This window comes from Oryza sativa, chromosome 6 (assembly GCF_034140825.1).
Source record: "Oryza sativa Japonica Group chromosome 6, ASM3414082v1".
Classification (NCBI taxonomy): domain Eukaryota; kingdom Viridiplantae; phylum Streptophyta; class Magnoliopsida; order Poales; family Poaceae; genus Oryza; species Oryza sativa.
The window spans coordinates 18,120,739-18,192,827 of NC_089040.1; the positions used below are offsets into that span (position 1 = coordinate 18,120,739).

The 72,089-nt window shown below is 40.4% G+C and overlaps 3 protein-coding genes across 13 annotated transcripts; all 3 read left to right on the top strand.

Annotated features, from left to right (window-relative positions):
• Window positions 1–1,267: 1,267 nt before the first annotated feature.
• On the top strand, window positions 1,268–9,394 carry LOC4341097 (uncharacterized). 11 transcript variants are annotated; one of them, XR_001546984.3, is made up of 10 exons: window positions 1,268–1,565; window positions 4,132–4,671; window positions 4,882–4,957; window positions 5,124–5,199; window positions 5,622–5,705; window positions 6,141–6,262; window positions 6,838–7,081; window positions 7,660–7,723; window positions 7,910–8,481; window positions 9,004–9,394. XR_001546984.3 is itself a non-coding variant. In XM_015788526.3 (9 exons), exons 2-9 carry the CDS (start codon window positions 4,221–4,223, stop codon window positions 8,416–8,418), a joined length of 1,626 nt encoding a protein of 541 aa, XP_015644012.1. In that variant the 5' UTR covers window positions 1,268–1,565; window positions 4,132–4,220; the 3' UTR covers window positions 8,419–8,671. The 11 variants fall into 11 exon arrangements, 7 of the variants coding, with proteins under 7 accessions (XP_015644012.1, XP_015644015.1, XP_015644016.1 ...); XR_010742037.1 differs by having other exon boundaries at window positions 6,841–7,081; XR_010742038.1 differs by having other exon boundaries at window positions 4,132–4,650.
• Window positions 9,395–13,300: 3,906 nt separating this feature from the next.
• On the top strand, window positions 13,301–14,898 carry LOC4341098 (protein MIZU-KUSSEI 1). Its single transcript, XM_015786526.3, has 2 exons — window positions 13,301–14,197; window positions 14,280–14,898. The coding sequence occupies exons 1-2, from the start codon at window positions 13,597–13,599 to the stop codon at window positions 14,594–14,596; spliced, it is 918 nt and encodes a 305-aa protein (XP_015642012.1). The 5' UTR covers window positions 13,301–13,596; the 3' UTR covers window positions 14,597–14,898.
• A 24,881-nt stretch (window positions 14,899–39,779) lies between these two features.
• LOC4341099 (protein decapping 5) lies at window positions 39,780–47,102 on the top strand. Its single transcript, XM_066311378.1, has 8 exons — window positions 39,780–40,017; window positions 42,396–42,496; window positions 42,916–42,984; window positions 43,095–44,342; window positions 44,481–44,558; window positions 46,165–46,347; window positions 46,424–46,534; window positions 46,619–47,102. Exons 1-8 carry the CDS (start codon window positions 39,888–39,890, stop codon window positions 46,769–46,771), a joined length of 2,073 nt encoding a protein of 690 aa, XP_066167475.1. The 5' UTR covers window positions 39,780–39,887; the 3' UTR covers window positions 46,772–47,102.
• Window positions 47,103–72,089: the final 24,987 nt, after the last annotated feature.

Below are 72,089 nucleotides of genomic sequence, written 5' to 3' on the forward strand. Positions count from 1 at the left end.
AACGGATAAATGTTCTTCTTACCTATTGGACACATGATGATCTACGAGAATTATCTTTAACCCCAAAACCAGCTCAAAAGCGCTTTTCAATTATCATAACCAGTGCAAATCAGATCCCTCGATCTTGTCATACTCCTATGTGTTGTCCAAGTAGCATGTTGACTAAGTCTTTGTGTCTTTGTGGCACTTGCAATAGAAAAAGAAGGGCAGAACCCACTAAGGCCCACATGTCAGGGGAGAAGTATAGGCTGCTGTCTTCTTCCTACACCATCCCCTCTCTCCTCTCTTACCCATCTCCATCGCCTGCAGGGTGGTTCCGGCAGTGCGGCCCTATCATCGACCAGGGGTAATAGGTAGCCCAACCCTACGAGCCATCGAAGGAAGAGAGAGGGGAGAGGTAGAGAGAGATGGGGAAAGAGGATATAGTGGATGCTAGAAGAAGAAGCCGGTAGCATAGCCTCTGTCATGTGGGTTTCACTTTTTTCCTTACCGTAAGTGCCACGTGGATGTCACTCACGATGAAATCACTGTCTAAACCACTGATTAGATTTGATTTACACTGGTTTTCATAGTTGAGAGATGCTTTATACCACCTTTTGATGTTTCGTTTTGGCCTATCTTTTAACCGATGTTTTTTACTTTGGACCGGGTAATCTTATCTTTATAGCACTTTGGAACATTTCTAACTCTTTTACTCATCTACATCTAACTTGTCATATGTAAAAAAAAAGTACTACGTACCACTGTAGAAGTTCATTGATGAGTAGAAACCGACATACGCGAAATCGTTCGTATGCTTGAGCAGAGAGTCATGGTGGTTCAAAGTGCTATAAAGGTAATATTAATTACCCGATCCAAAGTAAAACATCGGTTAAAAGACGATACAAAGTGAAACTTTAACGATAAAATGTGCCCTCAAGTAAAATTTACTCTTTATTTTGTAATTGAAGTGGACCTTTTCCGACACTCGCAGTGGCGACGCATCGTTTTGGGCAGTCCTGAGGGTGTTCGTGGTCAGATATTGATCCGTGTGCCGAGCTAAGGGTGTTCGATTCGTGTCCTGAGGGTGTTCGATCGCTTCGCTTCGTTTCGTTTCGTTTGGTTCGTCCGATGCGGAACGGACGGAGGAGCTGCCCCCTTCCGTCCCACTGACGTAGACGACCTTTGATCCGTCCAAATTCCAAACTCCAAACTTGAAGGGGGTGGTTTGATGAAATTTACTCAAAATTTTACCGGCATCTTGCGTTCTCCTTCTCCATCCAAACCCGAAGAGGCCAAGTGAAGCCCTAGCACCGCCCCCAAACCCGAGCTCTCTCCTCTCCTCTCCTCCGCCGCCGCCCGCCGCCCCGCCGCGCCACATCCTTCCCGGAGACGGCCTGTGCGGCGAGCCCCGACGCGACCAGGCGGGGGAGAAGCCGGCCGACCGGCCGCCCGGCCGCCGCAGGAGCGAGCTCGGCCCCGGCGAGACGACCCTCCCCCTCGGCGCTCCTCGAGAGCTCGCCCGCCCGCCGATCTCCATCCCCGCGGGCAGCGGGCGGTGGCGTGCGGCGGCTCCATCCTCGCCGGTGAGCACCCGTACGCGCGTCCTGTCTCTCACTACCCCCAGATACCCTTCTCCTTCTCCTTGTCTTAGCCATAGCTTCTCTCCTAGATCTGGAAGCTGGAATCTGCTTTCCTCTTTGCCCTTAAGCTTAGTAATAATAACAATTTAAGAATTGGGGGATTGAACTGAACCCCCATGCCCCCACGTCAGGTTCGCCCCTGTTTTAAGATGAGGTATTATGGGCATCAGTTTTTTTATCAGATTGAGCGCACATATTGTACATTCTTCGTGTTATCTTCTTCTATGATTTTACCTCGTGTTTATGCTAGTGCTTGCTGATTCTGTCAACTAATGGTTCAACACGTGCTGATATTTGATTAATCCATGTCAAGCGTACATTACTACTATAAATTAATCGGCAAGCTGCCCAAGCTGCCTGATTGTGGCCATGGGCGTATACCCCTTCATTAATGATCTATGATTCTGGCTCATGGTTTGCTTGATTTCATCATACTTTTGTACACTGCTGCAATATGAACACAGCAGAGGTTTCTGCATTACTAAAATGATCTTGGCTCGCCCATATCTAAACATATTTGAGCATTAGCTATACTTGTATTAAAATTTTGAGCCTAATTCAAGTACTCCCTGTTTGGTATATTTGATATTTATATGCAAATTTGGACATGCAGTTCTGGTTCATTTATGCATTTAGTAGATCACTGTATCAATTTTGGATGATCTTGCCATTAATCAATGTTTATTTTCTTGTTGACGCCATTGAATCAATGGCATTGAGTTTCTTGCATATACGCAATGAGGCAACATACATGATCATACAATCTTTGTTATGTTGAGTTTCAGCCTACTCAGGCATCTTCAATCTTGGATGATTTGTGTCATGATATATGTATGCTTTGGAAAAAAATATCCAGCTTTGGAAAAAAAATCTAGAATCTTATGTTATGCACATTGAGAAAAAAAAAGGGTTTGCATACAATAATTCAAACCGTTTGCATCATTATTTGTGACATAGTCTGGACCAAAAAGTATACAAGGACAAAATACACAAGATACCCTTTAGGATTTAAATTTTACTTGAAAATTTGGTAACAATGAATTTTAACCTTTTTGCTCGTAAAGCCTTAGAATTGTACGGTTGGAGCCAACCTTCTTGCCGAACCTTCCCAATCAGCTCCAACTTCAATGTGGAGAGGTGCCAACCATGAAGCTGGTGTTGGAGCTGCATATTATGGTGTGGTAGCCATCAAACAGAGCCATATGTAAAATAGCAAAATCACTTTACATGTCACCAACTAAAATATGTAAAATAGTAGTGTAATCCAAAAGTGTTTTGCAACTGAAAGCATTATTTTAAATTGCATTGTGTTGTGTGCACCCAAGATGGCATTGCTTATCTATAGGTGCCAGTGGGAAACTGATTGTTTGCTATTTCCAATATTACTATTTGATAATGGGAGTTGGGACCACATGGAACCACACTGCAACACAACACCTGCATGTGTGGCCATTGCCCTTAGCTGGTTGAATCAAGCAATGAAGCATCCAGTGAGATACAACTAGGATGTGCTACTGAAAAAAAAAATCTATTGTCGATGCATGTGAATAAGATATTTATGGATCATTATCACTACACACTTCAGCAAAAGAAGAATTTTATAGTTGGATGTTGTATTTTGAATAATTAGGCTAATGCTATTCTGCTGTTCAAAATGTTGTTTTTTGTCACTTTAATTTGAGAATTCAAAATTTAACTGAGTTGTTGAAATTTAAGATCTGGTTGAGTTTTTTTTTAAGGTCCATCTGAAGCTCCAAAATATATAGAACTAAAATTGTCATATCGTTCAGGTTTGGAAATTTTTACTGCCCATTAGAGTACCCCGTGTTTGACAGCTGTAAAAACTTTCCAAGCAATCACGTGCGTTGCAAGTAATAACTGTAAAAGTATATTCGAACACAAAATTACAACATAACTGGTGTTGTTCTGATAGTTCACTGTGGCTGATGTGGAAGCAAAGATGGAAAATAGAAAGAACACCAACAAGCCTACCCTCTCCTTGCTAGGTCTGGCCCTCATTTGCACATACCCAGTCTCTTCTCTTGATGACTCTGGCATCACCGTCGAGTCCTCTGCTCATGTGAGCTGCCAGGGACAAGCACCCAGGTACCTGCTGTTACCGCAAGAAGGAACTTGCCTCCCCTCCCAGAGCTTCACTGGGTGGACATTAGGGGTAGACGGGAGTTTCATCCAGGCTGATTCTTCTGTCAGTATGGAACCCTAAATTGGCTCTTGGTCTTGGATTCTTCCAAGTTCCAGCTGTGTTTTGATTTGGTTACTCCCAGATATACTTCAATCCATTCAGTTAGATGAGGATTTAATGTGATTTTTTTCCTTGCAGGATTTTGTTTTCCCTGGATTTTCCTGGTTAGCTCATTATATGTTTTGTGGCATAGTTTAGTAGGAAGTTGAAGTTGATGCCTTCTTTTACTTTTCTAGCTGTTCTTCTTTGCCCTGGTTTTGTAGGATGTTTTGGTTTCAGCGGCTTGATTGTTGTTTTTCTTGGCAGATTGTGATGTCATTATTGAAGGAAAGGGATGTATCTGTTGATGGCTGGGTGTGCTATTTGAATGCCTAGTGTAACTGTTCCTAGAAACTATGGCATCGGAAGAATTCATCAGTCTTGGGGAACCTTGTGAGGCTGATGCAAAAGATGAAGAAGAGACCAACCTTCAGACTATACCCCCCAATTTGAATGAAGTCAACCCATTGGCATCTGAAGGGGAGTCTGGTCCTGTGGATAACACCAAGGCTTCGGATGGGATCATAGATCTTGAAGGACAAGATCAAGTGGATGGGGAACCTACTACCATGGATAGTACCAAGGTTCCTGATGTAATTATAGATCTTGAAGAAGGTCAAGTGGAAGACATGGATCTTTCAGATGATGATGTAGTTGTAAAACATCAGTATTTGGATGCTTCTATCCAGTCCAGCACCAGTGTAGCAGATGTACAGACTCTACATGGTGTTTCAGTTGAACTAGATAAGGGTAATGGGCTTGAGAATGGCAGTCATGCATCGAAAAGTATCCTTATCGATGAAAGCAGTATCCTCTTATATGAAATCTGTCTCATTTCTATCTTCTAATGTACTCCCCAAGCAAGTTTGTGTTCTCTGGAAGTCAATTCTTCCATGAATCTTCTGAATTGTACTCACATCAGAAGAGCTGAGTAGTCCTGTTACTGCCAGGACGAAAACATTGTTGCTACCAATCAGGTTGTTTCATTCTGTTTATTCCTTGACATGGTGTGTTTAGCAATCAGAGGAGTTAAAAGAGCCCGAGTAGAATCAACTGAGCCTTCAGTTCGTGTGATTTACAGCAACTTGACAAGGTTAAACACAAACTGAATTTTTATTCTCAATAATTTGTATGATTGCAAATTGTATCTTGTAGCATTCATTTTTTATCCTTATGAAAAATTTTTGCAATTGCATAGCCACTTTAACATTTGTTGGGGGCCATTTTAACTGTTAATGTGTATTTTCTCAATATTCTAGGGAAAGCAAAAGAAAGCTCGTGGAATTGATGCAACAATGGTCTGAGTGGCAAACCAGAAAGCAAAATACATTGACGGTACTATGACTTCCTGAAGTATGGTTGCTTCTTATTAATTTTGTTTGTATGCCAGCATATCTGCCAATGCTACCGAAAAATTGAGAACGCTGCTTCTGCTGCTATACTATGGGCAATTGGGAACTAGAGATTAACATAAAAAAAAAGAAGGAATGTAAAACACAATTAGTTCAGTTCCAAAATATATTTTCATCTTTCTTGTTCTATCAACAGATAACTCTTCTGCTTGATGTTTCTTTTGCTTTTCTTAATGCTTTATAATTCCGCAATATAATTTTCTTGTGATAGCGAATGGAAGAGATCATGACTTATGGAACATAGATTTCAACGTCACCTAGTATAGATTAAGGGGCAGACATAACTGAAAATTATCAATAGTCTTTTCTTTATCTTTATCTTATGTTTTTCTCTTGGAAATACAGAAAGCTGGGGAAGAAGTTTTAGAATGTGGCGAAGAGACTTATTATCCAGCATTACATGTTGGTTCAGAGAAATCTTGTGCTGTGGTAAGTGTTAAGTGCGCCACGTTTACAAGTTAAATTAAACTCACCCGTGCATAAGAATCAGCAATGCATTCGTTTTGAAGATTTACATCAGTGATTTATTTTCTGTTGTTGTCTTCCTTTTTACCATTCTCACTGCAAAAATAGATGGTTTTTTCCTTTTGTTTATGAAAGGAAAAGAATATATATTTGGTCCCTCAACTCTTCATGTGGTTTAATTTGCATCCCTCAACAAATAATATCAGGCAGAGTATTGTTTCTGCATGTTACTTTTGGCTTAGATGGTCTTCCATTGTTTAGTACTGAGATGATCTTTGTTGAACCTTTGACATGGATACATACTGGATTGTATGATTTACATATATTTTTATGCCATAGTGTTGCTTAAGTGAAATCGAATAATTCAATATTTTGCTTTGTTCCCCTTCTTGTGAGAAGTCATTTTGGGTAGATAGCCAAGCAAAAGAAGGTGTTGTTCTGGATGATGATTCGGTCCCGCTATATGATCGCGAGTTCACATTGGGCTCAACTCCTTTGGGTGATCCATCAAACACTGAAAGGTAGAAGTTATTAAACCGTTTTATCTATATCTTTGTTAGCTTATGTGTCTGGAACCACTTATTTATTTCAACAATTGTTAAGTTCATTTAGTTGAAAGAATCCCTTTGGAGTTGTAACGGCAACATAGTATTACAATTATAAATATTCCCCTGACTAGAATCCAAAACGAACTACAGAATTACTGGAAGGTTTTAAGGATATTTTTGATTCTGATAGCTCCAACAATTGTGAAGGGGTTGTTTAGATGTACCACCAATGTTCAGGGCTAATATGGGCTTCTAGGCAAAATAAATTATCCATGCTCCACCATCTGAAAAATGAAATGACTTTGGAGTTGAGATCTGCTCTCCCTGTATGTCTTTTTTTTTAAAAATTTATTTTTATCCTTCATTGTATTAGCCTTTTTTACTTCACTGCACTCTTTATCAGGACATGAACTCCGTGTACCTTTATTTTTGCTTGTGAACATATTGCTCATAGCTACTTCACATTTGACATGTCTTGGGATGATCTATCTGATGTCTCAATTATACCTTGGCATGAATCCTCAACTTGAGCTACCTTTTTTTAACAGCAGAGCAGATAAAGATGATTCTCGCTGTTTCAACTGCGGTTCTTATAGTCATGCTCTGAAGGAATGCCCTAAGCCTCGTGATAATGCTGCAATAAACAATGCACGCAAGCAACACAATATGAAAAGGAACCAATCTAATGTTAATCGTGGACAAAATCGATATTACCAGAAAACGCCAGGCAAATTTGATGATCTGAGACCAGGAATCCTTGGACCTGAGACAAGGGAATGCTTGGGGATCGGGGTAATTGATGATTTCTTATGCCAGTTAATGCTTGAACTGTATTGGTTTTGGTTAGTCTTCTAGTTTGTTATATTTGTTTACCAGCATATATCGATCTTCAGTTAAGTTTGACACAAATGAGTTAAAACGCCAAATCATTTGGCTTTACACTTGTTAACTTGATGATATAGTACTTATACTCCGAAGTCTATATGAACTGAAAAATCAGTAGTTCATTAAATAGCAACTTGTATCAATCCAAGTTTCATATTATGTTCATGAATCTCTTGTCATTCTTGAAAGTTAAATTCTTTTTCTTTATGAATTTCCATATTCAACATGATTATTATATGGTCATTCTTGAACTGCAAGTTCTGTAATAAGCTGTTGGGAAAAGTGGAATAATTTTACTGTTGAGCTGCCTTTGATTGTACCTGTGGTGCAATACTTTCTGAGGGTTAAGTGATAATATATTTGAGACAAACTGTTTCATTATAATTCGTTCTGCTAGCCTGTCGCTTTAGCTCCTGAAACAAATGACACCACTGCTAGGGTTATTCAGCTCCCTGAAGTTTTCTCTGAGTTTATAAACCTTGCAGGAAAACGATCCACCTCCGTGGCTGCACAGAATGCGTGAACTGGGTTATCCTCCAGGTTACCTTGGTAAGCTAACCTTCCAATTTGTCACCCGATCATTCCAGCAGCGAATTTATGCTTACAGTTTTTCTTTTTGTGTGTATCTGTTTAAGAAATTTCAAGCTATGTACGCTTATACATGGTTTTCTCTTCCCCCTTGCCCCCTAAATATCATGGTTTTCTAAGTCTTTTTTCTGTTATTGTGATTGTTAGATGTGGTTGACGACGAGGACAAACCTTCTGGTATCACCATATTTGGAGATGAGGACCCAAAAGAAGAATACGAGGAGGGAGAACTTCCGGATCAAGGTGAACCATCCCCTCCTCGGAAAAAGAAGACGGTGGAATTCCCTGGAATAAATGGCCCCATTCCAGAAAATGGTGACCGCTGGCTCTGGGACAGCACTCCGCCTCAGTACTCAGAGCGCTATCATTCCTCAGATTCGAGAGAAGAACGAGATAGAGGCCCTCCTGGTGCTGATCGTTATTCAAGATATCACTCCTATGACTACGGACCAGCAAGCCCCAGTCATGGAAGGTCTCACCCAGATAGAGGATGGAGAAGCTCTTCAGGATATGAAAATTTGCCAGCCGATGATGGTGCCTGGACACCGCATGCTTACTCAAGCCGACAGTACTCAAGCCAGTACAGCACGAGCTCAGAGACGTCATCGCGCCATTCCAGAGACAGGCATGATAGGCACTACCACCACAGGAGGTGAACAAAACATGTGGCTGATTTGTACCATATCAACTGCTGAAGAATCTTATATCAGCCAGCTGCGGTATGGCTTCAGATGAGCTTCCCTGTTCTGTGTAGCCCCTTATTGGTGAAACTGTAGCATGCAAAATTTTTAACTCCATGCTAAATCATGGGATTTTTTTTTCTGAGACAGATTTACCACTTCATTTATGCATATTAACAAATGTGCAATGTGTAAAACTATTATTTTCAAAAAAAGCTACAAAAGTAAAGGTGGTGACTCGAGTCTAGAGAGACAGATAGGAAGATGGTGACTGCTCTCTACATCTCCTTTACCTTTGGCACAAAATGCAGGCTGTCAATATGAAAGGCACAAAGCAAGCATGCATGCTACTTACATGGCAAATTCTGTTGAGCCAAAATCTGCCAACAGTTTGCCTTTTGCTTGATGTCTGCTCTGCTGCTTTCCTTGGATCAGGCATGTTTATGCCCTGCCTATAGGCTAATATGCATGCTGCTGCTACATTGAGAGGCTATAAGGCTTTTATTCTGTCTGTATTCCTCTGATTTGCTCTTCCTTTTTTTTCCTTTGCGTCTTTTGCAGGCCATGCATACATGATGATGGCAGGACAGACAGACTGTAAAACCTGCGGCGTATGGCCGGAATTTGTCTTTTGATGCGTGATCGTGTTATCTCCAGCTGCACATTCTACAGGGAACGTTGGCACTGATTGATTTTTCATCCTCTGCTATCTTTCGACCTGGCGTTGTTTTGAGCTATGATCTCAATGTGAACTACACAAAATGGTGGTTTAGTGAACAAAAACTGAATTCTTATATAAAAATATGTGCACAAAAACCACTGCATAAAACCTGTGGCAACCCTGTAGAAACCGCGGAGAATTTGAGATGCTTCGATCCTCTTATTAAAACAGAAATGGTGCAGAATTCGAAATGACTACATTCAAATAAAGTCAATGAAGAAATTGAACTCACCTACGGTGTGCTCTGTATTTTTACTTATTACCACAGAATTATGGCAACGAACTATATATACACCCAAAGTTCCAAACATCTTTGGTCTTTCTACTGAAGCAACCATGACTTTATTGCTAAAATAGTAAAATACACACACTAGGACCACGTTCCTGTGCTCTTTGGCAAACCTAGAGCGAAAGATACTTGGAGTATAGTGTCAAGATTGGAATCAACCATTAAAGTAGCGATTTTTTCTTTGTCCTACTAAGCTTGCATCATGGATTTGACCAAGAAATGATAAAATGTTGCAACTTGGGATAAACTTCAAGTTTGTTTCGCTGACTAATTCTTTGTCTGAAATCGAAATGAAGCATCAGTTTGTATATATTTTAGAGTCATTCATTATCTTTCAGTAAACTTATAATTAGGTAAATATACTGGCAGCTTAGTTGCAACTGATTTCTAATTCAGCATTCAAGATCATGATAGTAAATCAGTATGATATAAAAGGTATATTAATTGGAGTTTTTTTTTGATTATTTTCGTGCAACTGGCATGGTGTTGTATTTCTTTACCAACTTTCCTTTGCATGTGCTAATTTAATTTGATTGATATAAGGTATTGATGCAGGCATGCATCAAAGTTTCATACGGCCGGCTGGTTCTGCAATGTGACTATGCAAGATGCGACTTTATTAAAAAAAGGAACTATAATAAAATAAATGTCAGACATAGAGCAATCATGTGTACTTTTCATGCATGATGAGACAATAATTATTGATCAATATATACATGCTGGCTAAATATAATATAACGCCCTTAGTGATTAATCATGATTAGTACTCTCATAGTTTTATATATATGCAGCATCGCTCAGACATTAGGTGGAAGCCATCTGTGCTAATCTCATTTGTAAATGACCTCAGAACATCTCACTAATCGATCCACAATCCATTGGCGCCACACTATTGACAAACATAATTAAAGATAAACGTATATATATAGAGCAGCATTAATTCCACACTGCATCTTCTGGGATACGGCATTGACGAAACCTTATTATTGTTATGATAACTCTTATCGACGCTTTCAGCATGCAGTAGCATCGATCCATCTTTCGTTGTGATGGGATGTTCATGTGGTTGATTAATTTACATGCATGTACTACCCAATTCAGAGGATAACATCGATCCATCGAGCAGTTTCGCTTGGGCAAGGTACATAAGTCAGCTTCAGACTGGTTTATAAGAACATGTGACTGATAGAACGAAAATCAATTTTAAGAGCTTCCTACTCTTAAACGATGCAAAACTAGTCATTAGGATTTATTGGACACAAATATTACGTACATATATGTGTGTTGATGCGAAAACACGAGGCCTGAAAGATTTGCTTAACTTCAGTGCAGGATCAAAAATCTTGCCTTTAGGTTCGTGAGCGTGCCAGTTGATTTGATCCTGCAATCAACAAGGAATAAAGACAAAGAAACCGTCATTAAATCCATAAATGATAGCCGATCGGCCAGTCGCCGATGATGTATCATTTATCTTTGAGCCGATGTCATATTTGAGTCGATCGGTAGTCATAAACAGGCAAGAAAGAACTAAATATATTCGATCGTCTGTGGATACTAATGAAATATAATCTTGATGTCGATATATACTTAAATCAAGTGATTGGGATAGATCGGTCGCCATGCCGAGACAATATAAATCACTTAGATCGAAATATATATTAACGAGAACATTATAAGCATTCATAGCGTAGCCGATCAGATAGATCTAACATGTATCGGCTAATACTCCGATACAACTCTATATTGAGATACTAAAGCAAGCAAAATATACCAAATAAGAAGCTTAATATACCTAAATGCAGTAATATCTTAACATAAAGAGCAGATCTAGCATATCAATTAAGCACATAAGATATAAAGCTAAATCAGGTAAAATCAGCTGAAACCCCGATACTACCCTAATCGACAACCAAAAGCAGGCTAGAGATTATGGTTCTAATCACGACTTATAAGGTCAAACTTAACTGATACAGCTATAAGTATAAAAAGAAGAACAATATCTAGACAATCAAGCTATTGGATGTTTCATAAGGTGGTAGATACCCTATATAATCTAAGCCAACGTTATTATTTAACCTAATCGGCTGCCTCCTAACGATAGATGTTAGCCGGTTGAAGGTTAGATAACGATATTGTCGAAGATTATATAGATATATGATAACTCGACAACTTACATAAACAAGATTAGAGTATCATAATGATGGAAGCACTAATCCCGAGAACGCAAGCCGCCATGACAAGTTTACCTCTACTTGAAGATCGAAACCGATGCAGCTCAACCCGAAAGCAAGAACTCGTCGAAAATAAAAGGTTGGCGATGCGCCGAGATTGTTATTGAACGTGTGTTGTTTGATTACATGGGTTCGGGTCATATTTATACCCGATATACAAAATATGTCCTTGTCGGACACGTCTCTTATCTCTAACAAACTCTAAGATACCATAAGTCTTTACGGCAGACTTTTGCCCAAACTTATCTCTAAGGAAATTACATAAAATATCCTAATTAATAGATACAATTGTCTTCTCAGGACTCAATCCATGCATGGCAATCCACATGAAGCACATTAACTTAACCCGACAACGATATTGTCGGAATCGGCTTAATCGGCTAACCTTGTCCGACTCGAAGTATGCCGATCCTGATCGCAACCGATTCGGATTTTAGCCGATCCTCGCTCTGTTTCCGGAACGATCTCCATCTTGGATTCCGTTTCAGTTTTATCTTCATCTTCGATACTTGAATTACCAAATTTGTTGTTAACAATATGAGCTTTAAATAAAATTTTAGTGAGAATAAATATGTTCTACCGATATCCATCTCTCTTAACAGTGTTAAGGAGATGTGGAAGATGTTGCGTGTATAACAATGAATAGGTGTCTTAGAAAGACAAAAAATAGTCAAGGCTAATTAATAAAAAACGATGCAAAATCATTAATTTTACCATAGTAAGATTAAGTTGTGGGATTTATAATCAAGAGTTCAATACTATATTTTTTCACAAGCAAAGATGATGGGGTGTGATAACATCTAGGGTCGAAGCTCTATGCTTAGCCCTATAATCCCATTGTAATTTTTTTATAAGAGCTACTTCTCCGTCCCACTTTAAGTGTAATTGGGTTTACATATCTAACGTTTGACCGTTCGTTTTATTTAAATTTTTCTGATGATTAGTATTTCTATTGTTATTAGATGATAAAACATAAATAACACTTTATGTGTGACTTATTTTTTAACTTTTTTATAAAGTTTTAAATAAGACAGACGATTAAACGTTGGATACGAAAATCTATAACTACATTTAAAATGGAGTAGAGGGAGTATATAGTTTATGAAAAGTTTAAGTTTTTATTAGCTTAGCTCTACGTATGAAAGTTTCGTGGCTCGGCCACTAGCTCTGGGAGGAGATGCGACTGCGAGGCGCTGTTGTCGACGGTTCCACTTACATCCCACACACGTACGTACGAACGTCATGCTTTGTGTGACACGCACAGTAATAGCCCTGTCACTGTCACACGTCCCAATGCCCTGTCTCCTCCTCCTCCTCCTCCCTAAAAAACAGTTAGTAGAAACACAGGATCATCTGAGAGGAAAAACCAACGGCTTCTCTCGTCAACACCCCTTAATTTGCCCTTTGCTTGCACACACGCAGGCATGCACAGCCTATCTAGTGATTAATAATTTGGTCCATTTGGTAGGCGTTGGTCCGCCTGCTCCGCCCACCACCACCCATGCATCACCATCATATCATCTCATCTTTCTCTCCTCTCCCTGCTTTGTGCTCCTGTCCCTCTGCTAAGTGTATTTATGCAGGCCACCCGGGTGTCCCCAACTCTCTGCCTGCCTGCCAAAAGCACTTCTCGCCCTAAACCTAAGAGCTCAAAGTTTTCCTAAACACTTTGGATTTTTGTAGTTATAAAATCTAGAAAATAAACTAGAATTCAGAAGCTAGGTTTTTCGGCTTCTGTGAATTCTCGTAGGCTACTAACAAGCTGCTTCTTAGCCTACACTCAGATTCTTGTGCCAAAAGCTGCTACCTACCTAGCTAAGCCTAAGCTAAGCTCCCTCCTGCTTCTTCATATATTGTGGTTTGGTTTGCATCTTGCCGCGTAAACTACCACACTAGTGTGCATCCATGCACGCATGAGCGTCATGGAAACAAGGCCCCTCTCCCCGCGAGCCTCGCCGCTCCCCTCCTCCGCCAAGAGCCCCGCCGGCGGCGGCGGCGGAGGCGGCGGCGGTGGCTTCCAGTGGCTGTTCGGGAAGCGCGGCAGGAGGAACAGGGCGCGGCAGCCGCTGGCGGCGCAGCTGGGACCCGGCGACGACGACGGCGAGGAGGTGGAGGACGAGGAGGACTTCTTCTTCGTGTCCACGCCCTACCTGTCCACGCCGTCGTGGTCCGCCGCCGCCGCCGCCGCCGGGGCGTCGCCGAGGAAGAGAGGGGATCATCAGGCGGCGCTGGCGCGGCTGCGGGCGGCTGTGCTGTCCGTGCTGGCGCGCGCGCGGCGAGGCGGCCGACGCGCGGGGGGCGGGTCGTCGGCGTCGGCGCGGGTGCTCACCGGCACCGTCTTCGGCCGGCTCCGCGGCCGCGTGCACCTCGCGCTGCAGACCGACCCGCGCGCCGCGCCGGCGATGATGCTCGAGCTCGCCGGCTACTCCACCGGCGCGCTCGTCAGGGAGATGGCCTCCGGCCTCGTCCGCCTCGCCCTCGAGTGCGAGAAGGCGGCGCCGCCGACCAACCCAGGTACGTACACAAACTCCTCCTGTTCCCACCCCCCCATGGTGTTCGTCCTGTGTTCACGCACGCATCGATCGATCATTCGCAGGCGAGAAGCGGCGGCGGGCGGCGCTGATGGAGGAGACGACGTGGCGGGCGTACTGCAACGGGCGCAAGTGCGGGTACGCGGTGCGCCGCGAGTGCGGCGCCGAGGAGTGGCGCGTGCTGCGCGCCGTCGAGCCGGTCACCGTCGGCGCCGGCGTGCTCCCCGACGGTGGCGGCGTTGCCGGCGGCGAGGGGGACATGATGTACATGAGAGCGAGGTTCGAGAGGGTGGTGGGGTCGAGGGACTCGGAGGCGTTCTACATGGTCAGCCCCGACGGCAACGCCGGCCCGGAGCTCAGCATCTACCTCCTCAGAGTTTGATCGATCGAGCTTCACATCCATTATTCATGGCGCCTAGGGCTAGGGCAACGAGGATCGATGACGAAAGTGTCAACTATGTGTGATGTCAGCACGTTGGTACGTGGTTAGTAGAGCCATAGCTATGTAGGAATCTGTGTTGCTGTGCTTACGCATGGTGTCCTATATATATATGGGTTGTTCATGTTAATTTGGTCGTTTGGTTATGTGAAATATATAGCCGGGCGGTGGCTTGACGATGATGATGTTGCTGCTGCTACTGCAACCTCTGTTTCAAATTAACCGTCGTTCTAGCTTTGTCTTAAGTTAAACATGTTTTTCTTTTACCATTAACAAAGAAGGTAGCCCGCGCATTCGCGCGAATACGTATAGTAGGGCTGTATTTCAAACACTATAAGGGTGAGATATAAGCCAGAGAATATTTTTTATTAAAGAAAAAAATGGTAAAATAAACCATACATCACTGTATACACTGTAATTAAGGAAATGTAAATTATCTAACAATAAAAAAAATATATTTACCGTAAAATAGATGGTAGATTTTAATACACTACTAAATATGATAAGAATAAGAATATCTCTCATATTTAAATAAAAATCCCTTTGTCATGGTCATATATAAACTCCTCTATTGTTTTTGCTTCAAAAGCTATGTGCATTTTTAATAAAACTACATTAATACCACTAAAATAAATTATACATTATTAATACACTAAAAATCATCTACACTGCTTAACTTGGTGTTCATTACTTATTTCCACATTTATGTATAAATAGTCTAAACATACCACTTCAATCGAATAATACAATAGCACCGTTAAAAATAGACATGAATGTCTCTCTAACGGATAAGGTCGACTATATCTACCCAGGCTTTTTTATGTAATGCCATGAAACATCAGTCCCACATCGACATAGCCGTGCCCCCAAAGACCAGCCTATAGCATCATTTAACACTTAATTCACTATTGGCACACCCACAAATGATTCTATTAGTTAGTATGTCCCTTTATATACATTGCCTACAGTAGCCTTTCACTGATGCCACCTTAACTCAACCATATGTATACCCTTGTAATATTTACGATAGCATAGTAAATACTATACCCTGCATTGAAGAACGGAGAGGGACAGAAAGGAGGAGGTGATGAAAATAGTTATAATTTTTGCCCCCTACTTATTTCTGTGTAGTATTATTTTTAACAAAATCGTAGTTTAAAGGCTATTGACAACACATAAGTGCCGGACGGCCGGTTTGATGTTTTTTTCTTGATTAGTATTTCTTTGATTTTACTATTGATATATTGTTTGATTTATCGTTTTTCTCCATAGTATATGACGTAGGTAATTAAGTTTTTTTTCCACAAAGTGAGATGATCGTACGAACTATACGTACGTACGTTATTCTTTTTGGGGATGGAGATTAGCAGCGTGGGAGTTTTAATAGATCTAATCTAACGGTTTAAAATAACGGGTCCACCAATTTAAGTGAAAATTGAAGGTTGAATGTTTTTTTTTCTCTCTGATTTTCTAGGATTTTTCTAATTTATTAGAGCGCCAAGCATATACATTCCACGTATGATTCTACAAACGCTACTAAACTATCATGTGATAGTATAATAAATCAGATAAAATCATAAAAAATCTAAAAAAAAAGTCTAACTATCGATTTTAACTTAAAGATGAGAGACCCATTATTTTATATAGTTAGAATTATCTTAAAAAATAAAAAGGCGTGAGACGTACTTGAGACATGTACGTCAGACGTGCATGTAAGTACGTATCTATTTGTCCTTCTCGCTCCTCACCTCCTCTGTTTTTTTAACTGACAAAATCATATAAAAACTCAATAATTAGATAGAGGTCACATGTTCTAATTTTTAATTTTTAAATAATTAAATATGGGTAATATAGATAGGGGAGAGTTCGGAGGGTGTGGAGGGGAGTACGTGTACGTGCGTGCGTACGGTGGTGGGGATACCGGATTTTTTTTCTTTTAGATGGAGATTTAATTGGCAAAATTAATTAGTGGGTCCACCTTTTTTTCCTAATTTATTAGAGCGCCATGTGGCGGCTTACGAGAGTTTGTAGGAGGTCATGTGACAGCTTGGGAGCGTTTGTAGGAAAGTTAATAGACTTTTAGTAGATAATAGAATTTTAACGACATATGAATCATATATTATGAATGTATTTCATTTAAGTGGTTGCAGTGACCTGAGTAGCACCCCAAGGTCCTGAGTTCAAATCTTCATAAGAGCGAATTTCAGATTGTGTTATTTGAGGGCTAAGTTTCCTGTTTGATAGGCTAAAGTTCCTAATTTGAAAGGCTGCATATATCCGGTTGAATGTAGAGGCCGGGTAAAAAATACCCTTCTCTAAAAAAATGTAATGATTCAAAATATAAATCTTATGATAAAAGTTTAAGTTTATTGAAATTGATGATCAAAGATTAAACTGTTTCACTTAGGACAAATTAATCTAGAACAATGAGTAATTTGAAATAGAGGAAATACTTAATTGTATTTCTACTCTCACTTTACTATTGGTTTTAGTTTGGGCGGCACATATTGCTATGATAAATATTGATATATGAGGAGGTGTAATCTGTTTAGAAATGATGAACACCTATAGGCTATAGGTAATGCTACGAAAGAGGACACGACTCGAGGAAGAATATTTAAGGGGCATTTGTAAATTTGCCACTGGTTTTTTCAATTTTGTAAGAATACCACTCGAATGACAGTTTTATTGGCATTTCTGTAATTTTCTAGTGATAGTTTTGCAATAACGATTTAAAATAGTGGTAAATTTACAATTGCCCCAATATTTAAACATGGAGCAAGCATGATTTATTTTAGTTTTTACGATGATTATATGTCATATGCATATTTCTAATAGAATAAAGAGGCTCTATTTTCTTAAGGATTTATTATTTGATGGTTTAAGGGTTATATATATCGTTAAAGTTTATTCCCACATAGTTAATGCTAATTCTCTCTTTTATCATGAAACCACGTCACCTCAATTATTTTTAGCCTTTGAATAATTCATCAATGATGTAAATTGTATCTCTTCATCTAAAAGCCACAACATACAAACCCAATCATTTATAACCTTTGGATAATTAATCAAGGAACAAAAATATATAAGCACATGAAAGAAAATTGTATAGTAGATAAGAAAAAAAATTTAGAACTCATATCTACTATATTATCACATAATTACAATGTGCAGGATATACCCATATAGTATATATGGATCAGCAGTAAGTTATACGTTGAAATTAAAAAAAAATCAAGTCATATGGGTATCTCTACCGTACTTAAACAATTAATATAACTGTAGTTTGGGAAAGACGAGCGCAGATAATCCAATAAGAAGTCTTCATTCTCTTAGACATTCTTACAGCATATATATGGTTTACTATAGATTTCGTATAGAAGTCCTAAACATGAACAATATATACAAACCATAGCTCCAAAAGGACAACAATCTCGTACCATCTATCCGTACGACTAGCTAGCCCTTCTCATTGGTCCAGATATATCTACTCTTCGGACTCTAAATGCAACTAAAGTTTGAGATGACTCTAAATGCATCACAATACTGTAGGGAAGTGGATTACAATATAAATTATTGTGTCATGTATTGCTGGAAACGGAGAAAAAAAAACAACAAATTCAATGTAACTTTGAATGTAGCTATACTTTCGTAGTCATGATTTGATTTGCAGAGCCATCATTTCACTTATTCGCGGAATAAGCGAAACGGCATATTTACAAACAAAAAGTAACTTGTGAATAAAAATTTTATCTTGGCACTGCTATATATGTTCACTAAATATTTTGTAAATTTTCTTCATAGTATTTTGGATTGTATGTATACCAAGTAAAGGCATGTACCTTTAAGAGCTCAAAAAAATACTTTCAAACATTTTGTAGAGGATGTAAATATATGGGTCCCTCTACCATGCTGACAAGAAGGGTGCTGAATTTCAACTCCCCTCTCCACACGTTACGACGGCATGCGCCAAGGCGCAGTGCATGATCTTAAAGTATTGCATCAAATCCTATTGAAAAAATGATGTTGTTTTAGTGCTGTGTCACGTTCGATCATGGCGAATCTAGGATGAAAATATAAAATCTTCATGCATCCGTGATCTATGTCAATAAAATTTCTAAATCATACGCAGATAAAGTAAAAAGAACACACAGTGGATCAGAGAGACCTGAAGAATATTGGAAGATATACACCAAATTCAGCTGCAGACTGCAACATTACAACTACAATAAGGGTAAAAATGATCCATGATCTGATGATCACAAATGGTCCTATCGGCTAGCAATAAAGAGCATATTAATGACAGATACTCATCGTTGCATGGCCTAACCCCTGCAGCCAACCAGCATCATCACTTAGTTGCTTGCTTGCTCCTGTAAATTTTTCCAGCGTTGTGAACGAACTCATACATAAATATCAGGTCTCGATCCTGCAGCTAGAGCTAGGGCTGGCGCACAGACCAACCCAACGGTGGATTCGCCACTGGTTCAATCAATACTAGTTTAATCCATACCGTCATTTTGTGGTACCGTTTGAAGGGCAGAATAGGGCAGAATAGGTATAATACCAACTTTTAAAATATTAAGAGTACTATATAATATGATATCCAAGCGACATCATGTCCTATCGTAATGCTGAATAGTGGTATTTATTTAATAAAGGTTTGTCATGCATTTTAATTTAGTTTTTATGTTGGTTCATTGGTTTTAACAAATTAAAATAGGTTTTATCTTTTCACTAAATATATAATAGATTTGTATAAAATACATCCCTGTAGGTTTGTAAAAACTCGTTATACGCTTTTAAGTAAAACCGGACGGTAAGCCTTTATCTTAGAAAAGAATATCCATGTAGGCATTAATTTTATTATGTATGTATTAATTTTTATTATTCTAAGTTTCAATAGAAATAAATAGAGAAAAATACTGTATGAACTATATATACTCCAGAAAAGGAGTATCAAAATTTAGGATTTTTAATTCTAGCTTTGTGCTTTCTTCCCATATACTGTTAACTTTTAATTAAAGCAATCTAATCATTGCTCTTTACTCTTTATGTTGCAAGCATACTACTTAATTCTCATAATAAAGCTACTTAGATAGGCACATCGATATGTTCCACGTTTTAATAGCCAGGCACATCAGGATGTTGTTCATCAGTACACTGAATAGTGCACTCCTCCTGATCTCAAACAATTCATGACTGCTGCACTGATAACCTAAGGCAAACCGCTTTTAAATTAATTATGAAATTCTCATTTCTTTATTAGTCATGATTAACACGAAAACATTGTGCATTTTATTTTAAGAACATCTTTTCTCTTCCACCACATTTCAAATTATTGCTATCGCAAATTGGTGCCAACAAGAATATGCAAAGTGGAGGTACAAGACCTTTGTGACATCGTAATTAATTAAATTTCATTTTGTACTACTACAAATATTTGTGACGTATCAATTGGTAGCATCTATATATATAGGCGCGGCCAGAATTTAGAAATTTTTAGCAAGTGTGCAGTATTTTCATATGGATTGAATTTGTTTCACTCGTTGATCTATATATACGTGGTCTATTGAATTATGTTCAGGAAGGCCAAACAACATCGATCGATGGTTCAATTAGATTCCCGTTGTGTCATGCTGCTAAAGGGCAATCTTTTGCGTTGAATCTTAAGTTGATTAATTTGTTGTTTAAGGTGTATAAAAGTCGTTATATATTACCCTCGTAGTAGTTAATCTCTGCCATGGTCATTACGATCCTTGTTATGTAATAATAAGTAGCTAGTGTTTTGCCTGAATTGTGTTTTCCCCTTTTGTAAATGTTATGCACATCACAATTAAAGGTATGATCTCAACATCTTATAACCCTAATCAATCGATATTCTCTATCATTATGGTTTAAGAATCAAAGCAAAGTTCTTCCCCCTCTTTTCCACTTTTTTTCTGGCCACTTCAGTCTTTATTCTCTTGTTAGTTGGGCCAAAGCAAGCAACAAGTGGACCAAGTCTTGAAGGGGTGGTTGGTGTACGTCTGGGTCTACGTGGCCCATGCATATATTTGCATAGTTTGACATAAGTAGTCATGGGCAATTCTGAAGGTTGTTGGGCCACTGAGAGACAAAATCTTCGTTAAGGTAATTAAGTCAAGCACACACAAAATGGTTTTTGCATACATGGACTCACGGTTAAAGTAATTGTCAGAAAGATCAAAGATGTAGGAGTAGCAGACTAGCAGCAGTGTTGTACTGTCCTTTTCAGTCTTTGTCAATCATGCGCCCAAAGTCCTCCTTTTTGGACAAAATTCTACCAGTGTTTCGGGAAGATTGTTATGGTTATGTGGTCCTAACATACTACCATATTGAACCAGACCACGATTTCCTGGAAGCTTCAGCTATTAAGCACAAGCACACAATGTGATCACTGCCAACTGCCAAGTGCCAACAATAGCATTAGTTGATATACGATTACAGTAGCATAAGGCTACAAATTAAGACCATGCAATAGCAGAATAGCTTATAACTTCTGCCGATCTTCACTCTAAATTAATACGACAATATTGTCTCATTCACCTAGTTATATATAATATGGATGCGGTATATTCTAGTCTAGAAAATGATGTGCCAGATCGAATTGAAATCAGTTTGCAAATCCTTTTGGCGTTCGTTCTCTACCTGATTAATCCGATCCCACATATAAGTTTCACAGTTCTAAAAAAACATATAAGTTTCACGAAACTCCAAGAAACACGGCGCATTCACAGCTAAACATGCCCGTCCTGTACTCCTGAGGCCTGTAGGTGATTGGGCCGGGCACATTGCTGTTGTTGGGTCATGTTGGTTGATATTTTGTAAAATTGGCCTTGTATATAGGATCAATATGTTCACATTAGGTTCCTCTTTTTTGTCCTTTATTTTGAACTAGGTAGGTCGCCCACGCATTCGCGCGGGCATACATTGTACGCTAAGTTTGAGACACTTATAAGAGCGAAATATTAACCGGAGAACATCTGCTACGATTTCTCCATAAATTGTTTTCGTCAGCATTATTGTTTTTATATTTTCTAACCTATTAGCTTTATATATATATATATATATATATATATATATATATATATATATATATATATATATCATATTTTAATAATATCTATAAGTAACTATTTATAATCTTCTTGATCATTTGAAAAGAAGGTAGACTTATTTTCTTTAGAAAACATGTCAACAAAAGTAAAAGTAAGGTGTTTTTCCCTTTTTAATTGCATATATATTATCATGATTTATTAGAGGAGAATTGGGTGGGACATGAAGCTCCACTAAATGTATGGGTTTATATAGCCTAATACAATTGATGTATTTTGAGAGGTGATCCATCTATGAACATTTCATGTAGAGTGGGTAAGAGGTTCCACGCAACCTAACATGAATACTATAGCGACGAAATATAATTGCACAACATTAGTATTATTTTTGAAATGTGATGTACCATGAATACACACTTGTTTTTTTTATATAAGATTAGAATAATAGTTCCCCGGTTTAAAAGGCATATGAGTATTCCAGAAATGTAGCTTAAAAATATGTTTGTTTTAATATCCAATATTATTGCAAACTGAGTGTAGCTCACCTGGTTAGGTTCCTTGTAGTGGAATATGCCACCTGGTTTCAAGTCCTAGACTTACACGGTGTTCGCATTTACAACTAATTATTCTTTCGGTGGTAGGTGATGTACCCATCGATAGCGAAGCGCTCATGGTGATTTCATCAATCTTAAAATATGTAGGCCCAATATTTCAGAGATACTCATAAATGTAGGCCCAATCTTTCACATATACTCGCCTCGTCAATCTCAAAATATGTAGGCCCAATATTTTGAAGATACTCATAGATGTAGGCCCAATATTTTAGAGAAACTCATAAGGGTAGGGTATGTGTTTATGCGCGCGTTATGAGCGCTTGCGTTTGTACTGTATTTCTGAAAAAAAATATCCAGCATTATTGATTGTTTTTCTTTTATTTTAAGAGCCAAAAAATAGGAAGGGGATGGGAAGTGTTGTGCGCATGTGAGGGCGAGGAGGAGGTGAAGGAGATTTTAATTTTGCAATTTTTCTAAATGATTTATGTCATAGCCGATGATGGGGTGTTTCATTTTTTTTAAAGAATTTCTAAGATTTTTTTTCTGTGTTTTATAGGACGTGGCAGATAGCGATTTAAGATTATTTTTAAGAAATAGAGCTAATAGTAAAAAAAATAAAGAATACGTCAATTTAGTTGGATTTTTTTAGAATCTTAGGACATGATACACGGTGACTTATGAGCACTCTGGAGGGCGTTTAATTGATTTTTGTTATATACAATGGTTCAGTATAACATAATACATATTTTCAATTAATTTTTGGTTGTTATTTAGTTGCCATGCAAATGATAGGGTCTACCTTCAAATGATGCATTTAACTTTTAGGTAATAAAATATAGCTCATGTGATCTTTATTTATTTATTTATTTATGAATAAAACAATAGCTATGATTGTTTTTATATTATGTTAGTTAAAAAAATAGAAGAGGAGATAATTGAATTGGAGAGGAGAGGATGGGAGAATTAGAGGGGGAGGGTCAGAGGTATACGTAAGGCAGGAGGATGGGAGGATATTATTGTTTTTAAGATAGATATTACGGGTCCTAGTTTTGTGTTATCTACTTTTATAAAAACATTTAATCTTGGATCTATTAGAAAATACTTTGGGTGTTGTATTTTCTAATTAAACTACCTACATAGTTTCAAATTGTTCTAATTTAAGTACATGATATTAATCAGAAAGTTTAAAAATCTATTTGGTTTTTTCTTAAAAATGTATGGATCAGTGAACAATAGCTAGTCCGTAGAATATATATGACCCAAAGTACTGAATTTCTTTAATAATACAGTTAACTTGGATCTTCAGTTTTAAATTTTATAGTAAATAATCTAATGGTGTGCACCAATAAAAAAATTAGCCATATGATTTAGATAATATAGTTGTTTAAAATTAGTTATCACAAAATATGTTTTCCATCTAACTAAAAGAGGAAAATAGGAGAGAAAGGAAATAGGTGGGGAGGTACGTATGAACGTAAGTAAATCTATTTTGAAAACAAAGTAAGTCTACTTTTCTTTTAGATGATAAAGTGGAACATAGATAATTGATTATGAAGTGCATTACATATTATAGCATATGGCTAACAAATAGCTTAATAAAAGGTTACTTAAGCAATACTGATTAACCAAGTATTTTACACAAATTATAGTTTTGAAGCATGTACGAATAGTTCGGTTGATACTCCATAAATTTCCCAAACAAACCATTATTTAACAGTGGTTGAATTTCTATTACGAATCTTTGTGTGTGAATGACTTTTTCCAATTTTCTTTAGCGATATTTTAAACTTGTTTTCATCCATAATTTGTTTGGGATTGCTTTGAACGTTGGTTATGATTTTCTTCCAATTATTGCAACACATAAATTCTAAACTGAAATTTGGAATCGTGCAAAATATTGTGTCATAACAATGGCGTTTGTTGCATTGAAAAAACTTCCATTTATACTATGTGTGTTTCTCCTTTTTTTCGTAATATTTAGAATATCATATTTTTGTAGTTTTCAAACTTTAAGGATCATTTTTTCTTGGATACTATAGATGTCTTTATGGATTTTAGAATATATTTTCTATTAAAAATATTTTCAATAGGATTATTTGATCTAATTATAGAAAGACATGTATTTACTTCTACTCCCTCCTTCATTTTCATATGCCTTCTTGAAAACTGAAAATGTTATCCCCGTTTGGTCCAAATAGAATAGAACATAACCCTACATGTTAACTCATATGATGATATAACTATTAGCGATGGTGGCCTCCACTGGGGTCACCTCAACTTAGCCATATGTTCCATGCTATACTTATAATACTGTAGCAAATTTTGTTATCCGTGTTTGTTGCCCTTTAGGGAAGGACAAAGAGAAAATGGAAGTGATCAAAATAGTTTTTTTTAAGACATATTTTTTTTATGGTGTTGATCATTACTACTCAAATTTTTATGATATGGATAGAATAGTCGCTTTTGAAAATGAGCGAGGTTAATTAAAAAAATATAGCTAAAGAGGCGTACCACCACAATAATATCCAGAGCACTATATTATTTTTTTATTATTTTGACAAATATCTATAGTTAGGGCCCTTCTTCTTTCTTCTTTGAATTCCGATCGTCATCCAACATACCAGTAACATGTGATGATGCACCCGAATCTACTGCTCTGTGAAGAGTTGAGCGCCTAATTTGTTTCAATGCCTATTATTCATAATCACATGAGGCACTTTTACTAATTTGGAAAATGTATTTATTTTTTCCAAATTTATTTACAATAACTAATCCATTGGAGTACACTTACAGTCGCGTCAGTAGAGTTTATGACATATATCCATCAATTAAGTTTGACATATTGAAATTCCTTAATTATAAGAAAATATATCATGAGTAGTTTATTGTGTATGTTACTTCATTATTCATTTGTGTCAAAACTATTTGGCAAAGAAAAAAAATGAGCATAAATCTCATGATGGATTAAGGGGGTTGAATTATAGCAAAGATCATTGGCTGGAAATATTTTTTTATATTTCTTTTCATATCTATGTACAATGTATGTTTCTCACTTATCAAATACCAATCAAATAATTCTGAAAATGTCAAAAAAAAAACTTTGATCTCAAACAAATTACAATTTAATTAGATCTACTTAAAAAAACACAATTAAATTGTCTTGTTTTTTTACATATGTCGATCTAAAATAGTGTTGTATATTTGTGAATTGATATTTCACACCCTAAAATATGATGTGAACTTTTAAAAGAATTATCAAACAACTAAGTATTATATATCAGCCTCATGTATCATGATGTATTTAGGTCCACAATATAACTTTTATAATTTAATTAAAGGAATACAACGGAATCACAAATTGTATATATAATTCTAAAATAATATAGAGGATGGTTCAAGTAACATTGATAGGATATTTTATATTATTATTATAGATCTTAGTTTAACTATATATATTTATATTTGTGATGTAATATATTTAAAGATAATCGATTTTTATGATGTATTTTTTTGTCGTCTTCTTTATGTACATGCGCATGGTTTTTTCTTTTCTTTTCCGGTTAACAGTAGTGAGCTATTGTTTTGTTTTTGTGTACGTAAGTACATACGGGAGAAGAACGTGGTTTGCATCGTATAAACTTTACGTACATGACAGCAGTAGTAGTAGCGCTTAAATCGTATAAAGAGGAAGTTACTATTTTTTTTAACAATAGATCTTTAATCTAATGGCATAAAATAACGGGTCCACCAATTTAAATAAAAATCAACCGAGAGATTTGATAATATCATATGGCGGTTTAGGAGCATTTGTAGGTGTGCCACGTGGCGGCTTGGGAGCGTTTGTAGGAAGTTTAATGGACTTTTAGTATATAATAGATAGATAGAAGATAGATAGATAGATAGATAGATAGATAGATAGATAGATAGATAGATAGATAGATAATAGAAGATAGATTACATTCTACAACCGTAATATATGATATAACACATTTCTCAACTTAGAAAACCAGAGTACATTAGGCCTGCTGGGCGGTGCGTTCTTCGCCGACGGTACAACGGTGTAGCATTCCGCGGCGGCACCTGTTTATATCTAAATTTGGCACCTATTGACGAAATAGGGGAAATTGCCAAAGTTTGGAAAGTGTCGGGTTTCCTTCATAGGGCCGGTCAGACCGCAGGTATGTGGGTGGCCTGTCCGGCTAGTAGGGCCGGTCTGACCGTAGGTATGTGGGCGGTCAGACCATCAGGGTACGAGTCTGAGTCTGTTTTCGTCGGATCTCGGGTTTCCTTGCTCGGGAAGGTATGTTTCGTATTTCCTTTGGTTTCTATCCCAAGTTGGACGTGAAGAAGGGACTGTAGAGGGCAAAACCAACCCCTATTTAAGGGACAAGGCCGGTTCGTTGTAATACCCCGAATACAATCTACTTGAATCGTTCTTTTACCATATTTTCTACTTTACCCTAGTTTTAGTTCATCTTTGTTGATTTGCGTTGTAAATCGTCCGCCGCCGTTGCAACAGTGCGACACCTCTTTGTAGATTTGTCCTGAAAAACTTCCGTTTTGCCCACGAGACGGGTAGTTATCCTCATATCGATCTAAATCAGCTTAGAGGCTGATTTTAATCTCTAAATCGGTTCTGCTAGCCGGTTTAGCTGTTTTTCTACAAAACACATCTTAATTTAGTCGTTTAGCTAGATCGAGGTGGTTCGCGACTCCATATCACCGCAAGACATTTAGATGTTGCGATCGTGCTTGTCGACTTATCACAAAAAGTTGCCAACATGATTTTTAGGCACTTCACTGGGGAACAATCTAATCAGCTATATTGCGGCCGAATTTTGTTTAATCTAGTAGTTTTCGTCGTCAAATTGAGAGTTTCGGCTAAACAGCCGAAATCAATTCATATAATCATCACTGCTGCTGTCACGTTTGTCTTTGCGCCGAATTGATCTATTATTCGGCGGCGACGTTGCATAGTCAATAGGAAATCAATGTACTACGTCGGCGTTTAGCTGTTACCAGTCCGAAGCCGATTCAAAGACGAGCAGCATTGACTAGTTTTGCCTGTGGTGCTTCGGTTTTGTGCTCCTGCATACACGCATACATCCAAGCCGGCAAGCAAATAGTCCTGTTCTTTTCTGTTGAATGAACATTAAAATTTTTGTGACACGTTTTTCAAACTGCTAAACGGTGTGTTTCGTGTGAAAACTTTATATATGAAAGTTGCTCTAAAATATCATATTAATCCATTTTTCAAATTTGTAATAATTAAAACTCAATCAATCATATATTAATACCACCTCGTTTTGCGTAAAAACTTAATCTTTATTTTCACATCTTCAGAAGATTCAAACAACACCAATCGAGAAGAGAAATCAAGATCGGTTTCAAATAAAAATCAAAGCCGATCCAATTGTATCGGCTGTCCTGTGAAGCAACAAGCAGCAAATACTACTTCTTCATCCCATTGTGCACGGTTATCATAGGAGAGATTAGCAAAAATAATTAAGGACAGTTGCTAAACATAGGAGATCGGCTGGCCAAGGCTAATCTCTTGATTTTTGTAAATTTTTGCTAAGTACAGTAACATACATAGGAAATCAAAACCGTATATTAATTTATTCAGTCAAAAATTTCGGCTATGAGCTATATGGCCAAAATTAATCAAGGATTTTCTTCATCAACTATGACGAGCAGGAACGAGATCGACAAGATCACATGGGAGGATCTTGATGAGGAGCAACGTCAAGTCATGTAGGAGTGGATCAAGGCGATCATGCAGGAGATTTTGATGAGATCGTGCATCAGGACTCGTCAAGGTGTGGTTCTCAAGTCTGAACCATTGCCTAAAGTCATTTTTGATGAGGTAAGTACTGAAGAGGTATCAATTCCTATCAAGAACATGTAGCGAGTACAATAGATTCATCCATTACTGCTTTAAATACTAAATTTGATGCATCTATTGAATCTCGCTTTGATGATTTTTTAGGAATAAACTCGGTTCTTTCTTAGCCGATTTTATATCCAAAGAGAGCCTCTACCAGTGCTAGTAAGCCTCCTGTAGATCAAATATATAGTAAAACCGATGGAGCAAATATGCAAACAACCAGCGAGGGATGGACTGTGCACTTGGCCGGTCTGACCAGGCCAGATGGCCAGTCAGACCGCGGCTTTGCCACTGGTCAGACCGGCCAAACGGCCGGTCAGACCGGGTTTCCCCCCGGCGGTCAAACCGGACTCCAGACCGGTCTGACCGCGCCTCTGGATGCCGGTCAGACTGGCGCAATAATCCCGATACAGGGATTGATCCTATGACCAATAACGGGGTTTTATACCATATTCCAATACATGACCCCCCCCCTTATCTACTGTTAATACCGTTAGTCATGCTACTCCACATATCCCTAAAGCTTACAATGGTCCTAATAGCGGATATCTTCATGACACTGGGTATGGCCAGTATAATAATATTGTGCCGCAACAACCACCTCTTAGGCTACCAAACCCACCACCAAATCGACATAAGCCTGAAAATATGGAGGAGTTAACTAGTATCGTTATTAGGGATAAATTTGGGATTGAAGCGATGGATCGTGCTAAGGAGTGCCAAAAGCCGTATCCTGATTATTATGACAATCTCCCATATCCGCATGGTTATAGAATTTCTGAATTTACCAAGTTTAGTGGTGAGGATAGTAGGACCACATGGGAGCATGTAGATTAGTTTTTAGCGCAATGTGGTGAAGCTAGTAGTTCTGATACTTATAAATTGTGCTTGTTTTCTTTATCTTTGTCCGGTACTGCTTTTACATGGTTTACTTCTTTACCGGCAAATTCTATTCATACTTGGGCTTAATTAGAACAAAAATTTCATGATTATTTTACACTGGTAAAACTGAGCTTAGGTTGTCTGATTTAACATCGGTTAGACACGAACACGATGAATCTGTTGTTGATTATATTGAGAGGTTTAGAGATGCTAAAAACCGATGTTTTAATTTGAATATAACTGATAAAGATTTGGCCGACATTGCATATGATGGATTGCTTGATTCTATTAAAGAGAGATTGAATGGCCAGATATTTCTTGATGTTGATCATGTGTTGCATGAAGCTCTGGCTCAGGAAAGCCAAGTGGATGACAATAGCTTAAATGCTAGTTTAGATGATAGTGCAATATCATGTGTAGCCGAACCAAGCGATGGTTCGGATTGTGCTAATAATTTGTGCAATGATGCCGTAACGAGTATAGCTGAACTAAGTGCTGGTTCGGATTGTGTTACTAGTTTAGACAATGATGGAATAACCGAACCAAGTGATGGTTCGGATTATGTTGCTAGTTTAGACAATGACACCATTGAGAGTATAACTGAACTAAATGACGGTTCGGATTGTTTCACAAGCAAAAGAGAAATAGCATTGTCACCTAAGACCGAATCACATATCGGTCATGTGGATGTTGGAAAGGATGATGACAATATCTTGCAGGATAGTAGTGAAATAGAATCCAAAGTAGTTATCCATATATATCAAAGGCCGTATTCTAAAGACGTAGGTCCTATACCCGCAAGGATTTGAGGTGCCCAACTTCACAAAATTCACAGGTGAGGTTGCTAGAACAACAATGGAGCATATCGGCTAATTTATTGATCAATGTGGTAAGGCCGTTAGTGATGATTTGCTTAAGTTAGAATTGTTTCCTTTTTCTTTGTTAAACTTTGCATCTACATGGTATAGTTTACTTGCTGCTAGTTCAATTTCTACATGGTTACAAATGGAGCGTGAGTTTCATGATTATTTTAAAGATGCAAGCTTGATGGAGCAAAGACCGATTGATACTTCATCAGTCACTTGTGAAACTATTTCGGTTACACCTATGCCTAAGACCGGAATTGTTAGTAATCCTCTTCCTATTGCTCCTATTGATTCTGACAAGAAGAAAATATTGATTTGACCTAGTCAAGCCGAATCCACAAAAGGGAAAAATGTTATTATTGGGGATCCTCGGCCCGAGATAATTAGGATCAATAATGCAAAGGCCAAAGATCGTAAAGTTGCAATGGATGAGTCATCTAGTTCCCAAAATACTAAAAAGCCAAAGCTCACTTTTGAGATGCTTATGGCTAAGTACAAGAAAGGATTAGCCGGTCAATGATTTGATAATCAAACTAGTGATTAAAAAGACCAAGATCGTCTCATAGGAAAAAATTTGGTCAAACACCAAAGCAATCGGAGCCATCAACTATACCAACTCCATACAAACCTCAGGTTGTGATGCCATGGTATCCATATCCAATGTCACTATATGGTTATCCTTTTATGTATTACATGATGTGGATGCATCAACCACCTATGCCGTGTCATCAAGAATGGAAGCAATCACCTAGGACAGTACCAAGTCATTCTAACTCAAGACAGGACCGTTTACCACAAAAGAATCGGTCCGGTGTATTAAAGGTGAAAAAAGTGAAGAAAGTGTGGGTGAGGAAAGAAGCCAAAGCTCCGGAGGTCGTTACTATCAAGGAAGAGTCTCAAGATGTTCAAGTACCTACTGGAGATGCGGCAAAAACTATACAAGCAGAGAAGACTGAAGCCGACACCGTGATTGTCAAAAGCGGAGGTCTTCCCAAACAGCTGGCCGGTTTGACCGAGACAGCTGGCTGGTCTGACCGCCAACCTGTGGCTAGTCTGACCGACCCTACTGGTCGGTCTGACCGACGGCTTGTAGCCGGTCTGACCGGGCCTAGAGGCCGATCTGACCGGGGGGCATTGGAGAAGAGTGGGAAAATTGAGAGCAACACAGGAGCTTCCACTTCGACCAAATATATCAAGAATCATTGTTTAGCTCTTGGAACACAACCACAGCCGAAGTGGATACCTTCTGGCTTATCTCACTCGCAAAAGAGGAGGCTACAATATCTTCGGGCCATAGGTCAAAAAGAAAAGGAGGCCGAAGATGTGAAGAACGAAACATGTAATAATTCAGAGCCTCGAACGACACCTAATCGAGTGTGGAGACCCAAGGAGGTAAAAGTTGAGAGACCGGTGGTTCCCCAGAGTAGTGATGAGTTCAATTTGATGAGAGAAGAATCATCGGTCATTAGAGAAGACTCTTCTCCACATGATGCTATCGGTGTTAATGTTGTATTCGTCTTGCCTTCGAAGTCGTGCAATCAAGAAAGCCGATTTTGCTTGGGGGCAAGACATTAATATGCTCATGAAGAAATCAAGAAAGATGAACGGTGATGGATACGACATCACATCTTTGAGCCGCCGTTTGTCGGATGCTAAGGCAAGGTATGAGTTTATTGTGTTTACCATTATATTATATGTCTATGCCATGTTATTAGAACATTGCTTGCTATCTAACACATGTGTGTTTTTGCTTATCAAATTGATATTATACATACATGTTGCAAATGCCAGTTCTAAGTAGTGGAATTGATAAATTGGCATATAATTTGTTTAAAGTATGATTTGGCTCATGAGTCTTTGATATTTATTTAAAGCCAAATCGTATGTGTTTTTATGGATCACCATATAAGATATAGATTTCATACTTATTGCACCATGAAAGTTTTGCTTATTAGTAATTCGGCTAATGTCAATGGTCCATATGATGATAATGTCTAATGTCAATGCCAGTCTGACCGGTGGTAGCCTGCGGCCTGACCGGTTCTGCATTGCCGGTCTGACCGGGCGGACAAGGCGGTCTGACCGGCATTGCGTGGCCGGTCTGACCGGTCCTAGATAGGAAGCTGGGGGGCACGAGACAATTGATTTGGAGGCCGAAATAGTTGTAAATTCGGACATTTGTGCCCAAGAGTTAGAAAAAAAAATTGGAGAATCCCTTTGGTTGAATATTTGAAAGATCCTAGTCTTAAGGTTGATCGGAAGATTCGGCGGTGAGTGTTCAAATACACTTTGCTTGATGGAGAGTTATATCGCCGAAAAATAGATGGAGTGCTTTTGAAGTGCTTAGATAATGATCAATCTAAATTGGCAGGGAAGAAGTGCATGAAGGGATTTGTGGAATTCATCAATCAGCCCATAAGATGGATTGATTGCTTAGGAGAGCAGGATTCTATTGGCTGAAAGTGATTGATGATTGTTTCAAGTACTATAGAGGATGTGAAGTTTGTCAATGGATTGGCAATGTTCAATTGGCACATGTCGCTATATTAAATCATATCATCAAACCATGGCCGTTCTGAGGTTGGGCTTTGGGTTTCATTGGTCAAATTTATCCTTCGTCATCAAAAGGGCATCGGTTCGCGTGCTAGTTGCGACGGGTTACTTCACTATGTGAGCCGAAGCAGTGTTGCTCGAGAACATGATTCACACGGAGGTAATTGACTTTATTTTGAAGCATATTCTTCATAGATTCGGTATTCCTCAAACATTAACTACGGATCAAGGAGCTTCTTTTATGTCCATGGAGGTGAGAAGTTTTGCCAAATTTTATGATATTAAATTGTTGAGTTTTTCTCCTTACTACGCTCAGGCTAATGGATAAGCCGAGTCGAGTAATAAAACATTGTTGAAATTAGTCAAAAATAAGATTGAAGAACACTCAAAGAAGTGGCATGAGGTGCTTTCTGAAGTATTATGGGCTCATTGGATATCTAAACATGGTGCTGCCAAAGTCACTCCTTTTGAGTTGGTTTATGGACAAAAAACCGTTTTGCTAGTTGAGGTAAATCTTGGCTCAGACGACTTGTCGGTTGAAGATTACAAGACTTTGATGGGAGGTAATTGTGAAGACGTCATCGATAAGCGTTTGAAGACTTTGAAAGAGATGGAGACACTTCAAGACGGTGTTTTCAGAGAGCAATCAATGGGGAATTCTTGAAGAAATACTTCCCTAGTGTTTGGCAAGATGCTTAGGAAGTCCCTTGGTCGGTAATTGGATTATCGCCCTAAGACAACATGTTCTATGCTTTTAGAGTCACGATGTTCATAAAAAAGGCAGAGGGGCATGTGTTTACACCCCAATTTGGCACCTATGGACGAAATAGGGGAAAATTGCCAAAGTTTGGAAAGTGTCGGGTTTCCTTCAAAAGGCCGGTCAGACCGCAGGTATGTGGGTGGTCTGATTGGCTAGTAGGGCCGGTCTGACCGTAGGTATGTGGGCAGTCAGATCGTCAGGGTCCAAGTCCGAGTCTGTTTTCGTCGGGTCTCGGGTTTCCTTGCTCGGGAAAGGCATGTTTCGTGTTTCCTTTGGTTTCTATCCCGAGTTAGACGTGGAGAAGGGCCTGTAGAGGGCAAGACCAACCCCTATTTAAGGAACAAGGCCGGTTCATTGCAATACCCCGAATACAATCTACTAGAATCGTTCTTTTACCATGTTTTCTAATTTACCCTAGTTTTAGTCCATCTTTGTCGATTTGCGCTGTAAATTGTCCGCCGCCGCTACGAGAGTGCGACACCTCTTTGTAGGTTTATCCTGAAAACCTTCCGTTTTGCCCACGAGACGGGTAGTTATCCTCATATCGATCTAAATCAGTCTAGAGGCTGATTTTGATCTCTAAATCGGCTCCGCTAGCCGGTTGTCACGCCCAAAAATTCCCGAATAGAATTCCAAGCAGAATGTGCATTGAAACCCCCGTCCAGGACCGGTCGGGGTACACAAACGACAAAGTTGACATACAGATCCACGTCTTACAAACATTATAAAAGTCTTACATAAATGCAGCGGAAAATTAAAAGATAATTGGAGCTAAGCCTTGACTTGGACTGCAGTGGAAACACCACTCCACAGGCATCCTCGACGGCACGGACGAAGCCTACTCCTCGAAAAAGCCACCATCTGATGCATACTCAAACTCTGGGGTTTGGGGAAAATAGAGCAAGACTGAGTACTACCCACTGTACTCAGCAAGTCATACCGGAATAGGGGTATGATGCAGGATATAACCAAAGGATAGCTAGAGCGGTTTATTTGCATAAAGCGAGCATTTAAAGACAGTAGTTGAAAGCAGTAAAACTAGTTGTAATAATTAATCAATATTAACCGTCCATTGTCCAACGCTACACCACGTTGCAACAGGTCCAACCACCTACCTGAACTAATCAATTCCATTAGACTAGACTAGGGTGAGACTAATCACGGTGAATTTGGTTGACCGCCCATAACCGCGGGCACGACTATTCGAATAATTTTACTCTGATCAGAGGTGTACAACTGTACCCACAAGACACAGTCCCACGACACGTTTCCGTGCGCCGACATGCCACCACGACATACTGGAAAGAGGCCGTGACAGGACCCTTCGCATAACCCCCTCTAACCAAGCACACCACACCTCAGGTTTCACCCCCACTCCTCGCAAGGCAGCGGGCAGTCCCCTCTCGTGCCTAGGTGAATCCGGAAGCCGCATAGGCCGTCGCAGGGCCCATCCAAACTCCATCACGCCCACCCTTGCCTGGATGCGTCAGCTAGAGGAAAGCTACACTATAAGCCCAGCCGTTGCCCACGCTGGCTTGTGGTAAGTACGATAAGTTCTTCCAGGGCATCCCGCGAACCGGTCCTTAAGTGCCATGGGTGCGACCATCAAAACCATGCACCCACAGCCCACCATATGATATATTTTAATTGACCAACACCAGGACGGTGGCACTAATCCAACATCAACACTAGAACCTAAAGTCTATGCATTAATGTGATTCCCCCATTGTGTGCTAGTTGAACTAAGCATGGCTAAGCAATCCCTAGTCCAATATCTAGTCATGTTATATCCCAAGCTAACAAAGGAGCATGGTACAAATAGCATGGCTAAAACAGTAGGTAACCATCCTATGGTATCATTGTAAAACAATGCAGTATTTAAAGGAAAACAATAGAGCATTTGCAATATAGGATCAACATGTTAAACTGACAAGCATGACTTGCCTTGCTCTGCTGCTGGAGGAACCTCGGCGACTATTTCAAAGTACACGGGAGCGTCAGCAGAGCCAGAATCTAAGCGACACACAAAGCAAACAATACAAACATGCCATAAGACTACTGAAACAGAGAACAAAACCATTTTTAGTGGATTCTTTGCATTTTTCTTGATTTACTGAGACTTGAATGGGCTTAAACGGAGCTCGGATGAATTTTCTATGAATTTTGGAAGATTCACTGTGTTTTTACTATAAACAGCAAAATCCTTAATTGATTTATTGAGCAATTATTAGCCCTGGTGACATCATCAGAGAGAGGGGGCGGCGCCGACATGCGGGCCCCACATGGCAATGGCTCAGGGTGGTGGTCCGTGGTGGACCGGGTCCACGGACCGGGGAGGGGGCGGCGCACCACGAGGTGCACACGTGGCGCCGACGTGGCGCGCACGTGGCGCCCACGTGGCAGCCATGCGGCCAGCGGGATTGGGTGGCCCCGATCTACCCGAGGGTAGATCGGACAGCAGGGGTAGCACGCGGCCGGCGCGCCTGGGCGGCTCCAACCGGCCCGGCGGCCATGGTGCGTGGCAGCGCGGCGCGACGCGGCGGCGGCGCAAGGCGGCGAGCGGTCGATGGCGACGCGACGGCGACGCGGGTGGCGCTGGCGGCGGAGCAGCTAGGCGGCGGCGCGATGGCTAAGCGGCGCGGGAGAGAGAGGAAGGGAGGGGTTCCTCACCGACGATGATGATCGACGGAATGAAGATGGCGACGAGCGGCCGAGCTTCGGGATCACCTAAGGAATCAAAAGAGAGGGATTAGAGAGAGAGAGACCATGGATGGCTAGGACGCCGGCCGAAGGCGGCGGCCATGGCAAAGCTCACCGGCGTGCGGTGCGAACGGTGCTCCTGCGGCGGAAATCGGTGGCGGAGGGGCGGACGGGGTGGCCCTCGGGCTTGCGAACCCGACGGTGGCGATGGCGCGGCTCGGCGCGGCGGCTAGCGGCGACTGGAGCGGCGGTGGCGGCGGCGGCGGAGAGGAGGGCGACGGCGCTAGGGCGGAGGAGGGCACGGGGGAGCTCGACGAAATGGTGAAAAAGAGAGAGGGAGGGGCGGTGGTGGTTTATATAGGCTCGAGGGGATCGATCGTGGCCGAGATAGCCGCGATTTCGCAGGCGGAGTGGGGAGAGGTGGGGAGGAGAGAGAGGCAGGATTCGAAATTCGAATCCCGGCCGTCTCGAGCTCAAGCGCGGGCGGGAGAGAGAGGGAGTGGGCGCGGGGAACTCGGGGAAGGCAGCGACGTGGGCGACGTGGCCTAGGAGGCGAGGGAGAGACGGGAGCGGCGGTTGGGGAGGCCGGCCTCCTCCTCTGGTTGGAGGTTGGGGACGGGCCCGACAGGTGGGCCCCACCTGTCGGCAACCCCGGGAGAGAGAGGAGGGGGCGCGGGCTTAGCTGGGCCGGCCTTCGGCCAGCCCAGCAAGGGCGCGGGAGAGAGAAGGAAATGGGCCGGTAGCCCATTAGGGGAAAAAGGAGGGAAAAGGAAAAAGAAAAAGGGAAAAGAATTTTCAGGGATTTAAATAATGCTTGTGCTCATTTTTAATTGGTTAAAATTATTTCTAGAGCTCTGAAAATTCCACTAAAAATCTTGTTAGCATATTTCGACATGTAGAACTCAAGAAAAATTCCACATGCCAATTCTGATTATTATTTGCATTAATTTAATTAGGGTTTCACTCTTACTTTTACACCGGTATTTTCTCGAGACCATTTATAAATTAGATTTAGGCTTGGGAGAAGAACTTCAGGATGTGACACCGGTTTAGCTGTTTTTCTACAATACCCATCTTAATTTGGCCGTTTAGCTAGATCGAGGTGGTTGGCGACTCCATATCATCGGCCGCAAGACGTTTAGATGCTGCGATCGTGCTTGTCGACTTGTCATAAAAAGTTGCCAACAGCACCCTCTGCACAAGCATCAAGATTCAGCTGCGGCTCACCACGGCGCGAAGCTTGTTCGTCTTTGCGGACCTCCTGCGCGCCGCTGGCCCGGCCGCTTGCTGCGCAGCCAAGTGAAGCAGAGCCAATGGTTCGATGACTAGACCTTTGCCTTGTGTAGCTGCGTTGGTTTTAGGCTTGTAGCATGAGGCTTAATTAATAAGCAACTCCCCCAGATCGGTAACGGCCGCGTGGCCGGCTGATCGATCCCTCCCGGCTAAGTTCGGAATCCTGTGTTCCTGCCTCCACTCTCCCGCACGCAGACCTTTCAAATGGTTAAACGGTGCGTTTTTTACAAAAAGTTTTTATACAAAAGTTGCTTGAAAAATTCATATTGATCTTTTTTAAAAAAGAGCAAATACTTAATTAATCATGCGCTAATGGACTGCTCTATTTTTTATGTGGGCAGCTTCTGTCGGAACATCCGACAACAGAATATGTGATTGTTACAGATGTATTAGGATGGACTATTACGATTGATTTGTATCGTGGCTTTTTTACCTCTAATTATTACTTATCTCTACTGATATATTGTCCTATATATACCAGCCTTTAAATTTTAAAGAGTCTAATATTTGTAATATTTCTTTCGCTCTAATATTTAATATGGTATCAGGGTGAGTGATCTAGATCTAGAGCCATTGCTCACCGCTCATGATTTAGCCGTTGTCGCTCCTAGGAGGGTTCCGATCTCCTAAAGGTGGCCATCGATTTTTTTTTTTGTCATTCATCTTCGTCGTTGTTTTGTCGCCGAGAGGGATTGATCTTGGTCTGAACTTCGTCGGTCCTCGTTGCCCGCCGATCTGGATGTGACAGCTCCCTGAGTCATCGGCCTCTACCACCACATCGAGCTCCCTCCCATCCACCACCACCGACCATATCGACCTACACCTCTAGGATCCCTGTCACTAGCACCACTACCTCACCCACCCATGGGCCATCAGGCGGCTCCACCTCGCCACCCGACGTCGCCTCCTTGACCTCTCCATCGGCCCTCGTTGTATGCAGGCCGCTGTGTGCACCAAGGGTCGTCTCCTCACCGGCTTCGCCTCCCTCCACCAGCATCACCGCTTCAGCGCTTCTCCGCCCTAACGATCGGCCACCGGCTTCGCTTGGATCAGCCACTCCTCCCGTCGTTCCGGGAGAACGACCACCTCTCCACTGCTCGTCGCTCGGACCTCGCTGCTCCGCTGGTTTCTTGCTACCTCTGCTCTGCCTTCCTACCTCTCCTTTTCCCGTGTGGTTGTCTCTGGCCTTGTAGCAAGAGGACAGAGTAACAAAGGAGAGAAGATACGAGTAACCCAGCTTGAACTGGTTCAGTGGACCTGATCTGAAAAAGAAATGACAAGAGATAACCGCACAAATCTCTTTCAGCGTCTAATCGATTGGATGATTGATTTTAGGGTTTTGAGTCGATGGTCACAGGGCCTCACTTGCCTAACTAACCGGTATTAGCCAATAAAGTCAACTAACATCTCCTCTTGATTTTGAGACTAACTAACGAGTCTACTAAATGAAGTAGCTCCTCGAGGTAATGTGTTAAACTTTTGGTGGGCTAAAACTCTAGTGGGGTGGTCTGGATCTTAACCTATTTCTAGGTCCATCCTACTAGGGTATTTACATAATTTGATGGCCCTAAACGATCACATAGCCTACACATCCCCTGATAGTATGATACATCTCTTCTTCCTTTTAACTCTCGAAGAGATTGAGGGGTGGCTTTTTCCATCTCTTTTACTATGTTATCATAGGCATTATGTAATTCTAATTTTATGCGATACTCTTTAATACTCCATCCCTCCCAAAATATAACAACTTTAGCCTTTTAAATTTGTCCCAAAATATAATAACTTTAACACCAACATTCCCTTCTCAACAGTCACAACTCTTCTCCATTCAATTTCCCCACCTACCTTCGCATCTCAACCAATCACAATCTTCTACCACTTAATTCTACCTACTTTCTTAATAACTGTGTTTAACTCTAAAACTCCTCGTGAGACGGAGGGAGTATCTTAGGCCCTATTTAGTTCCCACGCAAAAACTTTTCACCCTGTCACATCGAATGTTTGGATACATGCATGGAGTATTAAATATAGAAAAAAAAAACTAATTAGACAGATTGCGTGTAAATTGTGAGACGAATCTTTTAAGCCTAATTGCTACATAATTTGACAATGTAGTGTTATAGTAAACATGTGTTAATAACGGATTAATTAGGCTTAATAAATTCATCTCACGGTTTACTGATAGAATCTATAATTTATTTTGTTATTAATCTATATTTAATACTTTAAATATGTATTCGTATAACACGCGAAAATATTTTACCCCGCAACTAAACAGGGCCTTCGTCTTGATGAAACGAAAACATATGTGGTAACTCCACCCTCACGGTCCTCCCCTCTCGCCACCACCACATCACGCCGCCGTTTCGTGCTCATCATCTCTATCCATCAAACCCCACCCCGCCACCGTACACGGTACACCTGGACCACAAAGCAGCGGCGCGCTCGCTGCCACACGGGCCCGGACGCGTGACCCTCGGTGGGTCCCACCTGTAAGAGAGAGGCGGGCGACCTCCACGCGCACTACTCCATCACATGAAATTGGGGGTGCGATTAGCCGGGGCTTTAAAAAAGGGAGGAGAAATTGGGAGAGAAAAAAGAAACCCACACTAGTGAAGGGAGAGAGGGGGGATCGAAACCCTAGGGCGGCGAGCTCGGCGGCGATGGCGGCGGCGGCGGCGCCGGAGTCGTACATCGGGAGCGTGATAAGCCTCACGTCGAAGAGCGAGATCCGGTACGAGGGCGTCCTCTACACCATCAACACCGAGGAGTCCAGCATCGGGCTCAGGAACGGTTAGGCTCCTCCCTCCCGAGCTCTTCCCCCTCCTCCTCCCGCCTCCCCTGGTTGGGCCGCGTCGGCGATCTGTGGGAGAGGGTGTGTGTGTGTGCCGCGTCGCCGTGGAATTATGGATTCGCTGTTTTTCTTTCCTGTTTGCTTAGCTTCCTGTTGCTATGGGTGCATATAATCTCGAATCATCTATGCAGGATTACCGTATGGTTGGGGGTCTAGCTCATTTTTTTTTTGCAAGGATTGTATGCTCTTAGTTCTCGATTACACTGTGGACTAGTCATCTTTGTTGTGCGATGCGAGCTAGAATTTAGAATCTAACAGCGTGGGTAAAGATCTGGGACCGGATGCTGAACAGTTCCACTTGTACTTGGTTAATTTTGTGTTCTTCTGTGGAGGTGGAGTAAACAGCGTGGGCTGTGGTCTACAGCGACTAGGTATTGTTGGTGGGGGATTACTCTTCTTAACGGCCTAACAACCTAGTTTTGTTATTAATGATGGGAAGTCCTTTTGTGATAACCCATTCATAGCAATCCGAATTCAAGTAGTGTAGCATTCAGTGCCTTCTTGCCAAATCGTTGGCGGTCTTAAGTTGGGTAATGTCGTTGTACATCTGAAAGAGGCTAGGGATCTTTCCCTGTTTGGAATATATAGTTGAACCCGAGAATGATGCATGTGGGAAGGTGCCATTGCGGTAGGTGCTTTGCCAAACTTTCTATTGTGAGCTATTGGTAGGAAATGTTTCCCTCTGACAGTTGTCTCTTTCAAGCTATTCTTATTATTACTATTGATGTGTTGGTGATGCTGTGTCTTGACCTGTATCATATAACTCAATGACCCAATCCTGCAGACAACCTTTCCATGCAAAACTCACTGACTGATGTGGGCATTTGTTATTTTTGTAAGGGTTTGCATGTTCCATTACACAGCCAATCATATATTTTCTGTTTCTTAACTGACTTGGAGATGTTACTTCGTCAAACAATCAACGGTTTCTGTTTTTAGATAAGATCCTGTTTTCAACATTGGGTATTGGTGTGTGACCTAATATTATCTGATAACTTTTCAATGCGTGGAATGCAATCGGATATGGTTTTTACAGGAAGTTTTACACCTTGATAATATTTTCTTTTCTTATTCCGTTAATATTTCAATCCAAGCTTAACTTTCATACCACATTCAAATCTGAAAAAAGCAATACTTCAATATATGGCTAATCTGAACAGTGCAGTTTGCCAATAAGAATTGGCAATTTCATGTAATTTACCTGAGGTTTTTGCTTGCAGATTTGATTTTCTATTTTTTCTTTCCACAAATTTAGAATTTAACATATATTGTAATTTGGTCCCTATGTGTATGTAGTACAGCACCAAATTCTTGTTAGAATAATAGTGATTTTTGGATTTGATCTGAATTTTTGGTTCAAAATGTTGATATGGAACCTTGTAGGGCCATTATTTGTCATATTTTACTGGTTGCAACCCTGACGTTAATGTAAGCTGGGGATGAGCTGAATAGTCTACTCCCCCCTTCTGCTTCTCCTTGTTCCCATCTCTTTCTGCATACTTGTATCATTCTAGCTCTCTATGCAACACTGTGTATTCTACTATTCCGATAGCTACTAACATCCTTCTGTACGATGAGGACATGGCCATTGTTTCATTTGTTATGTGGAGAGGCTAGTCAAAAGGGCCTTGATGTCTGTTTGACATCATTTTTGCTTTGTTTTGGATTTTCCATAGAAAGATCATTTGTGCAAGTAGGATATCATAGCAGACATAATTTATGAGCAGTGTTGCAGATGCTCCATATATTTCTCTAGGAAAGTGAAATGAAGCTTTATCCGTGGCTTATATTCCCAAAGTTCTAAATGTTTTAGTTAAAACACTAGAAAATAGACGTGGCTTTGCCGCATAATAGACCAGCCAGTATGAAATACTCCATCCGTTTCATCGTGGGTGGCGGAGGATCCGGTGGGCGGCGAGGCGTGCATCGGCCATCGGGAGGAGGGATGGGTGGATTAGGGGTCGAGCGCTTTTGTGAAAAAAAAATTCAAGCTTCGTTGGTCCATCGCAGCGAACTTTCGGGGAGCAAGGAGACACGTGGCAGATTTTTGGGGAGGGGAAGCTTAATTTCTAGGACGCCACGTGGCGTAATCTCCGGCCAGGGATAGAGCCCTGAAATTGGTATTAGAGATTTGAAACTTAACTTGAAGTAAGTTAAAAAATTGTTACCACAAAAATGTATTTTTTTCTCTCTAATCTTATGATTTGAGTATCCATGGGTGTTTGATATTTTCCTGTGACCTTAAGAAGAGATGCTGTTCTCATGTTCGTGTGCATGATATTATTCTCACTGAGTGCTTCACTGTACTGTTTTGCAGTTCGCTCATTTGGAACTGAAGGTCGTAAGAAGGATGGTCAACAGATTCCAGCCAGTGACAAGATATATGAATACATACTATTTAGAGGAAGTGATATAAAGGTAATGCTGGTAAATCAGAAACATTACTAAAACACTAAATAAATCTGTGATTATTGTTGAATTATTGATCCAATGATTTGGCCTGTTATACAGTATAGTAGGATCAACTTTTGGATTGTAATATCGTACTTTTGGATCATTATTTTCTATTGCTTAATTTTGGTCACATACAAGATGTGGATTAGGATTATCCCATTGAATAATAGTATTTGGAAAATATGTGACTCATTGGGGTCCAGTGATCACATTTTTTTTTTGTCAAGTTCTCCGAAACCTTTATTTAATCCTGATACAAACTTTTTCTTTCTTGCTGATTTACTGTCACTGTTTACATTTTTGTCTTGCTCTGTTTGTTCATCTTGTTGTATTACACTGGCAATCCCCTTTCCTATGTCTTAGCTTTGATTGCTCCACTGCAGGATTTACAAGTCAAATCCTCTCCACCAGCTCAGCCTACTACTTTACACAACGATCCAGCGATTATCCAGGTAAATATACATAAAATGTTAGGCATCTTTTGGAAGGATGCTGGATCTATTTCTTTTGAAGAATGGTTTGATATTTTAGATGATGAATCTTTGCTCACTATTTTGTGTAGTCACATTATCCTTGTCCTGCCTCTACGAGCTTACCGCCTCCTGCAAGCACAGCAGCTGATCCTGCCTCACACAATGGTCAGTCAGGAATTCAGATGCCTCCACCATTGCCCCAATTTCAACCTGGGGCCAGTTTACCATCATGGAACTCATCACCTATGCCATCATCTGCAAATGGCGCTCCTGCTAGCACAACAACAGCTGATCCTGGCTCACACAATGGTCAGTCAGGAATTCAGATGCCACCACCGTTGCCCCAATATCAACCTGGGGCCAGTTTACCGTCATGGAACTCATCACCTATGCCATCATCTGCAAATGGTGCTGGCCTTACTATGCCACCAATGTACTGGCCAGGATTTTATACACCACCAAGTGGGTTTCCTCATTTGCAACAACCGCCCTTTCTTCGTCCACCACATGGCTTGACAATTCCACAGGCCTTGCAGCAGCCCATACAGTATCCTGGACTTAATGCACCTTTACCACCTTTTCCTAGAATGCCAGAGTTTGCTTTACCACAACCTGGTAGTGGTAATAACTTGACCCAGAATCTAGGTGTATCCACATCAATGCCGGTCCCTGCCTTATCAAGTACTCCAGCAACTGAATCATCTGCAAACCAGCTTCCAAATATGCTGTCATCTGTTTCTGCTAGTGTATTCTCTCTGGGTTTAACTCCCCCATCTGTTAATCCGCCAGTCTCTACAATTGAATCGACTATGTCCCAATCGCAAGGCATCTCTCCTCTGATGAACAATAAGCCAGTCTCACTTCCTCTTGACTCTACTGTACCATCTGCCAGCAGTAATAAGCCTATGAATATACCTGTGCCAACCTATCTACCTTCCTCTCAGCCACCATTGGCTAATATTGCAGCAAGTGCAGCCACTGTTGCAGAACCAGTTACATTGGTCACTCCTGGCCAACTTCTACCAACCATTTCATCTACAGTCCTTTCGGCTGATGCCTTGGAAACAGCTTCAGCTATGATTCCATCCCCTAAGGCTGCCTCCTCTATGGTCTCATCCTCTCAGGCTGCCTTGGCTGCATCCTCTCAGGTTACTTCCTCTGTAGTTTCACCCTCAGAGGATCAATTTGCTTCCTCACCTGTTCCATCACATCAACAGCTGGAGCAAAACAATGAAGATAGGCACACCAAGAAACCTGAATGGAAGGCTAAACAACACTCTGTTGCTCCATCCAACAAGGAACCCCTGTTGCCAGCACCTAAGCCTACTCTTCAGAAGGTAATAGCATACTAAATTTAATTTTTATTACACAAGTACAAGGGAAGATTATTTTTGGTACCATTATTTCCATACTCAGTTAATGTGCGCGATTTGTATACTCTGTAATTAGTCCCATTTTCAATCCTTTGGTTTCAGCCTGTTGGAGCTTCCTCATACATTCAATACAACAATAGAGGCCGAGGAAGAGGAAGAGGCCGAGGAAGAGGAATTGGGGTATGGTATCTAAAACATGTTTTATACGCCTTCAACTGTTCAAATGTAGAAATCCTTAATGGCTAAAACATTCTTGGATTATTTTCCCTGTTTGGTACTGTTACCATGTTTGGCTACTGCTCCCATGTTAGTATTCTTCTGGATTTGATTGTACTCCCTCTGTTTGAAAATATAAGGTGTCCTTGTTTTCCACAAAGTCAGCATTTAAAATTTTTGACTATCTGAAAATATTTTCATGCGATATTAATTTTGTAGTTATTGATAATATATTATGAAAGAAATTAATGTCAAAGTATAATGTTGGAGACTATTTAGAAACCTAATACGCCTTATATTTTCAAATGGAGGGAGTAATGTTTAGTACTGGTTCTATTCACCTCTCTTCTCTGGGTATCATTCTGTACGGTATTGTGGATGCCCTTTTCTGATGTTCGTCATGTAGGACAGTATTCTCAACATTATTATTTTCAAATTCCAAGATGCTAGGTGTGCAATACTGATGTAGGACAATCATCTATTGATGTCCAGTCATCAGATCACAGTTGGGCTCATTGATGGAGTATACAAGAGAGAATGTGGTTTTTGGTATTGGATGAGGAAATCTCTTGTGGCTATTGTCAAAATCAGTTGGAAGTTATTAGGATACTCCATTGTTTTGTAGGTTGTTGATCATGTGGCTACATTTGATCCTAATAGGTTGTTGATTTTGTTTACAAAATGCTTGTAGAATATAGTGTTACTAAATTCCCAAATGGCCAAAATAGCTGGTATTAATACTATTACTCTAGTCCTCCTCATTTATTCCTAGCCACGGTAGCACTTTTCCTGGATGTGTTAGTACACAATTTATCTTTCAATTTGCTGCTTGCCTCCACACTCATTGCTGTTATCATGCTCCCTCTCAGCCACATTGAAAATTGCCGTTTAGCTTTGTGCCATCCACCATGGGATGGGAAAATGGTTTGGCTGTCAAATAATTTGGACTACCAGTAGTGAAAGGTAAATCATATGTAATTGGGTGAAGCAGATTGCAAGTAGAAAGGCATTAGTACCTCCTTTGTCTGTCTTTTGACCTAAGAATATCTTTATTCCAAATGGAGGGATATCCAGCCTAGTCTATCAGTATTTGGATAAAGAATACATATGTTTGGCTCCTTTGTTTGCTCTGATTTCTGAAGTTGGGAAGGATTTCAATGCTTTTGAGGGAGGGCTAATTTGACTCTCCTCTCCTAGCTAGATTTGCTTGCCCAGGCTAGAAAAAGAACAAAACATGCCCTTCGTAACTGGGTCATCAAACTATTCGATGAGACCACGTTCCACATTTGACACTTGTTCTTGAAGTAACTGTTCCCTGTTTTGACACACAGTTTTAGTTGCTTCCTGTAACCCCATTCCTCGACCTAAATGCTCCATGTTCCTGTTAACTATGAGCAATTTCAATATATATATTTGTCCAAATCATGCTAACTAGACTGTCAAAGGCACATCCCTCTGCTAGCATATGAGTTTTGATGTATTATAGGATGCTGAAATCTGTTCTGCATGAATCATATGCTATGTTATTGAAATTGTAAAATTTGTATACTTATTAGTTTCCCCTCTCCAGCAATCACGTCCTATAACCAAGTTTACAGAGGACTTCGATTTCATGGCAATGAATGAGAAGTTTAACAAAGATGAAGTATGGGGCCATCTCGGTAAAAGCAAAGGACAGTTGAACGATGATCCTAATGAGTATGAAGATGATGTTCTAGAAGATGATATTTCTCCTGGGAAGCCAGAAGTTAAGGTAGTAGCGCTGTTGCATTCTTGCAATTTGTCAATATGTTCGCTGACTAGCATTTTTCTATCTCATCTTTGTGCAGCCTGTATATGTCAAAGATGACTTCTTTGATTCACTGTCATGCAATACCATTGATAATGGAGGGGGGAATGGAAGAATCAAATTCTCGGAGCAGAGAAAAATAGACACAGAGGTAATCAACAGTTACACATTGTGTCTTTCTCGTTTTCACCTTATGACAACATGAAGTGCTTATTATAGCAAGTTTTGGTTGTAGACTTTTGGTGATTCTGCAAGGCATCGGCCCATGGGCATGCGTGGAGGAGGGAGGGGTCCCCGTGGTGGACCCCGTGGACGTGGTTACTATGGGAGGGGGTATGGATATATGGGAAGGGGGCGCGGCTACTCCTACCCAAACCACCAATCTTAGTAAGGAGGGCTATGCTTTTCCATTCCGATGAGCAGATGAATGGTGGTTGAATGGTGATGAAGAAGGAAGAGCTTTTATGGCTATATTTGTAGTGTAATCTCGCAGGTATCTCAGGTCCCGGCTTGTTGGCACGAACGGGCCTCAACAACAAAGCAATCAATTTGATAAATTAAGAAATTCTCACAACGAGTTTTCTGTAGAGCTTTTACCTGCTTTCCTGAATCCCTGTCAATGTTGATGCTCGTTGCTCTCCCTGAGGATGCTGATGGGATATAAACTAAAAACTATTTTGTGATTCAGCGAATGATTATATCCAGTGTTAATTTTGGTACTGTGGGAGCATATATGTTAGTTCTATCAAATTGTCAATGTTTTTATTGAGCTCAGTGCTTAGTAGCTACATTTTGGAGCATTCCGTTTACTGTGTTATTATCGATTTGATTTATGTCTACGGCCGCTTGGATTTGAACTAGTGCATTGTACAGCTTAACATCCTATTGTTCGGATGAGGCAGCGTTGGTGATTGAAGCTGAATGATCCGAAAGATACTGTGAGCGATATATATCAGTGGTAGCGACAAGCAAGCGTGTGGATGGAGCTCTAGGTTGCTATGGCATAACATACTACTTCGTAAAAAAAAATGAATTCTTAGCTATGAACCTTGTAGGTAGGATTTTTATTTTTTTTTTGAACAGAGGGGGTAGTTGTGAATATGTAATGGGTAAAAAGGGTATGGATAAGTGGTTAATCCAAATATTAGAAATCGTTGATGCCTACTAACTTTTAAATTCGTATAAGTGTGTCACATCATTACTCACTAATAATTATTATCTAATTATTATCTAGAGTATTTTAAATCACATGTACTCTCTTCGTCCAAAACAAATAACCCAATTCTATGTCTAGATTGAAACTCAGAATTAGGTTCTTTTTTACAGAGGGAGTAAGTATGATACATTATCATCTACTAGCAATTAGTATTATCTAGAATATTTTAAATATCATACAAATATTACATATCACTTACAGTTGTGTTGTATTATTACAATATATGCAAGTAAAGTCAAATTATTATTATTATCTCCACATCATTTTCACATTATTTAAACATATACATTTACTATTTCTATAATATATATAGCATGCATTTATTCACATATCCCGCAGCAAAGCGCGGAGTATCAACTATGCCATGCAAACAAAGTACTCTCTCCGTTTCATAATGTAAGTCATTCTAGCATTTCCCACATTCATATTGATGTTAATGAATCTAGAGAGATATATATGTCTAGATTCATTAGCATCAATATGAATATGGGAAATGCTAGAAAGTGAAACGGAGGAAGTACTACTTTTTTTTTCTTCAAAATAGCAAGTGTATGAGGTATTTTTCATGAGAAAGTACTGATGTTTTACCAATCATTCTCTCACCTATCCGCTAGGATTAACATCACCATTTCCTATACCATTCTCTTGAATTTTATAATAGTTATCTTAATCTGTGGCCGACCACTTCAAATGTATCTTACATTTTGATAATGAAGAAATATTGTTGTAACATGGTACTCTCACCCCTATTTGGCCCTATACAAATACAAGCTAGTGAATGGCAACAAGGGATGGGCTTCTACTCGATTTATCCTATGCCTAAGTAATTTCTTGGTAGCTTGTCTTATGACCTGTTCCCAGCAAGTTTTTCCCAAAAACATCACATCGAATCTTTGGACACATGCATGGAGAATTAAATATAGATTTTTTAAAAAAACTAATTGCACAGTTAGGGAGGAAATCGCGAGACGAATCTTTTGAGTCTAATTAGTCCATGATTAGCCATAAGTGCTACAGTAACCCATATATACTAATGATAGATTAATTAGGCTCAAAATATTCGTCTCGCGGTTTCCAGGCGAGTTATAAAATTAGTTTTTTTTATTCGTGTCCGAAAACCCCTTCTGATATCCGGTCAAACGTCCGATGTGACACCCAAAAATTTTCTTTTCACGAACTAAACAGGCCCTTAATTTGCCGACTTGTATCCCTATAATATAGGGGAAAAGTTGAACAAATCTTAATAAACTTCATATGAATAAAACTGATTGAACTTCAAATATATATTATAAAAACTCTACTAACCCTTCTCGGTATATCCTTTTGGATCTCCAATATCGAATGCTTGAAAGGCATCATCTGAATATTATGATTACATCACGTCAGGCATATTCTCAACTTCACTTTTGTGCATTTGACTTGCATGAATCTGGATATAGAATATGCAGTTGCATCAATGATCAACCATTCATCCACAAGCCAAAAGTAAACCTATATTTTATTAACTGAATTAAGGTGCTGACTTTGCAAAGTCAACATCTTAATTAAGGGAAGAATAACAGATTATTATGTCCAGATACTTCTTCATCAAGTGTGCAGTGTGTTGCTTCATGCCTTCTTATACTGTTGTACATATCTGTTGTGATAAGAGAAAATCACAACAGCCACATTTAAAAACTGATCTGAAAGGTTGCTAGCTCGGTTTACTCTAACCTTAATGGAGAAAACATTTCTGTAACATTATTCACTCTTGGACATCAGAAATATCCCATTTGGAACAATTATTCCTTTGAAAAATAGCACATCCAAAATTCTCGGTGAAAATTTTACCGTGGTATAACAGAACTTATGTCTCAGTTAATTTCTCTTGGTTCTATACTATTCTATCCTTGTTATTGAATACGAGGTATTGACAATATAGAACTTATGACCGCACACAATATATATACATAACACACAAAGTATCTTGGATCGTCAAATCAAAATGGTATTAGGAGAATTTTTGGTCATATGTTTATACTCTCTTCAGGAAATGTTTTATTAAAAAATGAACAATCAAGCGCATATGGTAATAAGAATAGTTCGTGGTGATAATAAGCATATGGTAAAACTTGTATGTGGCCGCAACATGTGCTATCCAGTTAAAATTCATGCCATATCCTACTTTAATTATAGTAATAGGATTGTAGTAATTATAGAGATTCATGAACTATGCAAGATATATATAGGTTGAGTTGACAAAACTATACTGTGTAAATTAAAGCAAATATGCTACAGTTATATACTTATCAAATATACTACTCTGTTAAAAAAATATAAATATATCTATAGGTTATTTAACATAGATTAAAGCTACGGCAATGCTCCTCACCAGGGGCGGATTCAGGAATAAAAAGTTAAGGGGCTCAATTACATATTTTCTTCAACCTCCAGCCATATAAGGACGTTTAATTTATCATTCATGGTGAAAAAATCGAGGGGGTGCTCTGAGGGGTATCCATGGGTTTTATTGGTGTAGGGGGGACTTTGTCCCCCTGCACCCATGTTGGATCCGCCCCTGCTCCTCACTAATTAAGGGTGGATCGGTGGTGGGAGAATGATTATGTTAAGAAATTTCTTACCATAAGACAGTAATATTTGAGCACAACTAAAGGAATATGTCGGAGTGTCCTACCACAGTTGTTGAGCTGGTAAGTTATTCTTTGAGAGTGTATATTGTTCCATTCGCAATTGCATTACACTAAACTCCTATATCTCTATAACACCAGATATTTCTTGCAATGGTTCATCGTACTCAGGGTTCTGAATACCCTTTTTTTTCTAAAGAAACATAATGATACCCCCGAAATTAAGCCAGTAACCCACAGTTACCAGCCAAATATTTTACTTCAAATTTTTTTGAATTGGCATTAAGTTAGATAAATACTCCCTCTAAACCATGCATTTAAGTATTTTCAAAGTTCATTTTTTTTTCTACAACTCCCTCCATCCTAAAATATCAATCATATTTTTTCCATGTCTCATAATATAAGGTATAGATGCATGCATGCAATAAATTAGCACATCCCTCTCCTTTTAATTTGTTTTCTCAAATCCTCCATCCTCAACATCTCTATTCCCATTGGATGTATGGATTGTATTTATTGGAGTGATTAAAATGAAGAGACGATTATAATTATTTCTTGATCTTTCCATTACTAGTGGTTATGGCTTATCATTTAGGGTAGATGGAATACTTTCTTATCTCAAGGCCCGTTCTTTTCTGATTAAGATGCAAATTTTACTTGTATTTTCATTATCACGTTTTTCAAACTGCTAAACAGTGCGTTTCATGTGAAAACTTTACTATATAAAAGTTGCTTAAAATATCAAATAAATCTATTTTCCAAGTTTATAATAATTAAACTCAATTATTCTCATTTTACACGTCCTTCCTTATTTTTAATCTTCATCTATCTGAAACGGAGAACGAGGGCATCAAGTGTTAAGGTTATGGATGAGACATACCCCGTGATCTTGTGTTAAGCTCGGTAGGGCCCACCATAGACCAAGTCTTATGTGTAATCATGCCTCATATACGGAAGGTATTCCGAATAAGGTAGGAGAAGTAGAGTTCTAAGTTGGAAACTACAAGGCCACTTGGATCATATCCATATTTGTTTCCTAGTTTTACTTGGACAAGGGGATATTTATGGGTATAAATAACAGACCCCTAGGAGGAGAGGGGACATGCTCAGTCATAACATACACCAATACGCGCTGTCAGACATCAACATTAGAGATAAGATTAGACGTACCCAATCTAGAGCTACAGAGGCTGCCAAGAGAGATCTAGCGCTATCTCTAATCTCGCCGAGTTCATATTTGAGGAAAAAGACTACCCCATCGTTGACTACGTTTGGTGTTCCATGCCACCAAGTCGACGATGACTAGATATGTTATCCTAAATATTGTACTTGTATGGTTCTGATAAATAAGAGTAACACCGGCTTCGGCCAACAGGAGTAGGACTATTACCTTACAGATAAGGGGCCCGAACCTATATAAAAATCATTGTCTCTGTCTTTTTTACCTCGATCTAGCATATACCCTGGTGTTAACAACCAAATTTGGTAACATCGGTATCAGGAAAGAAGATTGGATCAAAGCGAAGTCGGAAGCGGAGATCGAGTTTGGAAACAGAGCAGGAATCGGCTGGAGTCCAGATCGGCTACGGTTAGGATCGGCTAGGTCTGAGTCGGGCTAAGTAAAGCCGATACAGCCGATTCCGACAATATGACTTGTACACGACATCGGGTTCAAGTTAATGTACTTCAAGATGATTGCCACGCACGGATAGAGTCCTGGGAAAGCAATTGTATCTATTAATTAGGATATCCTATGTAAATTCCTTATAGATAAATATGGGCAAAAGTCTGCCGTAAAGACTTATGGTATCTTAGAGTTTGTTAGAGATAATAGTCGTGTCCGGTATGGGCATATCTTGTAATTCTCGGGTATAAATAGACCCCGAACCCTATGTAATTTAACAACACATGTTCAACACAATTTCGGCGCATCGCCACCCTTTTTGTTTTAGTTTTGTTTCGACGAGTTCTTGCTTTCGGGTTAAGCTGCATCGATTTTGATCTTCAACAAGAGGTAAAATTCGTTATGACGGATTGCATTCTTAGGATTAGTGCTTCCATCTTTATGATACTCTAATCCTGTTTATGTAATTCGTCGAGTTATCATATGTCTTACATAATCTCTAGCAATATCATCATCTAACCTGCCATCGGTTAACATCTGTTAATAGAGGGTAGCCGATTAGGTTAAATATTGATGTTGATCTAGATTATATGAGATATCTACCATTCTATGAAACTTCTAGCGGCTTGATTGTCTAGATATCGTTCTTCTTTTCATACTTAATGCTGCATCAGTTGAGTTTGATCTATTAAGTCGTGCTTAGAATATCGATCTCTAGCCTGCCCTCTAGTTGCCGATTAGAATAGCATCGAAGTTTCAGTCGATCGTATCTGATTTAACTTCATTTGTTCTATATGCTCCATTGCATGTTAAATCTGCCCTTTATATTAAGATATCGCTGTATCTAAATATGTTAGGCTTTTGCTCAATATACTGTACTTACTTTAATATCCTGATATAGAGTAGAATCGGAGTATTAGCCGATACATGCTAGATCTATCTGATCGGCTATGCTATAAACATATATAGTCTTGTTATTGACATATATTTCGATCTAAGTGATTTATACTGTCTCGGCATGATGACCGATCTATCCCAATCACTTGATTTAAGTATACATTGATATAAGGAGTATATATTGTTAATATTTAAAGCCGATCGAGTAGATTTAGTCCTTCTTTACTTATTCATGACCGCCGATCGATGCACAGATGACATCGGCTTAAAGGTAAATGATATGTCATCGGCATCTAGCCGATCGGCTATCACTTATAGATTTAACCACAGTTGCTTTGTTTCTATTTCTTGTTGATTACAGGATCAAACCAACTGGCATGCTAACAACATTCGAAGGCGAGCTTTGGACCTGTACTGGAGTTAAGTAGATCTCCTAGGCCACGTGTTTTCTGTCAACACGCTTTTGGCACGCCCGGTGGGACCTGTAAGAAGTCAGACGCCAGTTCTTCCTCATGGCCGAGAAACAGCCACCACCACCATCTAGCCCAGGTTCCGTTAAAGGCAAGGCGTTGAAGCAGGGATTGACTGACATCATTGATGACAACGTTATGCCGATCGATCCAGAGAAATTCACGCCTGAGCAAAAGGCGGAGTTTGAAGCAACCCTGCGCAGGCACGGGATCAGTTCTTGAACTCATTCATGCAGACCCGCAAGGGGACACTTGTTCAGAAGTATAAAATAAAAGTGATTGCTGATAGTTCTGGGACCGGTTCTTCTAGAGATGGAGAGGTGAAACAAGCTCCAGGCGGCTCGGCTCAGCCAAGTACTAAAGGTGCTACCGACGGCTCCCCAAGCGATCAAGGCGACAATCTGCAAGGAGCGCATGGGGCTCAAGGTGATGGTGCTCAAGGGCCGCAAGGAGGAAATCTTAATCAGAATAGTGAGCTAGCACAAGATTTTTTCAATAACTTCTAAGATCGGGTCGATTACGCTGTGCATCATGCTTTGATCAATCGGTCAGGAGTACTAGTCAATACATTGTCGAACATGATGAAGACAATAGCCGATGGCTCAATAGCTGAGCATCAGGCCGTAGGCCCGGTTTATTTGCAAGGAGGTGTCTTCCCGAATTATCGATCTTTGATCACCGATGTTCAGCCACCTGTTCAAGCAGTTCCCTTTGTTGCAACCACAACTCAGCTGACGGCGCCGGCATCAACTCCCCTACCTGCTACATCAGCTATGGCGCCAGGCCAGCCGATGAACCCTTGGTTGTTGATAAGGGAGCATCCACACCCTACTGGGCAGATTGCGAATCGGCCGACCCAAGATCAAGTTGCTGCCATGTTTCTGCCACCTCCACCTATTGTTGATCCAGTGCAGCAGCAGCCGATTCAGCAGACACCACCAATCCAGCCAGTTGTACAACCAGTCCAACAACAGGTCGTACAACCAGCTCAGCTAACACCACCAAGGCAGCAGCTTTAGCAGCCGATGCAACAGACTCCGTTGAGACAGCAGACTGTTCAGCCGATTCGGCACCCGGGGTCAATAAATGCATCGGCTGAGTTTGCAGCACCTGGTGGTCAACCTGTACAACAGTTTGTAAATTAGGTCATCCCAGAACATTTGGTTCACCATGCACAGCCGGACGGCACAGTGATGCCTCAGATGGTCCCTGAGAACACTTGGTGCGCAACATCCAGCCGAATCTTCATAATTACCAAGAGGGTAACCTGGGCTATCAATATCAGCCTCCTTCCCCGCAAGCCCAATATCAGCCAGGGGGATTGGCTCAACCCCAGTTCACATCTCAGTATGGTCAGTTCGAGTCCATGCAACAACAGCCACAAGGAGAAACTCAGCAACGACCGTGGGCCGATGTGATTGCCGATGTAATGAGAGAACAATTTGGGCTTAAACCAAAAGAGACTGGAAGCTTGTATCGGCAGCCTTATCCTGAGTGGTTTGAAAGAGTCCCTCTCCCCAATCGGTTTAAAGTTCCAGATTTCTCCAAGTTTTTGGGACAAGAAGGCGTGTCAACTTATGAGCACATCAGCCGATTCCTTGCTCAATGTAGTGAAGCATCGGCTGTAGACGCTCTGAGAGTTAGGTTATTCCGGTTATCTCTGTCTGGATCAGCTTTTACTTGGTTTTCTTCTTTGCCATATGGGTCGATCAATAGTTGGGCCGATTTGGAGAAGCAATTTCACAGCTATTTTTACAGTGGGGTTCATGAGATGAAGTTGTCCGACTTGACAGCGATCAAGCAGCGGCATGATGAACCCATGCACGAGTATATTCAGAGGTTCAGGGAGAGGAGGAACAAATGCTTTAGCTTGAGTTTGACTGATGCTCAACTAGCCGATTTGGCCTTCCATGGTATGATTCCTCCGATCAGGGAGAAGTTCTCGTCCGAAGACTTTGATAGCTTATCGCATCTGATACAGAAGGTAACCTTGCATGGGCATAGGTCGGCGGAAGTCAGGAAAAGCTCTAAGAAAGTTAATCACGTTTGTCCATACATGTATGGGTCGGATGACGAGGAAGATGATTCTGAAATAGCTGCAGCCGAATGGGTGAGGAGCAAAAAGGTCATACCATGCCAATGGGTGAAAAGTCCTGGAAAAGAGGAAAAGTATGACTTTGATATCACCAAGGCTGACAAGATCTTTGATTTACTACTCCGAGAAAAGCAGATTCAGCTTCCTGCGGGTCATACAATACCATCGGCTGAGGAATTAGGCAAGAAGAGATATTGCAAATGGCATAATTCTAGATTTCATTCTACTAACGATTGCAAGGTTTTTAAACAGCAATTCCAAGTTGCCATTGCTGGGGGCAAGATTAGGTTTGATGATTCCAAGAAGCCGATGAAGGTCGATGGTAATCCTTTTCCTGTTAATATGGTGCATACAGCTGGTCAAGCAGCCGATAGGGCCCGTGCAAAGGGTTTTCAAGTAAATTCGGCTAAGATTATCAACAAGTATCAAAGGAAGTATGATAAGCAGTAGGAGAGGCATTACGAAGAATACGACGATGGTTTTGATCCCCATTGGGGTTGGGGGTTCTTTAGATTCTGCTGGAACGAAGGGATGAGGTTGCCGTCCATCGAAAACTGTCCCGGGTGCAGCGATGTAGTCGAAAGCTCGAGCCGGTCATATAGTAGAGGTAATCGGCTAAGGCAGGCAAGACTTCCTGTTCATCAGAGATTGGGTCCGATGAATCAAGATTGTGACCAAGCGGATGAGGTAATCAGGAAGAATCAATGGTGTCCTTCTGGTATTTTCACGAAGAATCAGAAAAGAAGGGTTCAGAGATTGAGGAACAGGGAGCGTTTTCAGGAGGTTGAAGAGGAAATCAACCATCGGCTGAGGAAACCAAAGCCAAGACAGGAGTGGCGTGTCAAGAATTAGGTTCCTGTAGCCGATGATGCTGCAGCCGATGAGGCGAAGAGGTTGGCAAAAGGGAAAAGCGTTGTAGCGGCACCAATTAACATGGTCTTTACATTGCTAGCCAAATTCGGGATCGATCAGGCCGATGTCGATGAAGTGGAAGAGGGATCAGCTAAGTTGGTTCTGTCACCAGAACAGACAATATTCGAGAAACCTGAGGGGACAGAGAATCGGCATCTTAAACCGTTGTATATAAATGACTACGTCAATGGGAAGCCGATGTCTAAGATGATGGTCGATGGTGGGGCCGCGGTGAATTTGATGCCTTACGCTACGTTTAGAAAGTTGGGTAGAAACGCCGAGGATCTTATCAAGACAAATATGGTGCTCAAGGACTTTGGTGGTAATCCATCGGAAACCAGAGGTGTTCTAAATGTGGAGCTTACAGTCGGCAGCAAGACTATTCCTACCACATTTTTTGTCATCGATGGGAAGGGTTCGTACAGCTTGTTGCTTGGAAGGGATTGGATTCACGCCAATGGTTGCATTCCTTCGACTATGCATCAATGCTTGATTCAATGGCAAGGCGACAAGATAGAGATCGTGCCAGCCGACAGGTCAGTTAATGTTGCCAGTGCCGATTTAGCCCTTTGGGAGATGGATGGCCTTGATTGTTTATCTGGAAAAGTCTGGGATGGAGATTTTCTAAAAGTGTCTGATTCTGATATACAACAAATTGAAGATGGAGAACCCAAGCTATTACTTTGAGGGCGTCGTGGAGGGTTCGAATGTCTACGCCAAGGATACGGTAGATGATCTCGATGACAAGCAAGGTCAAGGTTTCATGTCGGCCGATGAGTTGGAAGAAATAGACATAGGTCTAGGCGATCGGCCAAGGCCGACATTTATTAGCAAAAAATTGTCTCCAGAGTTTAGAACCAAGCTGATAGAGCTCCTGAAAGAGTTTAGAGATTGCTTTGCTTGGGAGTATTATGAGATGCCTGGACTCAGCCGATCGATTGTTGAACATCGGCTACCTATCAAGCCAGGGGTTAGACCACGCCAGCAACCTCCGAGGAGATGTAAAGCTGATATGCTCGAACCTGTTAAAGCTGAGATCAAACGATTGTATGATGCTGGTTTTATTCGTCCCTGCCGATATGCTGAATGGGTTTCTAGCATAGTCCCAGTTATTAAAAAGAATGGCAAGGTTAGGGTGTGCATTGATTTTCGAGATTTGAATAAAGCTACACCAAAGGACGAATATCCAATGCCAGTGGCTGATCAGCTGGTTGATGCCGCATCAGGGAACAAAATTTTGAGTTTTATGGATGAGAACGCAGGATATAATCAGATCTTTATGGCTGAGGAAGATATCCATAAGACGGCTTTTAGATGCCCTGGTGCAATCGGCTTATTTGAATGGGTCGTCATGACTTTCGGCTTGAAGAGTGCTGGAGCAACATATCAAAGAGCCATGAATTATATATATCATGATTTAATCGGCTGGTTGGTTGAAGTTTATATTGACGATGTGGTTGTCAAATCTAAAGAAGTGAAGGATCACATATCCGATTTGAGGAAAGTTTTCGAGAGAACCAGAAAATATGGCTTGAAGATGAATCCAATAAAATGTGCTTTTGGTGTGTTGGCCGACCAGTTTTGGGATTTCTTGTTCATGAAAGGGGGATCGAGGTAACCCAAAGGAGCGTTAATGCGATCAAGAAGATTCAGCCCCCGGAAAATAAGACAGAGCTACAAGAGATGATCGGCAAGATAAATTTTGTTAGAAGGTTCATTTCTAATTTATCTAGAAGGTTGGAACCTTTTACACCCTTATTAAGGTTAAAAGCCGATCAGCAATTTACTTGGGGGGCAGAGCAGCAAAAGGCTTTGGATAATATTAAGGAGTATCTTAGCTCTCCTCCTGTTTTGATTCCTCCACAGAAAGGAATACCGTTTAGGTTATATTTATCGGCTGGTGAGAAGTCCATCGGCTCGGTTTTGATTCAAGAGTTGGAAGGGAAGGAACGAGTTGTGTTTTATCTCAGTCGACGGCTCTTGGACGCTGAAACTCGGTATTCTCCTGTGGAGAAGTTATGCTTGTGCTTGTATTTTTCGTGTACAAGGTTGAGGCATTATCTATTATCTAATGAGTGCACTGTTATATGCAAAGCCGACGTAGTCAGGTACATGCTATCGGCTCCAATATTAAAAGGAAGAGTTGGGAAGTGGATATTTTTTCCTTGACTGAGTTTGATCTTCGGTACGAATCACCGAAAGCGATTAAGGGGCAAGCTATAGCCGATTTTATTGTAGAGCATTGTGATGATTCAATCGGCTCGGTTGAGATAGTGCCATGGACTTTATTCTTTGACGGATTGGTATGTACTCATGGTTGTGGCATCGGCTTAGTTATAATTTCCCCTAGGGAGGCAAGTTTCGAGTTTGCTTATACTATTAAACCATATGCGACCAATAATCAAGCTGAGTATGAAGCAGTGCTCAAGGGGTTGCAATTGCTCAAGGAAGTTGAAGCCGATACCATTGAAATCATGGGGGATTCTTTGCTAGTAATCAGCCAATTGGCAGGAGAATATGAATGCAAGAACGATACATTGATGGTTTATAATGAGAAGTGCCTGGAACTAATGAAAGAGTTTCGGCTGGTTACTTTAAAGCATATATCTCGAGAACAAAATCTTGAAGCTAATGATTTAGCCCAAGGGGTATCGGGGTATAAGCCAATGACCAAAGATGTTAAAGTTGAAATTGCAGCGATGACAGCCGATGATTGGAGGTACGATGTGCATCAGTATTTGAGTAATCCATCTCAATCGGCTTCTAGGAAATTAAGATATAAGGCATTAAAGTATACACTGTTGGATGATGAGCTTTATTATCGGACGATTGACGGAGTATTACTTAAGTGCTTGAGTGCCGATCAGGCTAAGGTTGCAATCGGCGAAGTTCATGAAGGGATCTGTGGTACTCATCAATCGGTTCACAAGATGAAGTGGTTGCTTCGGCGTGCAGGGTACTTTTGGCCGACAATGCTGGAAGATTGTTTCAGATATTACATGGGGTGTCAGGATTGTCAAAAGTTCAGAGCAATTCGGCGAGCACCGGCGTCGGCTATGAATCCTATTATTAAGCCATGGCCGTTCAAAGGTTGGGGAATTGATGTGATCGGTATTATAAACCCACCATCGAGTAAAGGACATAAATTTATATTGGTGGCAACTGATTATTTCACCAAGTGGGTAGAGGTGATTCCTTTGAAGAAAGTTGATTCTGGGGATGCTATTCAATTTGTTCAGGAGCATATAATCTACCGATTTGGTCTTCCTCAAACTATTACTACGGATCAAGGTTCAATCTTCGTGTCCGATGAGTTTGTTCAGTTTGCCAATAGCGTGGGTATCAAGTTGTTGAATTCTTCACCTTATTATGCACAAGCTAATGGGCAAGCCGAGGCGTCTAATAAAAGTTTGATCAAATTGATTAAGCAGAAAATTTCTGATTATCCTCGGTAATGGCATGCTCGGTTGGCCAAAGCATTGTGGTCTTATCGGATGGCTTGTCATGGATCGATTCAAGTTCCTCCTTACAAACTTGTTTATGGTCATGAGACTGTTTTGCCATGGGAGGTTAGAATCGGCTCTCGACGAACGGAGTTGCAAAACAATTTAACAGCCGATGAGTATTATAACTTTATGGCTGATGAGAGGGAGGATTTGGTTCAGTCACGATTGCGAGCCCTTGCAAAGGTTACTAAGGATAAGGAACGTGTTGCTCGGCATTATAATAAGAAAGTGGTACTTAAAGATTTTTCGGAAGGAGAACTTGTATGGAAGCTGATTTTGCCGATTGGTACTCGTGATAGTAAATTCGGCAAGTGGTCGCCGAATTGGGAAGGACCATTCCAAATTCATAAGGTTGTGTCTAAGGGAGCATATATGTTGCAAGGGCTTGATGGCGAAGTTTATGGGCGAGCGCTCAATGGCAAATATTTGAAGAAATATTACCTAAGTGTTTGGGTTAACGTATGATCGGCTCATATTGCCGATGCATGACAGCCAATGTGTTTACATCGCCTTCAGATAGCCGATATTGTTATATCGCCCTTAATTGTTTTTTCCTGGTGTAATCTGTTGTGGTTTGCTGATATACAATGGCCGATATTGTTCTATCGCCCTTAGTTGTTATATAATTTTATCAATGCTCTTGACATTGTAAAACTAGGGGGGGCACATATATAAAAAACGCAGTGCAAAAAAAAAATTCTAAGTCTTATTACACAAAAATTATTGAGATAAGTATCGCTGGATGGCCGATATAGCCTTCTGCCTAATCTGCTCTACTTCTTCTATGGCTTGGGCATCTTGAGCGTCGGTTCCAGGGATAACTTTCAGAGACTTGGTCAGATCAGCAACATGCCTGATAGCCGATTTGAGTCTTGCTGTCTGTTCTTCAATAGACTTTGGGAGATTAGCTAACTTCTTGTGCTCCATATCCAGCTTAGCGTTGCATTCTTCAAGTTGTGCTAAGAGTTCAATTTTGCGAGCCTCGAGCCGATCAATGTTAGACTTGATTGGGCCTTCAGATAGTTGATCAAGCTTGGACTTCTCTTCATGCACAAGTTGTCGGTTGACTTGGATAGTGGCTTCAATGTCCTTGCGTTCTCGCCGTTCAGCCAGTCTTAACTTGGCTTTCTCCAGTTTGAATTGGTGTTGCTCAAGGTAAACGGCTGGGGTGAGCATATCGGCTAACTCATCTGGGATTAGAACCTGAATCTCATGTAGCCGAGCCCTGATTGAGCCACAATCAACCACCAAGCTATCCATTGATGATGCTTCTAGCCGGTCCAAGATACTTTCTAGAGTTTTTCTTTACATCATCAGATAAAGGGGCTAAGGCTTTGCTCATGGTATCTTCTTCTCCTTCATCAAGATAGTCTCTGATGTTAAAAGAGAAAAGATCGGCTAGTACCTGCAGTGACAATTTAGAAGTGGTTAGAGGTTAAATAGTCATAGCCGATTTGAATGCTTGTTGAGACAAAGAGAAACTTACTGGGATAGCAGGAGTAGCTGGTTGTTCTTTTTCCTCGACGTGATGACTCCCCACAGCTGAAGGGGTCTGGTCACTTGACGATTGTTGTACAGGAGGAGAAGGAGGAGGGGAAGGCTGAAAGGAAACAAGTGTCAGATAAAATCGGCTAAAAAATTAACTAATTAAAGTTGAAACTATCTTACTGGTGGAATTGGTTTAGATGTTGTTGCAGCCGATTTCTTCTTCACCGCAGTCTTCTTTTTCTGCAATTATAAGACTTGGGAATGATTGGCTATAAGACAAAATAATTATGAAAGGGATTAAAGAGAGATACTTACCCTTGAAAAGTGAACCGGAGCAGAAGGGGTTGGAGGGGTTTGCTTAGGTGAAGCCGATGGTGTTCTTTCAGCATCGCTTACTTCGGCTGTGGCCTGATCAACTTCGTCTTCAATTATCTCTTCATCCAGAGCTTGTTCAATGGATGGATCTAGGGTAGGCAGATCATCGGTTGACTTGGTTTTCTTTGTCTTCGTCTTCTTAGTTGGAGCTACGACGCTTACAGCCGACGATCTGGTTTTCCTCTTTTTGCCGGCATCGGCTGGTTCTCTGACGAGCCCTTGAAGAAGAGCCGAGGTCTTGGGGGCATCATAGCCGATAACCGGAGGAGATAGCCCACCTCCGTTAGGAATTAAACCTGGGGCATATTGGATGTCTTTGCCACTGTTGCTTTGATGAGGAGGGGAGGATTCTGTTGTCTGCAAATCAAAAGGAGGATTAGTTGAGATTAATTGGCCAAACAGCTATTTAAATGAAATTGAGCAAAGTTGAAGACTTACTTGGGGGACAACATCTGGAAAGAGGTCTGTCATATACATTGAAGCTGGTTGGTGGAATAAATGCAGTTTCCATTCACCCCACCACCTGTCAAAGCTCTTGCTTCCAAACGTTGCCAGTTCTATGTTGTCAATACTGCCCAGAGGGGGTCCTTGAAGGCTAAGCAGCTGATCCATCATCAGGGTCGATGAAATTTCTCCTCGGCATTGGATCTTGTCGGCAAAGAATAAGCCGATTGGGAGTTGGCCCATTCCAAGTTGTCTAGCTGAGCTCATTGGATGATAGAATTCATAAGAAGCCTTGATGTTTCTTCCTTGATGAATGCCAACAGGAAGGATGCATGGGCTAATTGCAACTGAGAAAATTTCCCTGGATGATTGGTATACTTCATGGTTAATGTCTTCGAATCTGAAGTCCACTGGGTGTTCAAGTTCTGCAGAGTCTTCATAAAGAAACCAAACTCGAGCATCTTTTTGAAAGCTTTCATAGAAGCTGCAAAACCAATCTTTGAGCAGTTCAGCCGATAATTTTGCCCCAGCATCAGTTGGTGTAGAAGCGTATTCTCCATATGATGTGCATCTCCGATGAGTACGCTCTTCTCCATCATCCCCTACAATCGGCTCTAGTCTTGGGAATTCAGCTTCTGATACGGATGGCCGATTGACAACCTTCATAACTATCAGGTTTAACCAGGATTGTAGCAGCCACCAGGGTCCACCTGCTCCAACTACTGAGCCGACGGCTATCTTAGCTGATGCATTGTTCAACATCTGGTATAGATAGCCGAGAAGAATTTTGCCCAAGGGGAATTGTCTCTTTGTTTCTAGAGCTTCAGCTAGAAATTGCCAGTTGGTTGTGGGGCCGCAACTTGATCCACAGAACAGATATTTTTCTAGCCACATTAACAGAAAAGCCACATGTTCCCGAGGGGTGACCGAGCCCTGGCCCATATATGCCACTACATAGCCTGACCAACCTCCTATGCTTTTGGTCTTGAAGTCATATTGGTTCTTTGTGTTCAAGCTCATAGGGTTGGCCGATGAGATGACATCCAGATCTGAGATCATGATGATATCTATGAGAGTTGGGGTCATCGGCCCTTGATTGAACAAAAAGGCATTAATGGTGTTTGACCAGAAGTAGGAAGCAGCTGCCATCAGGGGTTCATCTTTGGCCGAGTTTGCTATAGTAAGGTCAAGTGCTTGGCCGATTCCAACTTCATCCCAGTGAACCCTCTTGCTGGCTGATACACGTTTGAACCATGTAGTCCAACTCTTTTCTGGTGGAACTTTCTCTAAAGACGGCCAGGACTTGAAAGTATTCTTCCAGCGATTTAGATCTAGGTTGGTTAATCTGAAGGGGATCCTATTGGTTTCACCAATAATGAACTCGGTAGGGTCTGGATTGCCGACTGGGCCAAGAAAGTAGTGGTTTTCATGCGACAGACTGGGAATCGCAACTAGGTTGGAGAGGTGCTACAAATCCAAGGTGATTCAGAGGAAGAGAGCAATATGAGATAGGAGAAGATCGATCTACTGCTAAAGAAAGGGATTTAGCCGATGAGAACTTACCTCAGCATATTCGGCTGATGGTGCACCAGATGGGTTGGTGGAAGAAGACATTGTTGCAGGCGGAGATCTCGTCAAGGAGAGAGTCGCCTAGAAATCGCCTTTGCGCCGGAGGAGTCGCCGGAGAAGAAAGAGAAGAGGTTTCGCTTGAGCGGTGAAAACGGAAGTCACGGCGTGAGATTTCTCGGGGGTAACGGTTAGTATTTAAAGCGCTGGAATAACGGTCAAAAGCGGCGGAGTGTGAAACTTGCTCGGAGTCGGTACACGGCAAATCCGGAACATTATCGAATATCCCGGACTTGGGGGCAGGTGTTAACAACCAAATTTGGTAACATCGATGTTAGGAAAGAAGATTGGATCAAAGCGAAGTCGGAAGCGGAGATCGAGTTCGGAAACAGAGCAGGAATCGGCCGGAGTCCAGATTGGCTACGGTTAGGATCGGCTAGGTCTGAGTCGGGCTAAGTAAAGCCGATACAGCCGATTTCGACAATATGACTTGTACACGACATCGGGTTCAAGTTAATGTACTTCAAGATGATTGCCACGCACGGATAGAGTCCTAGGAAGGCAATTGTATCTATTAATTAAGATATCTTATGTAAATTCCTTATAGATAAATATGGGCAAAAGTCTGCCGCAAAGACTTATGGTATCTTAGAGTTTGTTAGAAATAATAGTCATGTCCGGTATGGGCATATCTTGTAATTCTCGGGTATAAATAGACCCCGAACCCTATGTAATTTAACAACACACGTTCAACACAATTTCAGCGCATCGCCACCCTTTTTGCTTTAGTTTTGTTTCGACGAGTTCTTGCTTTCGGGTTGAGCTGCATCGATTTCGATCTTCAACAAGATGTAAAATTCGTTATGACGGATTGCGTTCTTAGGATTAGTGCTTCCATCTTTATGATACTCTAATCCCGTTTATGTAATTCGTCGAGTTATCATATGTCTTACATAATCTCTAGCAATATCATCATCTAACCTTGCCATCGGTTAACATCTGTTAATAGAGGGTAGCCGATTAGGTTAAATATTGATGTTGATCTAGATTATATGAGATATCTACCATTCTATGAAACTTCTAGCGGCTTGATTGTCTAGATATCGTTCTTCTTTTCATACTTAATGCTGCATCAGTTGAGTTTGATCTATTAAGTCGTGCTTAGAATATCGTTCTCTAGCCTGCCTTCTAGTTGCCGATTAGAATAGCATCGGAGTTTCAGCCGATCGTATCTGATTTAACTTCATTTGTTCTATATGCTCCATTGACATGTTAAATCTGCCATTTATATTAAGATGTTGCTATATCTAAATATGTTAGGCTTTTGCTCAATATACTGTACTTGCTATAATATCCTGATATAGAGTAGAATCGGAGTATTAGCCGATACATGCTAGATCTATCTGATTGGCTATGCTATAAACATATATAGTCTTGTTATTGACATATATTTCGATCTAAGTGATTTATACTGTCTCGGCATGATGACCGATCTATCCCAATCACTTGATTTAAGTATACATCGATATAAGGAGTATATATTGTTAATATTTACAACCGATCGAGTAGATTTAGTCCTTCTTTACTTATTCATGACTGTCGATCGATGCACAGATGACATCGGCTTAAAGGTAAATGATATGTCATCGGCATCTAGCCGATCGGCTATCATTTATAGATTTAACCACGGTTGATTTGCTTCTATTTCTTGTTGATTATAGGATCAAACCAACTGGCACGCTAACAACATCTGAAGGCGAGCTTTGGAACTGCACTGGAGTTAAGCAGATCTCTCAGGCCATGTGTTTTCTATCAACACCTGGTACCAACGATCCTCATACTTTGCAAATACCGTAATCGCGATCTACTCTGTCGACATCAAGGTCTTCCATTTGTCATTAGCCTCTTCAGAAAACTTAGAAATCCTAGCTCCATCCCAAAATATAGGCAATCATTTAATTTTAATTTTAGATTAAGGTAGAAATAAATCAAATAATTTTAATTTTTTTTACGATTGTGTCCCTAAGAAGTTGAACCGGGGAGTCCCAAAGAGAGAGACATTGCAAATTAAAAAGAAATTAAAAAGAAAGAGTCTGCTTTGCATTTGTGGACGGAGGGAGAGAGTAAACCTGTAGAGGCATAGATAGTAGATTATAGGATAGTGTTCATATGAATAATAATAGTAATATAGGCCTGATACATGGCGTCTGACATTGCGCACTAGTATTAGAGCTTGCCGTTAGACAAGAGCATTAATTAGCAGAGCTAGCGTGACATATAATATTAGGAGAAAACCGAACTCGTGTGGTTTCTTATTAGCGAGACTATGAGAGAGCCTAGCAGTACAAGGAAGATGCTGATTGGTGCAGGGATCTAGCTACATATCTTAGCCAGGATCGAAGACAGAGGGGATTAACACTACTAATTTACACCGTCCAATGCAATTTGCAAGCATCATTATCTTACCCTGGATTTAATTAAGTCATTATGAGTTCAATTAATCTATATATATATATACTCTCTCTGTACTCGTAAAAAAAGTCGTTTAGGACAATGTTTAAGGTTGTACTCGTAAAGAAAGTCGTTTAGGACAATGTTTAAGTCAAACCTTGAGAATATAAATCATGAATAACTATCAAGTTGTTGAGTTTGAAAATGTAAAAATTATATGAATAGATTTGTCTTGAAAAATACTTTCATAAAAGTATACATATATTATTTTTTAATAAATATTTTTTATAGAAACAAGAAGTTAAAGTTATGTTTTGGAGACTGTGTCGCTGTCCGAAACGACTTTCTTTACGAGTACGGAGGGAGTACATTCTTGGTTCGGTGGTGAAAACCCACCACTCCAGCTAATTAAACACACACTGCACCCTCACAGATCTAACTAACTTATGGTTCCACAATACCTGCATAGTCATATACAAAGATGATTATCATTAAAGAATCTCCAACGCTTATATATACTCTTTGGTTAATTAATTAAGAACTGTGACTAATTAATGCTCCTGGAGCAATATGTACTGAGTTGAATACTACTCAGATTAATTAGCTGTTGCAGCTCATGCATGCAATGCACGGTGGTTGATGAGGATGTTTTGTGTACCAACCGGAGACTGCGCTACCACTGGCAAATGGATGAAAGAATGGCTCCATCTCGGCAATTAATCGTGCGAAATTCGTATGTTAATTAGATGATGGCCGTGGGAGGTGGTGGCCTGGCGGTGGGCGCCAGCAATGAGTTCTACTTACGGAGGACGCATTTGATGCCTCTATAGGAGGTTTGGGCGACCCATTTCATGAGTGCGTTGTAAAAGAAGTCAGTTCCGTTAAGAGTGTTTGCAAGACCTGTTTTCATCACTATAGTTGTTTGTTTTTAAAAGAGTAAATTGCATTCACGATACATCAACTTGGTAAGTGGGTGCAATTTAGTGCAAGAACTTGATAAATGAGCATGATAGTATAATAACTTGGTAAGTGCGTACAACTTAGTAAAAAAATTAATAAATAAGCGGACGTGTACGATTTTGATATAATAACTTGGGAAGTGGTCTTAAAAACTTAATTATTTTGAGCATTCTTGCTATACATACTCGGTTTACTTATGTAGATTCATACTTTTTTTTTGTCATTATAGTAATTAAAAGTCAAACAAATTTTTTGTGTAAAAATTTTCTAGTTGGTATTTGAGATGGGAAAAAAATCTAAATCGATGATGCAAATTGGATGAGCAATATATTTTTATACATTATATTAATATATACGGGATTGCTATGTGATGATATATATTAGCATCGTGAAAAAACTTACATAGTACTCATTAACAAAAATAACACATGTCTAGCTAAGTTATTGTACCAAAATACTAAATTATCAAAATCTTATATTATAGTGCACCCACTTGCCAAGTTATTGCACTTAGGTGTCACATCCTCAAGTTCTTGTACTAAATCGCACCCACCTGTCAACTTGTTGTACCGTTGATGTAATTTACTCTTTTTAAAAATAGTGGTTGATAAATGCCTTTTCAAATCGAATTATTGTTTCTCAACTGTTTATTTATCTTTTGGAAAAGGTTTAAGGTTTAAGGAGAATCCTTTTGCCCCGAACTGAGCCAGATTTTATGATTTGAAAAATCATGAAATATGACAAGCTAATAGTCTAAATATAAATAATATATCGTCTAAGCCCCCCCCCCCCCAAGGGGCATCGTCGCATTGGTAACTATCACAGGATACGATCTCCTTTGAATCCATCTAGTGGGCTCTTCTTGCTAATAGTTGTGAGAAAGAGTGGTCCACAATCAGTGCCTTCTTGTCTTTTCTTGCTCAACTCTTTTACCTTTCTTGTCAAGGAATGTATTTTCCTTGGCGTCGGAGTCGCGAGGATGGAGTAGGGCAGTGGGCTGGAGTTGGTGGTGCAAGAACTTAGATGTTTCCTAGTTTGTGTGTGTCTGTGGGGGGGGGGATAGATGTTTCCTGGTAATTCTACACTTGCATTGATCAAATTTAACATATCAAAACCTCCGATCCCTATGGTTGGATCCTCTGACCAGGTCTTTCGGTCAAACCGAGAGAGCTGGTCGAAACCTTCGGACCCTAGACCTGGGACTTCCGATCAGTTGTAAGTTTCTCTCTCTCTCTCGCAACTCATGGTCACACAATAATAATAAAAAAAAAGCTCAACACGTATGCAAGGCTACAACATGAAGATAAAGGAGCATGGAGAATAGAGAACAACAGCAAAACAAGAAAGCAAGTTCAACATGAGAGGACAACAAACAAGACAAGCTATTTTTAATCCAAGTTTGGGTCACAAAGACCTGCGGGCCTGTTTATGTGAGCTTTAGATTCTAATAAGCAGCTGATAGGAATCTTGCTAGTGAGAATCTAGAGAAGCTAGAAAAACTAGATTCTTGCTTTTGTTTCATTTTTTTTTTTTGATTCTATAACTATAACTTCTTACAATGTAGATGAAAAATTAGCCTGTTTGTTTTGGGGGGGGGGAGGGGGAGGGGGAGGGGGTGGTTGCCCTCACAAACTTATCTAGGACAATCCACAGCTTCAGCTTCCGAAAGTTCGTGGGCAATGCCTAACTACTTAGGATCAGGTCACACTCCAAAAGTAATAAGCTCCTAGCAGCAACCCAACATTGATTCTCAAGTGTTCAAGGTCTTCCTAACTCTCTCACAAGTGCAAATCCTGTTCTACCCTCAAACTTTTATGGGAGCTAAGGAACTAGGTGGAAGAGGTCTTGGAATCCTGGGAGAAGCTAGAAGACAAAAAAATAAAAATAAAAGTGGAATGGCAAAGGCTCTAGAGGGGATGGATGGGTTAAATACCCACATGCTTACATCAATCGTTACTCATAGATTCAATTGCTAGAACTTTCAATCCCTGGGTCCCAAAACCTCCAGCCAACACTTAGCACACGGGATGAACATATGGGTCAGAACCTCAAACCCAAGTGGTTAGAACCTCCCACCCACTCAAACGAGGCTGCACCAATAACCTATGAAAGTGTTGTGTATGGTGTCTCTGATACAGATTGAGATTTGGACTTTGAGCACTTGGTTAGACATGGACAATCATTTGGAACCATATTTTTCTATAGTTTGCCATCCTTACGGAGGGTGCAATTGCCTCTCTCACTTACACATGGGACCATATGGGTCATTGAAATGCGGATCAGGATGGCGAATTGTATGCCACTCATATGCTAAGGATGGCATATTATCAAATATCACAGAACACCCTGAATAGTACAACTTTCCTATACTGAAGATCAAAAAGTAAGAAAGAAACTTAAAATAAGCTCCGAGTCTTCTCGTTGCGTCGCATTATGTCTGTAGTGTCTCCACGCATCACACTACGCAATTTGGGACTAATTATGGCAAACATTTCAATATAATCATTAGTCCTTAACCGTTTTATCATTAATCAATAAAAACCTACTTAGGGGGATATGATCACTTATAGGAGGTAGGGGAGAAACGAGCTTGTGGTTAGGGGGTGGCGATCGGTGGAGGCAGATTTGACATCGGGAGTTGCCGGAGACATAGAAGTTGGCAGGGTTGGGGGCACCTCACCACCGCTAGCTTGAGGAGGAGGGATTTGGGAGATGGGGAGGGGAAGGGTGAGGGGGACTTACCGCGGCGTTGACGCTTTCTAGCTAGGCAGAAGCGTGGTGGGGTTGTGGGAGTAGAGGGGGTGTTGGGGTCGAGCTAGCGTTGTGCAGCCGCGGCAAGGGAAGAAGAAAAGGAGGGAGTCAGGGTTTAGGGGATTTGCTCCATTTTTAAAACAATCTGATAGTTTAAATTTCATATGACCCAAGGGGAGGTTTTCTATCAAATGCTAGATAGACAGTCCTAATTTTGTTTCTACCATGTACCTACATTCAATATCTCAAGTTTGAAATTTTAAATAGTAAGATAAATTAATTTTGAACTTAATAGAAAATGTGATATAAAATCATTATGAAAATTTCAAACTCAAGGACTATTTACAATGTTTTAAAATCTATTTTGAATGTTATATTTTGAGATTTAGGCTGTGTGTTATGATATGACAATTACAGGGGATGATATGATGTGAGCAGGTGAGCAGTTCATACAATGTAACCTGTCTGTCTTCTCTAACAACAAACACTTAATTGAAAATTAGGGGCCACTTTGGATTGATGCCAAAATGTGCCATGCCAAATTTTTCGTAGTTTGAATAGTAAATATGATGGTTTGGTTTGAAGCCAATGGATGGTAATGCTCAATTGCTCATGCTTAATTTGATATAATTCTAGAAGTTTCTCCACCATAATATAAAATTTGGCTCCCAATTGATATCAATCTAAACATATTGAAGTAGTTACAATTCGTCTCTACCAAATTATTGGTAGTGCCAAAACATGCATAGGTTTTGGCACTACCAATATTTTGGCATGGCACTGAACCAAACAAGCCCTAGGTATCCCCACCCAGGTTCTTCTAGGAATAGTTATAAAAGAACAACCATTTTCTTGCCATGTCAAATATTGAAAGATCGAGGTGCTAATCGCTTAAGGTGTAAAACTTATTGTCTCATCTATCTATTATATTACTAAAACATCTTCTAAAAGATTCACCATGTTTAACGTTGAGGCTAAAAATTATCATATTAATAAAAAAAAGAATTTGAGTAGGCATACAATATAGAAATAGTTGAAATTGGGAATAAAAATAAGACATATTGAAAGAAAATTAGTAAAATAAAACAATTTTCGAAATTATAAAAATAAAAGTGTTATTTCAATTAGGAATACATTTTAGAATTAAGAAAATCAAAATTAAAAATAAGAAATATTGAAAGAAAGGGTAATCAACAACACAACACGATATTTGAAAAAATAAAAATTAAAAAATAAAAATAAGAGTTCAAGTAGCCATAAAATGTATAAATAACTAAAATTTGGAATAAAAATCCCCACATTAATTGGAGAAAGAAAAGCTAGAGTTAAGTAGGAATATAATTTAAAATAACATAAATGTGAAAAAAAATAAAAATATGTGAAAAGAATAGTCTATCAGAAGGAATTTCTTTTTTTTTTAAAAGTGAGAGATTTTTCTTTGAAAATATGCATTGAAGATGCTTTTTGGATTTGCTTCACAAAACACCACAAACCATTTGTTGTTTGCCAATGATTTTCATCAAGGGGGGGATTGTAGAATCAAGGAGTTGATTTAGATTTTGTGATGAAAATATTGGTGGTTTGCTAATGTTTATTTGGAGATTTTATAAGACGGTTGGTTTTGTGAAGTGGTAGTTTTCAGTTGACCCTGGCGGTCAGACCGGCTGAGTGCCGCCAGTCAAACCGACCGGCCCGACGGTCTGACCGGCAGGATCCTGATCGATGTCGGTTTCGGGTTGTTTTGTTAGATTTGGATATTTCCTTCGGGGATTTGGCTTCTAGATGGTTTCTATGCGTATGGATACTGTTGTTATACTAATGTGAGTCAAGTTGGGATGAACTTGGGCTCGGAATATGGTTTCTTGGTTGTTGCATGTGCAAGTGTTGCTTGAGGCCTCAGGAGAGTGTTGCCGGTGATATATCGGAGTCAACTTGGGAGAAGTTGATGTCCAGGGATCAAGAGATCATGCGGGATACTAAAGGCTAGAGGACAATGCACGTGGTGATGAAGAAATTCATATGGTATACAAGAGGGATTGTGTACGTATGGAAAGAGGAATCGAATTTGAAAGGGAGTCCGAATTCGGGAAGTTTGATTGAGATAAGGAAAGAGATGAGTTGTTTACTTGCAAGAGAGGGTTTCCTACGTGGGTTAAGAGTCCTAAGTTGTGTTAGATTCGTGGGGTTTGCACAGCCTACCTCATGTATAAATAGAGAGGGAGGGTGAGGCCTCCCGGTATCGTTTTTAGAGAGACTAGAGTTGAGAGAAAGTTAGGGTTTCGAGTTTAATTCGAGATTTTGGTGAGGAATGTTGTTGGTGCACT

What these genes read in the sequence shown, in the direction of transcription:
- LOC4341099 (XM_066311378.1), top strand. Translation starts at nt 39,888, where the DNA reads ATGGCGGCGGCGGCGGCGCCGGAGTCGTACATCGGGAGCGTGATAAGC. An exon ending in CAGCATCGGGCTCAGGAACG is followed by an intron (nt 40,018 to 42,395) that starts GTTAGGCTCCTC and finishes ACTGTTTTGCAG; the next exon opens with TTCGCTCATTTGGAACTGAA. An exon ending in TTAGAGGAAGTGATATAAAG is followed by an intron (nt 42,497 to 42,915) that starts GTAATGCTGGTA and finishes GCTCCACTGCAG; the next exon opens with GATTTACAAGTCAAATCCTC.
- LOC4341097 (XM_015788526.3), top strand. Translation starts at nt 4,221, where the DNA reads ATGGCATCGGAAGAATTCATCAGTCTTGGGGAACCTTGTGAGGCTGAT. An exon ending in ATTTACAGCAACTTGACAAG is followed by an intron (nt 4,958 to 5,123) that starts GTTAAACACAAA and finishes TCAATATTCTAG; the next exon opens with GGAAAGCAAAAGAAAGCTCG. An exon ending in TTATCCTCCAGGTTACCTTG is followed by an intron (nt 7,724 to 7,909) that starts GTAAGCTAACCT and finishes TGTGATTGTTAG; the next exon opens with ATGTGGTTGACGACGAGGAC.
- LOC4341098 (XM_015786526.3), top strand. Translation starts at nt 13,597, where the DNA reads ATGAGCGTCATGGAAACAAGGCCCCTCTCCCCGCGAGCCTCGCCGCTC. An exon ending in GGCGCCGCCGACCAACCCAG is followed by an intron (nt 14,198 to 14,279) that starts GTACGTACACAA and finishes GATCATTCGCAG; the next exon opens with GCGAGAAGCGGCGGCGGGCG.